At 35.7% G+C, this 72089-nt stretch overlaps 6 protein-coding genes and 3 long non-coding RNA genes across 13 annotated transcripts; 4 read left to right on the top strand and 5 right to left on the bottom strand.

Moving 5' to 3' along the window:
- Positions 1 to 8657: 8657 nt before the first annotated feature.
- On the top strand, positions 8658 to 10547 carry LOC110923568 (tryptophan decarboxylase TDC2). Its single transcript, XM_022167644.2, has one exon. It carries the CDS (start codon positions 8691 to 8693, stop codon positions 10200 to 10202), a length of 1512 nt encoding a protein of 503 aa, XP_022023336.1. The 5' UTR covers positions 8658 to 8690; the 3' UTR covers positions 10203 to 10547.
- Positions 10548 to 15964: 5417 nt separating this feature from the next.
- On the bottom strand, positions 15965 to 18891 carry LOC110925939. The gene is made up of 3 exons (XR_002584870.2): positions 18694 to 18891; positions 17829 to 17912; positions 15965 to 16141 (listed from the first exon to the last, which is right to left on the bottom strand). It is a non-coding gene; the product is annotated as an uncharacterized LOC110925939 (long non-coding RNA).
- Positions 18892 to 20306: 1415 nt separating this feature from the next.
- LOC110923330 (putative leucine-rich repeat-containing protein DDB_G0290503) lies at positions 20307 to 23814 on the bottom strand. Its single transcript, XM_022167455.2, has 2 exons — positions 20983 to 23814; positions 20307 to 20776 (listed from the first exon to the last, which is right to left on the bottom strand). Exons 1-2 carry the CDS (start codon positions 23651 to 23653, stop codon positions 20514 to 20516), a joined length of 2934 nt encoding a protein of 977 aa, XP_022023147.1. The 5' UTR covers positions 23654 to 23814; the 3' UTR covers positions 20307 to 20513.
- Positions 23815 to 28171: 4357 nt separating this feature from the next.
- On the bottom strand, positions 28172 to 34421 carry LOC110921282 (putative leucine-rich repeat-containing protein DDB_G0290503). Of its 5 annotated transcripts, XM_035986612.1 has the most exons (5): positions 33703 to 34421; positions 31799 to 31865; positions 31242 to 31302; positions 28801 to 31161; positions 28172 to 28607 (listed from the first exon to the last, which is right to left on the bottom strand). In XM_035986612.1, exons 4-5 carry the CDS (start codon positions 30002 to 30004, stop codon positions 28405 to 28407), a joined length of 1407 nt encoding a protein of 468 aa, XP_035842505.1. In that variant the 5' UTR covers positions 30005 to 31161; positions 31242 to 31302; positions 31799 to 31865; positions 33703 to 34421; the 3' UTR covers positions 28172 to 28404. The 5 variants fall into 5 exon arrangements, with proteins under 5 accessions (XP_035842505.1, XP_022021266.1, XP_035842503.1 ...); XM_022165574.2 differs by lacking the exon at positions 31799 to 31865; XM_035986610.1 differs by having other exon boundaries at positions 28801 to 31302; positions 33737 to 34421.
- A 3319-nt stretch (positions 34422 to 37740) lies between these two features.
- Positions 37741 to 40905, bottom strand: LOC110921392. Its single transcript, XM_022165710.2, has 3 exons — positions 40477 to 40905; positions 39083 to 39557; positions 37741 to 38118 (listed from the first exon to the last, which is right to left on the bottom strand). Exons 1-3 carry the CDS (start codon positions 40832 to 40834, stop codon positions 37914 to 37916), a joined length of 1038 nt encoding a protein of 345 aa, XP_022021402.1. The 5' UTR covers positions 40835 to 40905; the 3' UTR covers positions 37741 to 37913.
- A 1871-nt stretch (positions 40906 to 42776) lies between these two features.
- On the top strand, positions 42777 to 43229 carry LOC118489069. Its single transcript, XR_004886066.1, has 2 exons — positions 42777 to 42849; positions 42916 to 43229. It is a non-coding gene; the product is annotated as an uncharacterized LOC118489069 (long non-coding RNA).
- Positions 43230 to 46731: 3502 nt separating this feature from the next.
- LOC110922558 lies at positions 46732 to 47752 on the top strand. The gene is made up of 2 exons (XR_002583251.2): positions 46732 to 46860; positions 47565 to 47752. It is a non-coding gene; the product is annotated as an uncharacterized LOC110922558 (long non-coding RNA).
- Positions 47753 to 51410: 3658 nt separating this feature from the next.
- Positions 51411 to 53402, top strand: LOC110921949 (COP1-interactive protein 1). The gene has a single exon (XM_022166276.2). The coding sequence runs from the start codon at positions 51411 to 51413 to the stop codon at positions 53400 to 53402; it is 1992 nt and encodes a 663-aa protein (XP_022021968.1).
- A 1153-nt stretch (positions 53403 to 54555) lies between these two features.
- On the bottom strand, positions 54556 to 58510 carry LOC110926180 (mitochondrial adenine nucleotide transporter ADNT1). The gene is made up of 8 exons (XM_022169935.2): positions 58090 to 58510; positions 57344 to 57392; positions 57010 to 57173; positions 56656 to 56693; positions 55992 to 56104; positions 55785 to 55898; positions 55113 to 55451; positions 54556 to 55026 (listed from the first exon to the last, which is right to left on the bottom strand). Exons 1-8 carry the CDS (start codon positions 58242 to 58244, stop codon positions 54943 to 54945), a joined length of 1056 nt encoding a protein of 351 aa, XP_022025627.1. The 5' UTR covers positions 58245 to 58510; the 3' UTR covers positions 54556 to 54942.
- Between the last annotated feature and the right edge of the window lie 13579 nt (positions 58511 to 72089).

The following is a 72089-nucleotide window of genomic DNA, read 5'->3' as shown; positions in this document are numbered from 1 at the left end:
TCAATAACCTATTGTTAAACTAAAACTTTAATAGAATCTTAAATCCTAGCTAAACAAGTTTCGAAATTCATAATAATATTAATATGTTAGACTAAATATATTATTGATATATATATATATATAATATTATTGATATATACAACTAAGAGTAGGAGTTGGGTGGAAAGTCTATTTTCCTAGAAAGTGTAGGAAGCAATGAGAATTGGACATGTGGCATTGGGTTATTTTAACTAAAAGGGCAACTATGTAATTTCACATTTTAATTTTATTTTTTGAATTTATTTTTCATTAACTAACCATGATTTTCAGAATTTTTGTTGTTTTCGAATTCAAATCTGGAGGTCAATGTGTTTATCTAGAAAACTATCAGCAGGTCTTGGTGATGTGTTTTACCAGTCAGAGAGGTTGAAATCAGTGTGTTTTAACACTCTGAAGTCAATATATAATCAGGTTGTGTTTTAACAGTTCTTTTGCATTTTTAACACTCTGAATGTGTTTTATGTTGTTGTCTATGTGACATTACATCACATTGTGTTTTTTGATGATTAAATTACATCATAATGTGTTTTACAACAGGTTGTTTTATACTGAAGTTTAACAAATCTGATTGTGTTTTAAGTCAGCAGATTTGCTGGAGGATTCTTGATATTGTGCTTTAAAAGCAAGCATATTTCTTGACATTGTGTTTTAACAACAAACAGATTTCTTGACGCTGTGTTTTAACAGCAAGCAGATTGCTGGCCATTGTGTTTTAACAGCAAGCAGATTTCTTGACGTTGTGTTTTAACAGCAAGCAGATTTCTTGACGTTGTGTTTTAACATCAAGCAGATTGCTGGAGGATTCTTGACATTGTGTTTTAACAGCAAGCAGATTTCTTGACATTGTGTTTTAACAACAAGCAGATTTCCTTGACGTTGTGTTTTAACAACAAGCAGATTGCTGGACATTGTGTTTTAACAGCAAGCAGATTTCTTGACGCTGTGTTTTAACAGCAAGCAAATTTCTTGACGTCGTGTTTTACCATCCATGCTGGTAATCCTTCCATTTATCAAGAACGACTCAGAAACCACGGTACAAGCCTCTCTACAATCATCAATTAAAACAGCAAAAACGCAGCCAAGTTACAAGCAGATTACGACCGAAAACGTATATGCACTTCAAGAATTTTAATCACAACACAAGATATGAATACCTAGTGAAGAAAAGGGGTATGAACAAGCTTTGGAACCGAAATCTGAATGCTTTTTGGGGTCCTGTTTTGCGTCGCCAGCAGCAAGGGGAAAGAGATCGGTTTAGAGAGGGAGAGAGAGAGAGAGAGAGAGAAAGAAGGGGAAATCGTATGATTTTAGGGATTTGGTTATTGATATGGCAGTTTCTTGACTTATTTAAAACACTTCTAGGAACCCTACTCATATAACTAAAATACACTTTCCGCGGGAACCCTACTCATATAACTAAAATTATTATCAATAATATTAATAATAGGTTTAGAATCAAATACAAAGATTCAAAAAATAAGAAGTCGTACAAAGGGTATCAAATAGACTCTGATTGACCTCATTCAACCGACATTAGAATCGTCTTATTGAACTCTACGACATTAATTAATATGTACGAGTTGATGGGTTACATTTATATTAACTCATTTATGTCAATATGGTATTTAAATGTCTCTGTCTTTGTTTTGCATTTACAGGAAATATCTATACTATATTGTTTAAATTGTTCAACACGTATAACACACGGGGAACTCACCTAGTAATATAATATAATATTTCATTCACTTTTAATAAGGTATCCATTTGGATCGAATTACCCACGTTTTACAATATTGACACCTCACTAAATTGATTTTTTTTGGACGATTTGTGCATTTATGTATTCAAGTTGGTGATGGATTTTCGTAATAGCATGGAACTCAAATTGTTCGTAAACATTTTGAATTAGCCAACTTAGTTTGAAGTTTATTATTTTGAGTACACTCTACTATAAAACAAGTTATTTTTCTATGAAAAATTATAATGACATGTCGACATGTGATTCGACAAAAAAAAGCCCAAATTTTACGACAGTATTGCAAAAAAAAAAAAAAAAAAAAAAAAAAACTGGCACATATATCTCTTCTTCTGCTAAAACATTTCCTAAAACATGAAACCTGAAACGTGTGGGGAATGATTGGCTTTGAAAGGTTTGAAACTAGGTTTAACCGTTCCGGGTTATGTTTGAGCAATATTGTTACAATCCGATGTTAACCCGATGGTTAGGTTGGGTTGAAAACTGTGTTCGGTTCCCAACCATGGCCGGATTTAGAGTTGGAGAGGGGAAAGATTTTTTTATATATACCAAATTTTGTTATTTTGTTTCTATCCCAAATTTTAGCTATGATGGGGCATATAGAGATAAGATGGGGGCACAATTAGATCAAATAGGCTCCACAACCACAACAAAAATCTAGCACTTATAATTATGAAAAAAAACAAAGGCTATGTGTTAGCTTGAAAGAATGGGTTTTAAGATGGAAAATTGTTGCTATGTGGTGCCATATAGGTGCAATTTTTTCTATCCTCATGGGGTTTTAGGGGGGTGTTTAGTGGTAGATTTATGAATTTTTCTATAGGGTGCAAAATATTTTTAAAGATTTTAATCCTCTGGGTATATATAAAAAATTGGTTTATATTGGGTCGGTCATGTAAAACAAAAGAACATCAACTTAGTTATTTTTTATACTTTACGTTGCGAGTTAACACGCTACAACGTGCGTGTGTGTTTCAACGTTTTTACGTCTACTTTTTTTTCCATTTATCGGCCCTGTTGTAACGCACGAGTCCTCGATCAACTTAGTTATTTTTTATATTTTACGTTTTGCATTAACAGGCCGCAAAGGCCGTGCGTGGTTCAACGTTTTTACGTCTACTTTTCGTTTTTTTTTGTTTTATGAGTTTTTTCGGTGTTGGTGGTTACTAACGAAGGTATGACATTGATGTTATTTGACACGGTTTTACCCCGCAGCAACGCGGGGGGTGCTTAATACTAGTTATATATAGTTAACTTCTTTAATTAATATTGTTTACATAAACTTAACCTTCTAATCTATTTTTATGTTTCTCTAAAGTTTTTATTAAAACATTTTCTTTTTTAATAATTTGAAGCTCATTAATTTTTATATAAAATTTTGTTATTTCTTGTAGGTAATAAATAGACCACTTCAATTATAAATAAACATGTAATGTTTTATTATAAACACTTAACACTCAAGAATAAAATTAATAATTTCTACTAGCATTGGGTTAAACATTTAAACAACTTAAACTTAAAAATATATGGATTGTAACTTATCGGTTCGATTCGATTTTTTTCGGTTACTGAAAATGGTTATCCAAAAACCGAACCGAAATTTTCGGTTATTAAAAATCTGAAAACCGAACCGTCGGTTTTTGTTTCGGTTCGGTTTTTTTGGTTCGGTTTTGTCGGTTATTTCGGTTACGGTTCGGTTATTTCTGTTTTCTGCTCATCCCTACTACTCGTGGTTTCTATCACATATAAATCGATCCATAATTTTCAATTCTAATTTTCAAGCCCTAGTAAAGTCTAGAAGAACAATAAAAAAACATCAAAACAACAAAATCATGCTACTAAAGTCTAGAACAACAACAAAAAAGATCATCAAAACACATAAAATTTCAAACCCTTTTAACATCTCTAACTCTATCTCTCCTAAAAATCACATAAAAAAACGAAGGTACCTCGTTAAATTTTGTATTCCAGGTGGTGAGGTGGTCGGAAACAAGCTTTTCCGTTGAGAATGCAACCGCTGCCGTCGTGCCTGTTGACTGCTTTCGTGCGTCGGTCGTGGCGCGATCAGAAGAGGGAGAGTGGGAGAAAGAATTGGAAGGGGCGGTTGGGTTGGGTTATTTTATTTAACTTCAAATTTAATTGGGTTGGGTTAATTGGGCTTGGGTTACAATAGAATGTTTAGTGGGCTAATGGCTAAATTGTTAAGTGAAAGTTAATGGGTTAAATTGTTAAGTAAAGTGGTTAAAAAATAATTATATACACTACGTTATATTTTAATAAAAATCAATGTTTACAATTTTTTTTAATTCATAAGAACTTTTTAAGGGGGGCGGTTGAAAATTTACAAGGGTGCACACTAGGTTATATTTTAATAAAAATCAATGTTTACATTTTTTTTAATTCACAAGATTTTTTTAAGGGGGGCGGTTGAAAATTTACAAGGGGTGCGGTTGAAAATTTTCAAGAGTTGCGGTCAAGATTTTATGCGAAATTTAACCCTAATACTTTTTTTCAAAGGGTGCGGCCGCCCGCCCACCCAAATAGGTAGGTACGTCCCTAGCGGGTGTTAGTGGTGCTCAGAAAAGAGCTTTAACCAATCATTTGCTTAATCATTGATTTTTTTTATTAGTTTATTTATTATATTAATCTGTAATCATTTGCACAACAATTTCTCGGCGTCGAAGAATTCAAGTTTTGTTTTCAGTAGGATCGGTTTTGTAATTCAAAAAAGGGTTACGGCGCAGCTTATTACCTGTTTACCTACCGCTATTATGTAATTTACTACTTATTACAAAAATCAAATACATTATTTTCTATTTTCACAAAATCTGTAATTAAATATTTTAAAATATAATTAATAATAAAAGAAAGTCCTTTAAAATACATGTAATATTAAATATAATTTAAAAAATACTTAAATTCAATTAATGTTTTTTCTTAAAACGTACACGATTGAAATTAAAAAAAACAAAACTATTCTAAATTTAAAGTCATGTAGACGATTCCTATATACATGTTCTACCAAATCTGCACAAAGGTTGTTATGCCTTTCTCTATATTGTAATGGCCAATGGTTTTCAAGTATTTGTTCATTGTTTATTACGACGGGACATCACATTCATAGCGTTGGCAAATTGATTTGCCTTCATATTCCAATATCATGTTATGTAATATTAAGTAAGCGTACATTACATCCCTTATCTTTACTTTTGCCTACATTTGTATCGATTGCAAATGATAGCTTAACACTTCTTCAAATAACATACTGTCAATATCAGAATATTGTTCAACAGAGGCTATCGATTGCAAGTGAATTTGACCCGAATCGTTTTTAAACAAAATTTACGTCAAAACATATAACAACTGAAAACATATATAAAAATAAGTACAAAAACGTATTATATTTGGCCCGACTCGTTTTCAGAAAAATTATGTTGAAAAGTGAATTTATACCATTTACGTCGAAACGTGAATTTATACTGAAATATACATAAAAATAAGCACGTAAGAAAATAAATGTTTTTTTTAATTTACATCAAAACATAGACTAACTGAATACGAACATAAAAATAAGAATGAAAACGCATTATATCTGCTAGTATGTTTCCCAAAACAAAAACATTTACGTGAATTTATACTGTTTTCGTCGAAATGTGAATTTATACTGACACACAAATATTATATTTTGCCTAGTACGTTTCCAAAAAAACATTTACGTGAATTTATTACTTTTGTCGTTGAAATGTGAATTTATACTGGCACATATATAAAGATAATCACGCGAGAAAATAATGTTTCTTAAATGAAAGGAGGGGGGGGGGGGTAAATGACATTTTATAAAGTCTTTAGAAAGTGTATCAGTTTAATAGTGTATGGCCTGTTTTGGTCGATGGCAAAAGCCACCGACTTTGGTTTGTAAGATGTATAGTAATGGTCGAAATGTACATAAAAAGGAAGCACGAAAACGAACTCGTTTACAAATAAAACTTACGTCGAAACGTAGACCAACTCGAATTGAACCAACACGTACATACAAATAAGCACGGAACATATTAGATTTTTTTTTAAAGTTAACTAACGAAAGTTATTAAGGAAAAATCAGATTATACATACTCTCGAGGGGATCAAAGTAACATTTTACAAAGGTCACAGAAAATTAAAAAGGGTGAAAATGATATTTTCTAAACTTAAGATGCATAAAGAGGTGAATATGATCTTTTATTTAACAAAGAATGGGGATTAGTATGGTTAGTTTAAAAAAGAATGAGTTTGTATTGTCGGAAACATAATATGCATACATGGGCTAAAAGTGAGGTTTAACAAAGAATGGGGTTAGTATGGTTGGAGAGGTCAAAAGTGTGATTTAATCAAAGAATAAGGGTTAGTATCGTCGGTCATTGTCTTTTAAGATATAGATATTTTACGTTATTATTTATTAGATTTGTCTTTACTACTTCATTGCTCCAATCATGTTTATGACTTTGGGCTATTTGGTAGCCTCTTAATAATCATTCAGAGATGGTATCTCTTAATGGTTTAAAACATCTGAATGAATAAAAGGTAACCTTAAGTCTTAATGGTTAAGAGGTAACCTCTGAATGGTAAATCATCACATGTCACATTTTTCTACCTTCTGATTGGTAAAATTTTTAATAGTTCCATTAAGAGGTAGTCTCTTAATGGCCATTCAGAGGCTACCAAACAACCCCTTTATCAATTTCTATAATATCACTATTTTCTTATTCGTTACGATAAACTCTTAGATCTTATCCTTTTTTTTTTGAAAAGTGAACTTCATTAAACAAAACCGCGAAAACCACCTACTTTCCAAGGCGGAAAGGAGGGGCCACAAACCCACTTACATCATATACAAATTACACCATGATTTCCAATCCATCCTTTTACTATCATGCCTATTACTATATCATAAAAATGAGAGAGCCTTTACATCCGCGACTACCTCCACAACCTTGGCGTCTTTATTCTCAAAAACCCGTTCATTTCTAGCTTTCCACAACCTCCAACAACAAACGATCATCACCCCTCTCACAATCTCTTTACGAATTGGCGACAGACCTTGAACTTGATGCAACTCCATGACATCCATCAAGCTAAAAGCAAAAAAATTCGGAATATCACACCATCTCACCACACTATCCCACACCCCCATTGAAAATCCACATCCTGAGAATAAATGATCCACCGTTTCGTCGCCATCTTCACATAGAACACACTTCGTATCATGCGTGTGAATGTTCCTTCTTCTAAGGGCCACTTTAGTCGGAATACGATTATTTTATAACTAAATTTGTATCCTATAAATTAATATTTTATAACTAAATTACTTAATTTTGTAAATTATTTATTGTTAAATATATGTAAACAAACATGATAAAAATTATTTATGTACGTGTTTACTTAAAAAAACTATTTTACGTGCATATTTTTATGTACGTGTCTGTATAAATTTGAATTTGTCTACGTTTCGAGGTAAAGTTTTCTGAAAACGAGTCCGATAAAATATAATACGTTTTCGTTTAAAAAACCATTTTTTACGTGCACATACTTATTTGTAAGTGTCTGTATAAATTTGAGTTGGCCTACGTTTCGGCGTAAACTTTTTTTGGAAAACGTGTCAGATCAAATATAACACGTTTCATTGTGCATTTTATTTTTAAAAAGCACTAACAAAGCTCTTTTATTACACGTGTCAGTTTTTCTATTATACCCGTTACATTTTCTATGTATGAGTTGGGTCATATATAATACGTTATGATTGTACGGTATAATTTCGATTTATTTTACGTTTCAATCCAATCGCAATGCTTATATAGATTACATTGAAATCAATCGGATACATCAGAATACGCGTTTTCATAAGGCTAACACATCATATAACAATTAGACTAGTTAACTATGAAACTCAAAACAAATATTTATCATATATATTGGATTTAATTAAAAAAAGGCATTGCTAAGCACACGGGAGTGTCACTGCAATCTCACAAGTCTCACCGTTTTCAACAGTCTTATAAAGTCAGGGCATACGCAATACCCCTACTTTTAAACGACTATTTAATGGTTCGTCGAACGCCGTTTAAAGTTAAGATTTGCGTAATAGACCCCTACCTTTAAAAGCCTTTATTCGTCAAATTGTCGTCTTTGGGGTGACGTAACTGAGTTTGGGTAGGCAAAGTATTCATAGTGCCCTTAAAAATTGCTGGGCCGTTCCAACATTTTTAAAGGTTCCAGGCGAAATGAAATTTTGTGGCTCTTTTTCTTTCTTTGATTGTTATAAACAATAATCCTTTATCCGTGTTTCAAACTAAGCAAAAATATAATACAACTATAATAAAGAGTAGTTTGCTTGTTTGTATATGACTGGACAGTGTGGTTTCGCGTCCCTGCCACCTCACCCATTTTAGCGCCCCATGGTGCCCTACACCACCCCGCCTCCGCCAATGGGGGCGCTATTCTAGGCCTCCGTCAAAGGAATAGCGGGCGTGAGAGTAATAAAGCAATGGGGTTCACCTCCATCAACAAATCAGATTTTGTTTTTATTTATCTTTTTTTTAATACAGTTAAAAGAGTCTTTATAGGGGACGTTATTCCACACCGTACAAGTTAACGATAAAGTCCACCCCTTATGTGTCGCCTACGTGACATTTAAGTGATGTGATAAAACCACTAGGGGCGTGAGAGCACACCATCTAACCTAAGGAATCAAACAAATTTAAAACTAATACCCAAACCTAGGTTACTTATACTAGCCCTGAAAATTTGTAATTTTTCAACATATGTACCGACACTTGCATTATAAATACATCACCATCCTCACCTTTGCTTCCATCCCAAATCCTTTCTTAATCTTAACTTGAAAGTTGAAACCCACAAAATGGGAAGCCCTCCTTCCAACTTCATCACAACCCCAGAATCTTTGGATTCCAAACACTTCAACCATCTTAACCCTGAAGACCTTCGAACCAAAGCCCACAAAGCAGTCGATTTCATCGCTGATTACTACAAAAATATCGAAAGCTACCCCGTCGGTAGCCAAGCTCAGCCCGGTTACCTGAAAAACCGGCTACCAAAGACACCACCAGACACGCCTGAGTCGTTAGACACGATTCTAAAAGACGTACAAAACGATCTCATCCCGGGTATTACTCACTGGCTGAGTCCAAACTTCTACGGATACTTTCCGGCTTCGGTGAGTTCAGCGGCCTTCATTGGTGAAATTTTGTGTACCGGTTTTAATGCTAACGGGTTCAAGTGGGTTGGTTCACCGGCTGTGACGGAGCTTGAGATGGTTGTGATGGATTGGCTCGGTGTTATGCTTAAACTACCAAAAAGCTTCATGTTTTCGGGCTCTGGAGGCGGCGTTGTGCATTCGACAACAAGTGAGGCCATTTTGAGCACCATTGTTGCAGCTAGAGATCGTGTTCTTAACGAAATTGGTATCGAAAATATCGGCAAATTAGTCGTGTATGGGTCTGATCAAACTCACTCTACGTACAACAAAGCATGCAAGATAGCGGGTATTCATCCATGCAACATACGGTCTATTCCAACAAGTGTGAAGGATGAGTTTGCTCTGAAACCTGATAGTCTCCGAAAAGTCATAGAAGCTGACGTGGAAGAAGGGCGGGTCCCACTTTTTCTATGCGTTACGGTTGGGACCACCTCCACGACTGCAGTGGATCCTGTTAAAGACCTTGCTGAGGTGGCAAACAAGTATAATATATGGGTCCACGTGGACGGGGCATATGGCGGAAATGCATGCATATGCCCAGAGTATCGACCTTTTCTTGATGGAATAGAAATGGTCGACTCGCTGAGTTTGAGCCCGCATAAGTGGCTACTCTGTTACGCGGAGTGTTGCTGCTTGTGGGTTAAAAACCCTAATTTGATTGTTAATGCGCTTGGAACCAATCCTGAGTACTTGAAAAACGAACATAGCGAGTCAGGCTCGGTGGTGAGTTACATGGATTGGCAAGTGGGGACGTCGCGAAGGTTTAGGCCTCTACGTTTATGGTTCGTCCTACGTAGTTATGGCGTTGCAAACCTACAAAATCACATTCGTTCGGATGTCCAAATGGCGATAACGTTCGAACGACTTGTGAAATCAGACGTGAGGTTTGAGATTGTTGTACCACGAAGGTTTTCCTTGGTGTGTTTTCGGTTAAAACAACTAAACGGGTTTGACTCCAGCTACACCGAGTCGTTGAACAAAAAGCTACTCGAGCGAGTCAACTCAACGGGCCGAGTTTATCTGACTCACACCGTGGTTGCTGGGATTTATATGCTGAGGTTTGTGGTTGGAGCCACACTCACAGAAGAAGGCCATGTGATTAAAGCTTGGGAGGTCATAAAGGAGATGGTCAATACTATCGTGAACGAGTTTTAATTATTGGAAAATTACAAAAATGTCAGTTGACTAACCATGTTTTTGAATTTGTCACGCTCCTGCGTCTGTGGAAGCTAGGACCTCTGAGCATGGGATGAGTCGGCGTATCATGTTGAAGAGTCCATGTATCACGCTCCTTCCGAAGAGTCCACCGACGCTTCGGAAGAGCACTGACGCTTCGGAAGAGTCTACTGACGCTTCGGAAGAGTCACCGACGCTTCGGAAGAGTCCATCGACGCTTCGGATGGACATAGACTCTTCAACATGATACGCCGACTCATCCCATGCTCAGAGGCCCGTCCACGGACGCAGGAACGTGGCAATTTTGAAAACACGGTTGATCAACTGGCATTTTCGTAAATTTCCCTTTAATTATTCTTTTAAGTTGAAAGTGAACTAGAATCGTTTTATATTTGAATGTTGAAAATAAAGGGTCTATGTGGTTAGTACTTACTAAATTACTAATGCCACATGGTCTTGGGTTTTTATATATAAAAATCTGAGTTTCTTTAATGAAAACACGAGTTTGGATCAGTGAATTGTAACTAGTAAATTTTTACTAAAAAAATAATCTAAAACTACATTATTTTATAATAAAAATATTTGAAAAGTTAATCCATAATAAAAAAAATAATCCAAAAATTCACTAATGATACTTTTTTGGGCACTAAGTTTTACTAAGAAGGTAAATGGTCACATTTTGGGGCCCATGAAAGATTAAAAGTCCAAATTTTAATATTTGACTCGGTACCGGTATACCGGTTTAAACCGATATAACCCACTTTACCGGCGGTATAACTTCTTTATCATGCCCTCAGTTTACCGGTATGATTCGTGCCAGCCAAGCTTCTGGTATCCGGTTAAGCGGTTCAACCGGCCGGTATAAACCGGTTTTTAAAACATTGGTTACAATTAACATTTAATAATGAGTTAATAAAGATATAATTGTTATTGTCACCCAAATAACGTCAATCCATGAATCTTAAAGCACAACCAAGCAACAAACACAATTATTGATCTCAACTGAAAGCTCAAAATCAGATTTAAGAATTGTGACACTAAGTGAAGACAATGAAATGAAGAGTAATCTCTCAGACTCTCAAGTAACTAAATGAAGAGCATTCTCTCAAGTAACTAACTTATTGATGGACACTATCAAAACAACCATGGTCCTTCAGATCAATCTCCAGAGATCAATTCATCAGAACCAGAGAGTGACAAGAGTTATACTCTTATAAATCAATGGCCAAGATTTGATGATGAAAATACACTAGTGTATTTTACGATTTGATAATGTAAATCAATGGTCGGGATTTGTTTACTTAGTGCAAAAATACATTATTGTTCACTCTAGAACCTCACCCTATATATATGTAAAACAGCATATATGCCGGTGTATTATGATATAATGTACATATAAAATTTTAAAAATTATTTTTCTAGTGTATCGCTATTTATAAAAGAGTGGTCATTATTTGTCGTTATTCGCTATGTAGCATATAGGTACCTTGTCAATATTCGCTATGTAGCATATAGGTACCTTGTCAATATTCGCTATTAACAACTATGAATGAAACTACTTAATTGTCATTATAACAAATCGTTATTTGTCGTTATTCGCTATGTAGCATATAGGTACCCATCTTCTTTTATCTGTTGAGTACGTCAGCTCTAGATCGGCATTGTCACCATCATCAATTCGAAAGACCTCGTGCAACTTGGGTTCTGTGAGACATAAAAGTATACCATAAGATCTTGGACCATAGATTGCTTGCATTGATAACTAAAAGGCTCCCAAATCAGAATATTTTCTTTTCTACTTGTGATCTGAGATATAAAAGATATATAAGAAACTATTGGCTGTATAATTTACTTGACGAAAAGTTGTACAGAATTCTTATTTGGCTGTATATATAAATATGTTTATGAATAAATGGATTATTTTTCTAAAACTAAAATAGGTAGGTACCTGACTACAGATCTTTTAAACAACAAACTAAAAGGGTCTCACTGAATTCTTGTGCTTTTTAGTTATTAACATGTTCAATTGTGAATGAAACAAAACTATCTAAAGAATATATTGTTTTATATCTAAATTATTATAATCAGATCACTAAAACAGAAACAGAAATAAAAAAGAGTAAACTGCCATTTTGGTCCCTGAGGTTTGGTTACTTTTGCCACTTTAGTCCAAAACTCAAACCTTTTGCATCTGGGTCCCTGTGGTTTCAGTTTTATTGCCATTTTGGTCCAAAAATGAAATCAGGTCATACTTGTCTTATAAAATCCTGCAATTTTGTCATTTCCTCAGGGGCAAATCAGGTCATATTTGTCTTATAAAATATGGTATTTATGTATAAAAAATAAATGATCATTTTGCCCCTGCGAAAAATGACAAAATAACAGGATTTTATAAGACAAATATGACCTGATTTCATTTTTGGACCAAAATGGCAATAAAACTGAAACCACAGAGACCCAGATGCAAAAAGTTTGAGTTTTGGACTAAATTGGCAAAATTGACCAAACCACAGGGACCAAAATGGCAGTTTACTCAATAAAAAATCAATACCAGCATAATCTTTTTGTTCCTTCCCTGATCCAAACGGTTCGGTAGCTAGTTCCTCTGAACTAAAACCTTGAGCATTAAATTCCAAAGGTCGTTTCTCATAAAACCTGACTTTACTCTCGTACTCAACAATTAGCTTCCTCATTGCATCGATCTCATTTTGTTTCTCCTTCAACTCATCATGTAAAACCTCAAATTTCATCTCATACCCACTATTCACCTTCCTCGTTGCATCGATCTCATTTTGTCGCTTCTTCAAGTCGCAATTTAAAACACTGAATTTGCTCACGTACTCTGCAATCACCTTCCTCTTTGCATCAGTCTCGGTTTTGTGCTTCTTCAGCTCATCACTTAAACCCGTAAATTTGATCTCATACTCATCATTCACCTTCCTCATTGCTTCAATCTCCTCTTGTTTCTTCTCCAACTCGCCATTTAAACCCCTAAGTTTCCCCTCATACTCGCTATTCACCTTCTTCGTTTCATCAATCTCATTTCTTTGCTTCTTCAACTCGTTATTTAAACCCCTAAACTTTCTCTCAAACCCGTCATTCACCTTCCTCGCCGCATTAACCTCATTTCTCTTTCTTCTTCAACTCAGCATTCTTCTCTTTTAACCGTTTTTCACGATCCTTTAACGTTTCCGCAACGTACTGAAACTCCAGTGGGAAAAAGGATGATCGGAGCTGCAACACGAGCTCCTCCGCGGTCGGAGATGCAGATTCCGGCCCGTGATCGGTGATACATTCACTTTTTATACTCATTTTGCTGCAATTTTGATAAAATCAGTTCGTTGAAATGTGGAAACCCTGATTTCTATTTTGTGAAAAGGACTTATTTGTTGTGAATGTATAAATTTGATTAACGATTTCGAACTCAATAGAAACGGCCCCAAAAAATAGCATTTGACCCGTTTGAGATAAAAACACAACCCAAAGTTTGTGCAGCCCTACTGTTGTTACTACTTGGCTGAACTTGAACATCATTCACTTCCATGTAAAAGTAAATTTCTCAAAATTGCAGCCACAACATTTTAGCCAAATGTTTTTATTAGAGACAAAATCATAGCTTGGATTATGGACCATTAATTGTCACCTTTTAGAAACCTTATAATCAGATTACTTAACTTCATACAACTGAAGACAAAGACATATACACAAACACATAATCTTGTTCTCAGAATCTTCACTGAGGCATATATACAAACAGTTTGTATGCATCCAAGCGATGCCCAGTTGATCATAAAGACTATATAGCCTCCAACAATTTCAGTTTTAAGACGGACCGCAAAAAATAAATAAGAGGTAATCATATGACCCGATTCAGATAAGAACCATCCATCATTCTACCCGGTGTAATTTGAAAAGAAAAACCGAATGTGGTAAAGAAAAGTACCTGTAGTAAAGAGAATCGAGCACTCTTCTGGTAAGGGAAGATATATGAAAGGGAAGATTTGATGGGAAAAAAGATGCGGGGTGTGAAAGTCAACACTCAAACTTTGGGGGTTTGATCGTAACTTTGCGGGGTGCGAGGCCAAATATTTCTTAACCAGTTAAAACAAAACACTATGATAGTTTTGTTAAAAAAAAAAAAAAAAAAAAAAAAAAAAAAAAAAAAAAAAAACCAAATACTAAAACAATGGTGAGACTGTAATTTTGAACCGTAGGAAATCGTAATTTTGACTGGGGATAAAAGCATAATTTGTTAAAAACTACAATGATGGCAAGGACTGCAATTTTAAACTGGAGGCAAAATCGTAATTTTGACTGGAAGTAAAGTTGTATATTGTCAAAAGATACAACGATGACAATACTGATTTTAAACTGGAGGCAAAATCATAATTTTAAACTGAGGACAAAATCATAGCTTTGAACTGGATAAAATTGTAATTTGTTCGGACCAATTGGGGAAGTGCAAGATAGCTGTCTGACACTATTCCCTGGCATATATAGTGTTAAATTTGGGTACGGGATTAGAGAGATGAACACAAAAGGGATTCACTAATTCTTTCTTTTAATTTTTGACTTTTTGTGAATGAATAAACTTAATTAGAAGGACTCAATATTTAATTTGTGAATGAATAAACTTAATTAGAAGGACTCAATATTTAAAGGCTAAACATCCTAAACTAATACGAATTCTATTACTTCTCTGACTCAAATACTAAACAATACTTATCTAAACAAATAATAATAAAACTAAGACTAATATATAATTCAAATAATAATTAAATAACTTTAATTATTATTTTACTCGTTTAATCTTTCGACTTAAAATGTCCACCAAACAACTGTGATGTTGTAATTCTATCATATACAATATCTATATATAATACAATGTACCTCCCTTAAATTTTGGGGTTGAGGAATGTGGATGGGGTTTCTGATGTAGATAGAAAATAAGAGTTTTTTTCTCTCAAATTTGGGTAAATGGAAATGTATAATGCTTTAAAGTTTAAAGAGTTAATAGCTAAAATGGTCCCTGAGGTTTGCTCACTTTTGCAACTTTAGTCCAAAATCCAATTTTTTTACATCTGGGTCCCTGAGGTTTGCATTTTGTTGCCATTTTGGTCCAAATCTCAAATCAGGTCAGATTTTTGTCCTTTTCCTCAGGGGTATTTTAGTCATTTTAAGTATTAATATACCCAAACACCCCTAAAATCACTCTGCACACACACACACTCTCTCTCTCCAAACACCCTTCTTTCTCTTCTCTATCTCTCATCTCTGTCGAACACCACCACCACCACCACCACTGCACCGCCACCACCACCATCGCCACAGCACCTCCACCACCGCAACCATCTCTGTCTCTCTCTCTCTTATCCCTCTCTCTCTTCCGCAACCACCACAACCAACCACCACAAATCAAAAGAAACCCTAAAATTCTCTAATTAGCCGCCACTAATCGGCTATTGATGATTATCTCCAACTAATCGTCGTCGTTCTTCTCTCTCCACCAACCGCCGCTTTCACCGACCTCACATCCACCCCATCCTCCACCATACCTACCCATTGTCGTTCCCCATTTAACAAGATCTGAACAGGGGTGTTAGAGACGATGATGGTTTCTAGTGTCTTTGATCATCGACGCCTAAGGGGTTTGAATTCAGATGCAGCAACAGACGATGACTGTGTAAGACCCTAATTCGTATTTGACAAAAGTCGCAGCGGAATTTCGTGCCATAAAATTTCTTTCATTACAAACGTCTTGACTTACTTGAAAGTTCGTTTTAATATGTATCTTTTACAAAGATAAAGCATAAGTCCTGTTTACTAATAGTACATACTCAATTATTCCCGTACAATCTATCTTGTGACTCGGTCTTCGATCTCTAATCCTTGTGATAATCGCCCGTTATCCGTACAACCTGCACTCACCACATACATTCATAACATTAGCACACATTATATAAACAAGATTCATTCGCGTACACTTCACATTTCGTCATCTTTCAAACTTAAAGCATTTCATCTGCGTATCCATTTCCTGGTGAGGCTTCAATAATGTACCTGCATTACTTTTCATTCTCAAGGTGCACCATTGTTAACCCTCAACGTGACTAAATCATGCATACATACGTACTTACGTACTTACATACATACATACATACATACATACACATCTACATACGTACATATCTTTCCTACAATTTTACATACGTGCATACACTCATACATGTCTTATTACATACATACATACACATCTACATACGTACGTACCTTTCCTACATCTTTAGATACATGCATACGCTCGTACATATCTTTATACATACATACATGCACATCTATATACGTACAAACCTTTCCTACATCATTACATACATGCATACACTCGTACATATCTTGATACATACATACATACACATCTACATTCATACATACCTTTCCTACGTCATTACATACATGCATACACTCGTACATATCTTTATACATACATACATACACATCTACATATGGACATACCTTTCCTACATCATTACATACATGCATACCTTTACGTACACGTGCTAGATCACGCGTACCTCTTACATAATGATACATTATTTACATGGGTCTTAGACTTAGCTTTATAGCCCATAAACATCTAAGGAACCATCAAAATCATGTTTGGAAGGTCCGCCGTAGACCACGGATGACAAACCGAAGCCTACGATACATAAATCAACTTAAATAACAAGATTTCAGCTTTTGGAACTTGGGGAGGCCGTCGCCGACGGCCCTAGGGGCGTCGGCGACGGGCCTTGCATTTGCCCGTAGCCAAAAACACCCGTAGACAGGTAAATAAGGCTTCGGAGGAAAATTGGTTTTCTAGAGCCCGTCGGCGACGGCCCTAACCCCGTCGGCGACGCCCTCTAGAAAACCCCTTTTTCTGCAGATCCGTTTCGTCGTTCGTACGCACAAAAACACGCATAACTTTTGAACCGTTTACCCGTTTAACCTCCCGTTTCTTCCAACATGCTTGTAAATTCACATTCTATCATATGAACTTAAAATCCCATATCCGGATTAAGGAAATTCTTAACTTACACGCTATCGGCTTATTATTCATGTACGATTCTTCGACCCGTTCATGTTTTCATCAAACATTTCATTCGTTTTAGCCCAAAACTTACACGAACCTTATAACCATAATACTTTTACATTATCCGGGGTTTCGTACTTGGGATTTACGTACCCGATACCCGGTATGCGTTAAACTTATTCATTTCATTCATTTATACGAAAACAACTTGGTTAATACAATTTCAGCTTGCTAATTTGTTAGTCCATTAACCATAACTCACAACCCGGTATTTATACTATTAATTCGCGCCTCTAATTCTTGATTAGCGTGCTTATGTACCATTCTACCCATACCCGGTTATAGCACCGTATTCATTACTTACGCAACCCTTCCGGTATAGTAATAAAACCACATTTTGATCCATTACATCTACTTAGCGAAAATCATCGATTTCATACGAACCATCCTTAATTGTCCTCAATTATCATACTTAATTAACTAGCACATATCTTTACGTAAACAACTAAGAAGTGATTACGGAAATCACTTACCTTGTGCGTCCATGTTCATACTCGTTTCCTCGCCACTTCTTGACCTATTAGCCTTCCGTGCTTGATTCCGTCTCGACATAATTCCTATACTTCCATGTCATCGAAATCACATTCTTATTAGCATACTCAATTGTACATGCTAACGATCATATCGATCGTATAATTCACATTTGACGTTCATAGTCACTTCTAACAAGCATAATACATGTAACCAAATTCATATCATTTCCAACTCGTGGAATCCGTCATGTCATCGCATTAAACACACATACGTATAACACGCATCGTATAACTTACTTTAATCTTACAATTATGACAACATGTCTAACCATTCTTCTTATACACAGTTGACTTTTAGAAGTCAACGGTCCATTTACTTTAACTTTCGACTTATCATTAAATACGCGTAACATCATAATCGATTATACGGACAACACTATATACATATCATCTTTTACTTACATACAATTTCATCTATTAAGCTCACCTAGGCATTTCATCAAACACTTGGTGTGCGTACCACTTTCTAAGCATAATGTACAAGTGATTCAAGCATGTTCTTCCCAAATTCATCTCATGAACCATTATATTCACACAAATCACATTGTCAATACTTCCACATCATGTCTAACTATCCTAACTATCATGTAACATCTCATGTATCAACAAAATCACAATTTAACATCTTCACCATTCTACAATTACAAGTGGGTTTTACCATAAATCATCAATATGATCAAAACTAAGTACAATACAACTTCTACAATTGATATTATCTAACATTCATGTTCAATTTCATAAAATATTTACGAATTGCACATAATCCACTTCATCAACATTCAACAAAACATAAAATTTAACTTACTTGATGATAAGAACACTTAGATGATCATAATTCTTGATCCATGCATACAAACAAGCTTCAATTTCCTTCTAATCTTACAGATTTTGTTATGTTAGAGGGTTTCCTTTCTCCCTCTCTTGCTCCTGTCGACACCAACATACACACCAGTGTGTGTGTTTGGGTTTTTGTTTTATTTTTATATAAACTCTTTTAACTTGTACAACTTAGGTCCCTCTACTATGGAAATTGTGTTTTAATGTTAAAAATCTATCCTTACTTGTTTAATTAAGTAAATAACTAGGTTAAATAGCCTAGTTATTTTATTTCATGCTATAACATGGAAAACATGCTAGCGAATATAAAATTTCGGATATTGGGGCGTTACAGACTGACCAGAAACATCACAGATCCAACAGCTCTAGCGACGGTGATGGCAGTTTATAATGGTGGATGGACTGTGGTTGGTGGAGTTTCTTATCTTGCGGTGGTGGTTGCGGTGGTTGCGGAAGAGAGAGAGGGAGAAGAGAGAGAGAGAGAGATGGTTGCGGTGGTGGAGGTGTTGTGGTGATGGTGGTGATGGCGGTGCGGTGGTGGTGGTGGTGGTGTTTGACAGAGATGAGAGAGAGAGAAGAGAAAGAAGGGTGTTGAGAGAGAGAGAGAGAGAGAGAGAGTGTGTGTGTGTGTGTGTGTGCAGAGTGATTTTAGGGGTGTTTGGGTATATTAATACTTAAAAATGAGTAAAATACCCCCGAGTAAAAGGACAAAAATCTAACCTGATTTGAGATTTGGACTAAAATGGCAGCAAAATGCAAACCTCAAGGACCCAGATGTAAAAAATTTGGATTTTGGACTAAAGTGGCAAAAGTGAGCAAACCTTAGGGACCATTTTGGCTATTAACTCAAGTTTAAATGAACAATAAGTTTCTAAGCAAAATCAACGATATTGGATAATGATATGGCCCAAGACACTACTGAGCTAACCAAAAGGCCCAAGAGAACAATTAAGAAGCCTGCACGGCTTGTGGGCTGATCCAACCGGAAGACCAGTTGTAAACTTGCAATTGTTTCCCTTTAGCTACATGTTTGATTTTATGAGTCCTTTATTCTGTTTGCATTTAGGAGTAGTGGTGCATGCATGCCATGAAATAACTATGTGAAGTAATTATATTACTTATAATGGTTGTTAGCTTGATGACGTTTGTTAGAACTGCATCCAGCTCATTGAGCCGGTCCTATTTCTTCTAGCTAAAGCCACCAACGTAGGAACCCGCTCCAAAACCACTCGCCAAGACAAAAAGTGCACCTTAGTATGGCTTGCAAGCTGCATACGGGTCCTTAGGCTCCTAACAGAAAACAAAACAGATGTGTCTAGTTCCATGCCCGACCCAATAACAACCGACATCTGCACAGGCGACATACCATCCACCAAACTAACTCGGTCTGCCATTGCTACATAAGCTATTTATTAATAAGCCACCAGTCTTATATAAGTTAGAAAAAACTCAAATAAATAATATAAACCATATTCTTTTATAAATTGAAATGAAACTACTTGATTGTCATTAAAACAAATTGTTGGTCGTTTTAAAAGATAACAAAGTAGTTTCAGTTCATAAATATTCAAATTTGAAACGTAAATCATCGATAAATTTAAAAGCTTTACGGATAAATAGTTAAATACAGCTCATAAACATAGTTAACATCAACCCTATAAACCATAAGCTGGTTTCATACTCCCAACTACACTAATTTGTTAGATCAGATCTACCTTCATGATGATGCAAAAACCTAAAAAAACATAGTTAAATACAACTATTTACAGACATTTCAGGGTTTCATGTCTAATCATCAGACCTTTGTTCTTGACTTCTTAAATTAGGGAAGAAAGAATCACTTTTGTATTGGCATTTGTTAAAAAGCTGCGATGTGTACGTCAGCTCGGTTTTGGTTTCATCAGAAACCCGTCTTCTTTTATTTGTTGAGTACGTCAGCTCTCGATCAGCATCGACATCATCATCATCATCAATCTGAATGATCTCATGCAACTTGGGATCTGTTTTTTGCATGGAGTCCTTTTTACTAAACAGTGGCATTCTATAGCTTCCTGTGACACATAAAAGTCTACCATAAGATCTTTGACCATTTTTCTAAAACTAAAATAGGTAGTAATCTAACTATATATTTTTCAAATAACAAACTAAAAGTGTCTTACTGATTTCTTATAATTTTTAAGTTTTTAACATTTTCAATTGAAAATGAAACTATCATAATCAGATCTTAGTAACAGAAACAGAAGTAGAAAATCAATACCAGCACAGTCTTTTTGTTCGTTCCTTGAAGCGATCAATGATTTCATAGCAAAATTCTCTGAACTGAAAACCAGAGCATCAAATTCCGAAGGTCGTTTCTCATAAACCTTAAATTTGTTCTCGTACTCAACAATCACCTTCCTCATTGCATCAATCTCGTTTTGTTGCTTCTGCAACTCTTCATTTAAACCCCTAAATTTCTCTTCGTACTCACCATTCACCTTCTTCGTTGCATCAATCTTATTTTGTTTCTCCTTCAACTCATCATTTAAAACCTCAAATTTCATCTCAAACTCGCTATTCACCTTCCTCGTTTCATTAATCTCGTTTTCTTGCTTCTTCAAGTCAAGACTTAAAACACTGAATTTGATCACGTACTCTGCAATCAGATTCGTCTTTGCATCAATCTCGTTTTTTTGCTTCTTCAACTCATCGTTTAAACCCTTAAATCTTATCTCATACTCATCATTCACCTTTCTGATCACATCAATCTCGTTTTGTTTCTTCTTAAACTCATCATTTAAGCCCCTAAGTTTCACCTCATACTCATCATTCGACTTCTTCATCGCATCAATCCCGTTCTGTTTCTTCTTCAACTCATCATTTAAACACCTAAATTTCCCTTCATACTCACCATTCACCTTCCTCTTCACATCAATCTCAAATTGTTTCTTCTTCAACTCATCATCTAAAATCCTAAACTTTCTCTCATACTCACCATTCACCTTTTTTATCGTCTTCAACTCATCATTTAAACCGCTCAATTTCCCCTCATACACACTATTCGCCTTCCTCACTGCTTCAATCTCCTCTTGTTTCTTCTCCAACTCATCATTTAAGCCCCTAACATTCACCTCATACTCATCATTCGACTTCTTCATCGCATCAATCTCGTTCTGTTTCTTCTTCAGCTTGTCATTTAAACACCTAACTTTCCCCTCATATTCACCATTCGCCTTCATCATCGCATCAATCTCGTTCTCTTTCTTCTTCAAATCACAAGTTAAACCCCTAAACTTTTTCTCATACTCATCATTCGACTTCTTCATCGCATCAATCTCGTTCTGTTTCTTCTTCAGCTTGTCATTTAAACACCTAACTTTCCCCTCATATTCACCATTCGCCTTCATCATCGCATCAATTTCGTTCTCTTTCTTCTTCAAATCACAAGTTAAACCCCTAAACTTTTTCTCATACTCATCATTCACCTTCCTCACCGCATCAGTCTCATCTTCTTGCTTCCTCAACTCATCATTTAAAACCCTTGATTTCATCTCATATTCATCATTCGCCTTCCTCATTGCTTCAATCTCCCATTGTTTCTTTTCCAACTCAGCATTTAAACCGCTAACTTTCACCTCATACTCACCATTCACCTTCTTCATCGCATAAAGCTCGTTCTCTTTCTTCTTCAAATCATCATCCAAAACCCTAAATTTCTTCTCATACTCACCATTCACCTTCATCACTGCATCAGTCTCATTTAATTGCTTTTTCAACTCATCATTTAAACCCCGAAATAATATCTCATACTCACCATTCACCTTCCTCATTGCTTCAATCTCCTCGTGTTTCTTCTCCAACTCATCACTTAAACCACTAAATTTTCCCTCATACTCAGTATTCACCTTCTTCGTTTCATCAATTTCACTTCGTTGCTTCTTCAACTCATTATTTAATACCCTAAACTTTCTCTCATACCCATCATTCACCTTCCTCAACGCATCACTCTCATCTTGTTGCTTCTTCAACTCGTCATCTAAAACCCTAAACTTTCTTTCATACTCACCATTCACCTTTCTCATTGCTTCAATCTCCGCTTGTTTCTTCTCATACTCACCATTCAACTTTCTCATCGCATCATTTTCGTTCTGTTTCATCTTCAACTTATCATTTAAACTCCTAACTTTCACCTCATACTCACCATTCGCCTTTTTCATCGCATCAATCTCGTTCTCTTTCTTCTTCAAATCACAACTTAAACCCCTAAATTTTCTCTCATACCCATCATTCACCTTCCTCACCTTATCACTCTCATCTTGTTGCTTCTTCAATTCATCATTTAAAACCCTTAATTTCATCTCATACTCATTATTCGTCTTCATCACTGCATTAGTCTCGTTTAGTTGCTTTTTCAACTCATCATTTAAACCCCTGAATAATATCTCATACTCACCATTCACCTTCCTCATTGCTTCAATCTCATCTTGCTTCTTCTTCAACTCATCATCTAAAACCCTAAATTTCACCTCACACTCACCATTCACCTTCCTCATTGCATCAATCTCATCTTGCATCTTCTTCAACTCATCATCTAAAACCCTAAATTTCACCTCATACTCACCATTCACCTTCCTCATCACATCAATCTCACTCTGTTTCTTCTCCAGCTCATCATCTAAAACCCTAATTTTCACCTCATACTCACCATTCACTTTCCTCACTGCATCAATGTCATCCTCTTTCTTCTTCAAGTTCCACTTTAAAACCCTAAGCTTCCCCTTACACTCACCATTCAACTTCTTAATCGCATCAATCTCATCCTTTAACTTCACATTCTCCATCACCAGTACACGTTTCTCCTCTTCCGCCTTCATTTTCAACTCAACATTCATCTCTTTTAACCGTTCTTCACGTTCCTTTAACGTTTCTGCAACGTACTGAAACTCCATCGGAAAAAGGATGATCGGAGCTGCAAAACGAACTCCTCCGCCGTCGGAGATGCAGATTCCGGCCGGCGATCAGTTATTTAGTCACCTTTTACACTCATTTTGGTGCAATTTGATACTATGAAAACCCTGATATCTGATTTTGGAAGACGCTATGAATGAATATGTTTGATTAACGATTTTGAAGAAGATGAAAGTTTCATTAAGACCCTCAACTTTATTTGTACTTTCTGAAAGGACCCCTGTACTGTTAAGAGATTCGGGGTTATTACTTTCTTTTGTTCCAATTGATGAAAGTGACTAATGCTTTTTCAAGATTATATTTTAACTAGTTTTAAGTCCTCGCGTTGCGGGGTGGTGGCGTAAAATTGTGTTACCAGCGTTGCGGGGTGGGGGCATAAAACCATGCTATCAGCGTTGTGAGGCAGGGTGTAAAACCGTGCTAGGTAGCAACCGAACAATGATCAAAAGTTGGGAAAAACTTAAAACAAAAACATGAATTTATAATACGAAGTGACTCATGTGACGTAAAAAGTAGACAAGGTCTTAAGGGGGTAAAAGAACCCGATGGATTAAATGAGACCCTCAAACACCATACTAATTAGCTACTGAACGACGACGATGACATTTAGAAAAAAACGAAAATCAAACAAAAAAAACTAAACTTGTTAAAAGAAAACTCTAAAGTTAGGGTGCTTCGGGCACCGTCGGGGACTCCATTCGGGGACCGACTTTGCCGATTAGGGGGGTGCTGCCAACCATTCGGGGAGGGAAATCGGGGACCACATTTGGTGGTTGTTCACCGCGAGCGGGGAGGGAGAGAGATGGTGGGCCCCATTTTTCCAACCAATCAAACCATTTTGTTTTTTTTTTTTTTTTTTTTTTTGAATAAAAAACAAGGGTAGTTAAGAGGGGAGTGGCGCCATCAAATTGGGGTGTTAGGGGAGTTTAAGAGGGGAGTTGACGTGGCACACGAGGATTGGTTTGGCGTAAGAGAGAGGACTCACCTATTAGGTGAGCACCCCTTACACCCTTAACTATGAAAAAAACACAAAAGACAAAAAATAAATTACTATTCATTAGCATGATGGAAATTAATACATATAGAGAATAGAGAATGGGATATTGAATTTATATAACCATAACTTTCACCAATTGACACATAGCACTCTCAACTTTCGATCTGTACTACATCGCTTCTAACTTTTAACTTATTGGCCGATAACACTCTCAAACTAACCGAACAATAACCCAGTTTGTTGACATCAACCGCCACGTCATTAGAAAATTCCACTTCAGATGCCACATCACCACTCAAGTCCCCAGCAAAAAACTAACTGGGTTAGGGTTCAGTTGGTCTGGGAGTGCTATCGCCAATAAGTTGAAAGTTGGGAGTGGTGTTGTACAAATCGAAAGTTAGAAGTGTTATCAACCAATTGGTGAAAGTTGGGGTTATTTATATCCAATATCCATATTTTAATCCATACAAAATAGAAAAATGTTTATAGAGCGTAATTTGGTTTAGCGTCACAAGGTGAACTGAAAAGAACGACAGAAAGTCGAGTCTAGCATGGTCTGAAACTAACTAAAGCTTATTAATGTTAAACCGAGATATTCAGCCAAAGTATTGTTTTGTCGATGAAATAGAATGACCATTACCCTAGGTGATAAAAGCGAGGCATAACACCAGGGGTGCAGCTTAAGAGGGGCCGGGGGGCGCCCGACCCCCCGAATTTTTCACTCAGTAGTGTTATATATGTAGTTTTCGTATAAATTTTTTTGGGTATATACGTTTTCGACCCCCCGGTTCTATAGAAATTTTTGGGTATATACGTTTTCGACCCTCCGTCTTCATTGTCAAGCTTCGCCACTGCATAACACCATGTTACCTGTGTAAAAGTTTTAACTTTGTGGTTAGGTAAATGCTTAGTTTTCGTTAATTAATAATTACAAAACCTTCATATTTTATATCCTTGAAAGTTAAAACCAACATATCAAAGATGTTCATTTTTAACTTTTCAAAACTGATATATGTTTAGACTATTTCTAGAGCTCAACACTGCCATGCTTTCTGATTATGAAATTTTAATACGGTTGATTTTTCTTTTTCAAAACATAAAGAATTAGTATACTTCAGTTATATTAGTACAATTTCAGGTGTACTTAGTAAATTGTTCAAAGTAAAAGGGTGTTCAAAGTAAAAGCTTGTTCTTTAAAGGGTGTAGAAATGGTTGATGCATGGTTGTGGGACGGATGCATCTTTTATGTATCGTACCATGGTTACAAAAGTCGTTAGGCGCTCTAATCGATTGGCGGGGAGTTGAGAGTACTCAGGGAGTACTCGGACATAGTAAATTATAAAGAAATTAGTTTTTGAAAATTAGATATATGTCAAATAACATAAATTTACTAATATTTATACAAAATATGTGAAAATGATATTCATTAAAGAATATGATAGGCATAGAAATTAAGTTTTTTTTTTCAAAGTCAAACTCGGTCTGAGTTGACCTACAGATTCAATTCTGGCCGAGTTTGACCGCGTTTGATCGATTCCAGTAACTAGGCGGAGTTGAAGAAAATCACCTCGACAACCTACCTTTGAGCAATTACTCGGAAAATACTCGGACTTGCCACTTGGAAACCTTGTTTTACAACCATATATCGTACATGCCTCTCTATTTACTTTGACTAATTAAAAACTATTTAAAGAACAAATAAGGTGATAAATGAACAATAAATTTCTAAGCAAAATCTTTGATATCGGATAATTTCAAAGGCCTCAGTGAGATATTTTAATTGTATGTTAGTTTGCTAGCCAATGAATACTAGATCAATTGGTTTGGGAGGAAGTAGTCTCATGACTTTCTAATGTGGTGGTCATAGGTCATTTGGTGCAATTTGCTTGCAATTTATTTCAGATGGATCATTGGTTTTACCATAGACTGGTGGGCGTGGTCACCAATGTTTGTGTACGTAGGGCGTGGGTGACATTTCACCAATGGGTTTACTCCGATGACCGAGCTTGTATGCGTGGGTGGCATTTCACCAATGGGTTTACTCCGGTGACTGAGCTTGTATAATATTTGCTGGCCGTTCAGAAAAAATGCTACTTTGCTATTTATATCAATATTTAATAACTATGTGAAGTAGTAATAATTATATTAACTGGTAAGTTTTATAAAATATAGACAAAAACTAAGATGTACAAAACTAAGATGAAAATTCAGGGTAGATTTGATGTAAAGACAAATGATAAATAGTTTTACATTATGTTGCTATATTCTTTTATGATGGCCGATGACTTGATCACATGTGTTGGAACTATATCCGGCTTATTGAGTCGTTCAGTGGCGGAGCTTGAATGAAATATCAGTAGGGTCAAACTTATAAAATCCAAATCAATGAGGCTGGATTCTTAAAGATCTTACATGTTACACTAAAAAGGATAATGGAAATTTTCACTAAAATTAATACTACGAGTGAAAAAATCAGTGAGGAACGGGGCACCCCGGGCCACCAAGAATCTCCACCAAAGGAATCCCTCCATCCTATTTCTCCTTGACTTTGGCCGTCTGAGGATGGTCCTCAGTCTATGGCCTCGAACCCTTCTATTGGCCATGCCACGCCCCACACCACTTTCCTCACACCATATGGTCTAACAGACAAAACCCAAGTTAAAGCTTAAAATTTTAAAAAGGTCGTTTTAAAAGTGTTAAAAGATTTCATTAATAGCATAAATAAACTTATTTACCAAGAAAGAAAATAAAAATGAAAAAAATGCAACACTAAAAGTAAGTATATCTTTCCCATTTCAAAGTTTGTTTGAACTCCAAAAGTAAGTATAGCTCTCACGATGCAATCCTTTAACATGTAAACATCAAAGCATAGTTTAAAAAACGAGATAGTAAATAAGTTGCACTTAACATTTAATAATGAGTTCTTAATAAAGATAGAACATCAACTCATAAATCTTGAAGCACAACCAAGACACTAAAAACAATTACTGATTTAACTGAATGCTCAAAATCAGATTCAAGAATTGTGACAGTAAGTTAAGGAAATGAAATGAAGTGTATTCTCTTAAATAACTGAACACATTGATGGGCAGCAACATATTACATACAGCCCTATAAAACCATCTGATAACAAAAACAGTAACAAAACCACCAAGCAAAAACAAAGACAAAACAATCAGCATATCACATGTACCTGTTGGTTGACCTTGAATGTCTCTGACTGATGCTGATTGGGGCGCAAGCGTTATTATTTCCTCCGAAAATTTATGCAGATTAAGCACGCCTAATCATCATTTGTGGAAATAACAGTACTAAGATCTGATGGAAAACTTGCATTGAAAGATTACTAGATAAGAGGCATCAAATCAACAGTTAGATAACTGAAACAAACTATTGTAAATTCAAAAACAGAATAACTAACAGATGTTACTAAGCTGCAAGAAATAATCAAAACAACCATTTCTTTCTGATCAGTCCGGAACGCTTCGTCACAACCTAAGAGTGACAAGAAGTATGCTCTTATAAATTGAAATGAAACTACTATATTGTCATTAAAACATTCAGTTAATAGCAACCTTATAAAGCTTTACGGATAGATACAACTCACCATAAGCTGGTTTCATAATCGCACTGCACTAATTTGTTAGATCTACCTTCACGATGATGAAAAAACCGAAAAAAAATAAAAAAAAATAGTTAAAAACAATTATTTACAGCAATTTCGGTGTTTCATGTCTAATCATCAGGCCTTTGTTCCTGACTTCTTAAATTCGGGCGGAAAGAGTCACTTTTATTTCGGCATTTGTTAAAAAGCAGCGATGAGAACGTCGGCTTGGTTTTGGTTTCATCAGAAACCCGTCTTCTTTTATTTGCTGAGAAAAACTTTAGATCGTCGTCGTCATCGTCATCAATCTGAATAATCTCATGCCACTTGGGTACTGTAACACATAAAAGTGTACCATAAGATCATGGACCACAGATTGCTTGCATTATAATTAAAAGTCACCCAGTAAACAAACTAAAAGTGTCTTACTGATTTCTTATGATTTCTAAGTTCTTAACATTTTCAATTGCGAATGAAACTATAATAATAAGATTTTAGTAACAGAAACAGAAGTAGAAAATCAATACCAGCACGGTCTTTTTGTTTGTTCCTTGAAGCCATCGATTTCTTAGCAATTTTCTCTGAACCGAAAACCAAAGCATCAAATTCCAAAGGCCGCTTCTCATTAACCCTACATTTGCTCTTGTACTCATCGATCACCTTCTTCATCGCGTCAATCTCGTTTTGTTGCTTCTTCAACTTATCATTCAAACCGTTAAATTTTCCTTCATACTCATTCTTCGCCTTCCTCATCACATCAATCTCATCTTGTTTCTTCTTCAGCTCATCATTTAGACCCTTGAATTTTATCTCATACTCATTATTTGTCTTCCTCGTTGCATCAATCTCGTTTTGGTGCTTCTTCACTTCATCATTTAAACCCCTAAATTTCATCACATACCCGTCATTCGTCTTCCTTATCGCATCAAACTTGTTTTTCATCTTCTTTAACTCACTATTTAAACCCGTAAACTTCCTCTCATACTCAACATTCGCCTTACTCATCGCATCCAACTCATTTTGTTTCTTCTTCAACTCATCACTTAAACCCTCAATTTTTCCCTCATACTCATCATTCACCTTCCTCATCGCCTCAATCTCATTCTCTTTCTTCTTCAAATCATCGTCTAAAACCCTAAATTTCTTCTCATACTCACCATTCACCTTCATCACTGCATCAATCTCATTTAGTTGCTTTTTTAACTCATCATTTAAACCCCTAAATAATATATCATACTCACCGTTCGCCTTTCTCACTGCTTCAATCTCGCTTTGTTTCTTCTCCAACTCATCACCTAAAACCCTAATTTTCCCCTCATACTCACAATTCACCGTCTTCATCACCTCCAACTCATCCTGTTTCATCTTCAACTCATCATCTAAAACCCTAATTTTCTCCTCATTCTCACCAAAATCACTCTGTGTCTTCTCCAATTCACACTTTAAAACCCTAAATTTCACTTCATTCTCACCATTCACCTTCTTAATCGCATGAATCTCATCCTTTAACTTAACATTCTCCATCACCAGCACACATTTCTCCTCTTCAGCCTTCGTTTTCAATTCAACATTCATCTGTTTCAACTGTTCTTCACGATCGTTTAACGTTTTCGCAACGTACTGAAACTCCAGTGGAAAAAACGATGATCGGAGCTTCAACACGAGCTCCTCCGCCGTCATAGATGAAGATTCCGACCGGTAATCGGTGATCCGGTCACCTTTTAAGCTCATTTTGCTACAATGAGACGATCGATTGTTTGAAATGTGAAAATTTTGATTTCTGTTTTGTGAAAGACGTTGTTTGTTTGATTAACGATTTTGAAGAAAATGAAAGTTTTATTATGACCCCTTAATGTTGTTTGTACTTACGAAAAGGACCCCTGTACTTTAAGAGATTTGGTACAAAGTGATTGATGCTTTATCGATACTTTTTCATACAACACAAACAAATGTTTATTTTCAACTTTAATCCAAGTATTTTTCATTTTTTGCAATTTTTTTGTTTTACGGTTCGTTCTAATTTTGCGAGTAAACACGTTGTAACGTACATGTGGGTTTAAAAGTTTTTTTTGACTATTTTTTTCCCATTTGACAAGACCGTCACAATGCGTTTATTTTCCATGTTTGACAGGTTCGTCGCAACGCGCGTTGTCTTAGATCGACTTAGTTACTCTTTTCTATTTTTACATTTCAGTCTAATTTCTTCGTATTAACATGTCGCAACTGGCATACGTGGTTCAACGATTTTACGTATGCTTTTCGTTCGGTATTATTTTTTCCTTTTTATTTATTTTGTTTTTATGAACTTTTCCGGTGTTGTTGGTCGCTTGTAGTTGTGTAGCATTAATGCTACTTGGCACGGTCTATGCCTCCGCCGTAACGCGGGACCCCTTAATACTAGTTAAACTTGTAATTTCACCACTTTTTGCTCATGATTATAATTATTTTCTGAGCATTTTATTGCTTTTGATTATTTTCTGTTCATGAATACAGTTGCTTGGTTCTGAAGCAAGTGATCAGAAAAATAAATAATCATTTAATGCTATAGTTGTCTGGGAAAATGAACCCCTACCAAATAGAACTCAACTAGAAAAGTAACCTGCCGCGATGCGGCGGGGGCTAGATTTATATTTCCGTTAAACCAAGAGTTTATGCCTAGATTTGTATATGTATTATGGTCGCAACTTAGGATGTTAACACCAAGCATGTTAGTTACATAAGTTGCGCAAAATACATTTTCCTAATCAATCAAGTTATTCGACGAATTAACACATACGACGTATACAAATGTCAAAAAGTTTGCATCTCTGCACCAATGCCAAAATGTTTGCATCTTTTTTGTTTAGTTCCATTGGCCTTTGTCTCCACCAATGTCAAAATGTTTGCATCTATGCACAAAACATAAAAAAAGCAACAGTAACAACAACAAAAGTAAATAAAAAAACATCAAAAGAGATTCAAAGCTAACCTTAATTGGATGCCGGGACACATGCTTGCAACCTCAGCACAATCTTCTTGGTGCTTTTAGCCTGTATAGATGTTACCTTATTTAATAATAAAACTAATAACGGTGTACTGTAAACAACATTTGACGATAGTAACTTGCAAAAAGTTAAAAAAAAAATTGTTAGTTTTGTAGATAAAACAATTCTTTTAAATAGGTCATTCTTTGATGCTAGGTTTGGTGTACACAAGATACACCTAGCAGAGGAGATTGTACCACAGGAGACCCGCTTTATCAACCGATTGGTTAGTGTATACATTGAAGACAAGAAGTAAAACTATTTCTTTAGAAACTTCAACCAGAAGGTCCAAACCAAACCATTTTTTACCTGTATGAAAAATTGCCCATTTTTTGCCAAAACGTAAACCGTCCAACCGACCCCTTTTAACATCTAAAACCGGTGATTGCCATTTATCATGCTACAAGAGGAGTTGTCATACTTTTAATTAATGATAATATTATTCAAATTAAAAATCGGGTTTAAGACTTTAACAAATCAAATACATAGACAAAACAAATACGTTGAGTTTCTACGAAGCTCTGCGTTGGACTCCACTTAAAACACCACCCGAAATATTTATCGCATTTCTGAAACCGAAATGAGTAAATGTTGAATGATACGATTAAAAACATAATATATATATTCTATATGAGTTGACAAAAACCAAAGCAAACCCTTAAAAGTTATAACTCACTAAGATCAATGAACAACCGATAATAATTAGACCTGACAAAACGGGCAGGTCGGGTCGGGTCGGGTCACTTGTCAAAGCGGGCTCGGGTCAAAGTGGTTCGGGTTAAAACAGGTCAATTCTAAAAAAAGGTTCAAATGGGTTCGGGTTAGAACGGGTTTGGGTCGAAACGGGTTAGGGTCAAGACGGGTTTGGGTCGAAACGGGTTTCGGGTCAAAACGGGTTAACTTTCAAAATATCAAGTGACAAGAAAATTAAAAAAATATAATTAAAAACTGTTAAAAAGACATATAGCTTTCATAAATTTCTGTAAGTTTAATCTTTCTATCTATTTTAAACAACCGCTAGCCTTTTGCAATTTCTCTTTTTATTTATGAGAGAACAATGAGTGATTGAAATTGTATTGTATGGGGCTTTGAGTCCATGTGTAAATATTTGTGGTGATGGAATAAGATTTGCCTTTCAAAAAAAAAATTAAGTTATTATTAATTAATATTAATAAATATATCTAATATTCAGATTTCAAAACCTCTTGATTTCTAATGTTGCGACTACCAAACCGTTTCTTTCTCCTCATCCTTCTTCAATCAGAACAATAGTTGCCAAACAACCGCAAACACACCAAAGAGTACCAGTACCTGACCCGTGGAACTTACTTACGTAATGTTTGGATAACTTTTGACACATAACAAAATTAATAATAAACTTCCACTCGGCTTTTATTAAACACTTGCTAAAACGTATCTAGACCCTTTTGCTTCCATTTTGCATGACAGGCAATGGTTTGAAACTCGAGCAGACGTCAGATATACATCTATCAGAAAAAAAGGCTCTACTTAAAAGTTCTTAGTGTATGTAATAGGAAACATATAATACTACTTTGGCCATAAACTTCATTTAGTTTCATAATCAATCCGGCGTGATTACATCTCACAGCTCTTATATTACTAAACTGACAACTATAAACCTTGCCTATGGTTACCATCAGTTAACTACATATCAACCTATTCTACTCCACAATCCACATAAATTTTGACACTGATCTAAACAAATGTCACAAACACTAACCTGAATGTGATCTTCCACAACAAAAGTCTCACAAAGTCTATTTTAATGTTTGAGTCACTAAAATCGTCTATAAATAAAGTCTCACTTGTGGTGTTCAAATAACTATGAATATATGATAATAAACTTCGTTCCATTTGGGTTTTACTTGTACCTAAATGTTTGCTAGAACGTACCAAACCTTTTTTTGCTTCTGTTTTACATGACTTAAAAGCTCTTCATGAATGTAATTAATTACTAATTAGAGGGAATGATCAATACTTATCCAACCTATAATATGGTTATAACTTGTAATCGCTTAAATCACACATCTTTTATCATCCAATCACTATATTTCCTATTATAAATCTTGCATATGGTTATAACTTGTAATCATTTAATTACACAACAACCGCAAACACACCAAGGAGTACCAGTACCTGACCCGTGGAACTTACTTTATCAATCCGTTCTGACTCGTGGAACTTACTTTATCAACCCGTTCTGACCCGTCCTAAATTAATCTTACTGTTTATCTACCCATTTCAACCCATTGTCTGGTAAGTATATGCCCATCTCGACCCAAATACGAAAAAAATGTTACCGGTTTCAACCTGTTTTTCCTATCACGGGTCAAGATTGCTAGCCATGATAATAATAGAAAAGATCTAGATGAAAATATTACTCACATGCGTTTGGTGATGAAGAAGAGGTGTCCAATACCTCTCAAGATACTCAACAAAAATCTCCCTGAGTGGGATTTGAATCTCATCAGCAACCCCTTACACCACGAAACCCTAGTCGCCGCCGGTTTTGGTGGTTGATTTGACCCTATCCACCACCGTCGGAAGTCACAGCAGAACCCTAGGTTCGCCGGAATACAACCAGCGTGTGGATGGTGATGATGCCAACGCCAAGCCTCCCTCTAACGATGGTGGTCAGCCTCCTTGTCCTTCACGCCGTCTCCCTCCATCTCTTTCTTTCTCCATCTATTTCATCTGAATGTGATGATGCCAACGCCAAGCCTCCCTCTAACGATGGTGGTCAGCCTCCTTGTCCTTCACGCCGTCTCCCTCCATCTCTTTCTTTCTCCATCTATTTCATCTGAATGCCGTACCGGATGTTTCTTGTTTATAGATAAGCTTCGCTTCCAGCATATCAATGGATCTCCGAGCTTATGGTCGTCCCCCATCTTCGATAAGTAAACCCTAATGTCAATTTTGAGTCTGATATAAGAGGAGGAAGGGAAGAGATGAGTGTTTTGGTTGACGTAGGGATGAAGGGGTGGTCTGGAGTGGTGATGAGGGTGAAGCAAGGATAGAGAAGAAAATAACGCTAACAGCCCAGCAGGCCTAGGTTTTCTGAAAACCACCGTACAACATTACAAGCAAAATGTACTACCTCTACTGTACACAATTGTTGTAAATTAGAGTATTATATAATATATAATAAATGCTCAAAAGAATGTTTTAAATATTTATTATTATTTTTATTAGTTTAGGTGTTGGATGAGGGGATACGGAGTGGCTTTCGGTAAAGCCATTTTACCGATCGGTAAACTTTGGCAAACCATTGCCAACCTTTTGCCACATGAAGTGTTTGACGAAATGGGTATAAAATCGGTGAAGCTTTACCGATGCGGGAAAGGAGAAAGGAAAGAGAGAGGGGGGTATGGGGTGGGGTCCATTCCAATCTCAACCAATCACATTTTTTTTCTTTTTTTATTTAAAAAGTTTACCAATTCACCAAATGTTTAAACCATTGCCAACATTTTTCACCAAAGTTTAAACACTTTTGCCTAATTGACATGGCGCGCTCTCATTGGTCGGTTTTTTGGTTTGCCACTTTAAAGTGTTTAACCACTCCCTATACCCTGAAATGCTCAAAGAATGTTACTAGTTAGTTTCAAACCGAAGTGGGAAGTTTTGTTTTTTATCTGTATATTTGATGGGTGTTTTCTTGTTTAAAACGACTTTATTATGTAACTTTATCCTATACACTTACTCACAGATGATTCAGCCAAAGTGTTGTTCTATCGATGAAATAGAATGACGGTTACCCTAGGTGATAATGGTGTATTATAACACCATAGTGTTAAGGTGGATAATTTTGTTTAGCGTTATAGGGTAGACTGATCAAACAATGTTAAGTCCGAAAGCTAGATCTAGTATGCCAATGAGGTGGTGATGGAGTGGTAAGAGAGAGACTTGGTGTTCTAAGGGACGCAAATATTGTTTTCTTCGGCACCTGATGATGATGGGAGACTAGGCGAATAGGTGGAGATCGCTAGTTCGATCGTTGAACTGAGCGGGTTTTACCTCACCGCATTGTCGTGCCTACGGGCGAGTGTTCACGGGTTTCGGCCCTAGGTGAGGGTTTTCCCCAGTTCGGAGGCGAGTGTATCCCGACGTGGTGAATTTCGCCACCCATTTGGAAGATTCGTTGGCCGTTCAAAAAAAATATGGTCTAAAACCAATAAAACGATTAAAATTAAACCAAAGAGGAGTTTCTGTTCTCTATTTATATGTATTGTGTCTTTTCTTGTCTAAAACAGATTATTTTTTAAGCCTTAGGGTTGCAAACGAACACGAACAAGACCTTTTCTGTATTCATTTCTTAAGCAAACAAATGTGTTCACTAACTGTTCATGAACACTTACCGAACGAGATTTTTGTTCTTGTTCATTCATTGAGGAAATGAAAGTGTTTGTGTTCGTTCGTTAATATTAGGTAATGAACGCAAACAAACGTTTATGAACATAAGTGAGCACAAACAAGCGTTTATGAACAAAAAAAACGTACATTAAATTTCAAATAAAATAGGCATCTTTTATGACAAACATTACGTAGATCCACCCATAATGTACTAACCTAATATTTTTTATATAATTTAAATAAAATAAAATAAACTAATATTTATTATGTAGTTTATTAGTGGGACCGGAATACTGAAGTATTTATTTATAATATACAAAAATTAAAAATCCTAAGGAACTATCGAGCACAAACAAACGCAAAAACCACTATAAACGAACACGTTACCGAATGTTCACGAACATAAATGAAAGAACGAGACATTTGTTCATGTTCGTTCATTTATTAAACGAATGAACCCAAACAAACTTCCAGCCGAATGGTTTATAACTAGTACATGATTTGAACTTTAGGCCTCTATATTTACTTGACTATAGCTATTTGATAAAGAAATAAACTAATTATTAATATTAATTAACTGATTAATAAGGTTCATAAATGACAATAAATTTCTAAGCAAAATCATTGATGTCCTGAGTGAGATTTTTATAGTGTATGTTATTTTGCTAGTAATAATCTCTAGATCAAGTGATGGAAGGCTTGCATTTTTTCTAGAGAGATGCAAATTCAACTCCTAGTTGGTGTAGAGTGAGGCATTAGTGGACAATGATAGGAGATCCAGGGAAAATTGGGTTCGATCCTTGAGCCAAACGGGTTTTACCGGTAATTTCACCGTCGTGCCTACGGGCGGGTGGGTTACCGTGTTTTCCCCGGAATTGTTGGTAGACTCGGGTTACTCTCGGAGTACTCCATTTGGTCCAGTGGATGCCCCAAGAATGCTCGAAATTGATTCTGTTGGCCGTTCAAAAAAATATCAATATTTAATAACTATGCGAAGGAATTATATTAAATGATAAGTTTTATAAAATATAAAGACAAACTCAATTGTACAAAACTAATGCGGAAATAACATTACGCTATTTGACAACCGATGTAACAACAATGATTTACATCAAACTATATACAATTTCAATGTGTGTATTAGGTTGAAGGGTGTGGTATAAAGCCCCTAGGGGCTTTATCACGCAACGCCACGTCATATGGGGGGCTTTAAAGCCCCTCCCTTTAACTTGCGTTGTATGGTATAAAGCCCTCTATTAAACAAATTTAAAAAAAAAATTATTGGATGAAATGAGGTGGGTCCCACCTGCACACACCTTCTTCCTCGTTATCACGGTGGTGGACAAAAGGTGGCGCCCCCTTTTAACAATAAGGGGGTGGTCGATGGCGGACAAGGGCGCCATAAATGGCTGATGTGACGGGTGGCGCCCTCCCATACCCTCCGGCCTTAGAGATGGTCATAGACAAATGAAAGTAAAACGATATGTATCATATGATAGGGTGTATTTCTACCATCAAATGTTTACTGTTTGTAAAGATGTTGTGTAGTTAGCAATCAATACTAATTTACCATTATCATTATATACCAGTAATAATTATTCCATATATTAAATAACATGTGTCTGTCACAATTCAGACTTTGTTATAATTGTGTATGATTATATCTTTACTAAACATATATATCCTCCAATCTGATACTCTATTGTCACATAAATTTATTATGTTTTACAATATCTTATAGGTGTACTTCACATCTTCACCTCCTCATTTAGTAGACATGTTAATGTTTGTAAACAGATCTTGCTCTTCATTTAAACGTGTTTTGAAATATAAATTGTTTCAAAAAAATATAATTAAAAACACCAGATATGTTACATTGTCCCATATCGTTAGTTTATTCTACTTTTATAAATCTTTTCTTATAAATGGAGCTGAACCAAGTTAAATGGAGCTGGCCCAATGATAAATCTGGGATATTTTCGGTGGCGTCGATGAAAAAAATTTCATTTTAACGCCTCGAGAGTTACTGGAAGGCGAACACATTTATGTGGAAAGCATTTTAACGCCTCGAGAGAAAGCATGGAAAATATTAAATCTTTGGATTAACAAACCTTTTAAACCACAATCTGTTTTCACAATCCCAACTGCACCTATTTGTTAAATCTATATTCATGACGACGCACAAAAACGACAAAAGACATAGTAACAAACCACATTTACAAGCATTTTATTCACGATAAACATCTCTAAACATCTGACCGTTTTTCTTGACTCCTTGAAGTAGGGAAGAAAGGGTCGCTTTTATCTTGATATATGTTAAAAAGCTGCAGCGAGTACTTCTTCGCAAACATTCGACAATCCTTAAGATCATATTGATTCAACTCCGAAGCTTTTTTCTTTAGCTTGTTTTGTGAATCCCCGTCGATAAGCTTACGCCCCAGAGTGGATAATCTAGAGAAAAAAAAAGAGCAAATGCAATGCCAACGTTAAATATATATTATACCATAGTTGTTCATGGCGAATAGCGACAAACAGTGATAAGGTACCTATATGCTACATAGCGAATAACGACAAATAGCGGACGGCTATGCATAGAAAAACACTAGAAAAAAAATTAATTTATATGTATATTATATCAAAATACCTTGTTATATATGCTATTTTACATGTATATTTAATTGCTATTTATATATTTTTTTTAAATGTCGCAATTATCGCTATATATCGATACAACTAGGGGTGCAAACGAGCCGAGCGGATCGCGAGCTACTCGAGATCGGCTTGAGAAAAAGCTCGAAATGAGCCGAGCCTTATCGAGCCCGAGCCGAGCTTGAGCCTCAAAACAAAGCTTGTTTGTTTATCGAGCCCGAGCTCGAGCCTCACATGTGAAGCTCGTTAGGCTCGTCGAGGAGCCGAGTCGAGCCGAGCTTATTTAAACTTGTTTACAAGCCGACCTCGAACCTAAAAATAAGCTTATTTAGTAAACGAGCCCGAGCCCGAGCTTTACTTATCGAGCTCGCAAGCCTAAAAAGTCTATTATTTATATTATTTTTATTTAATATACTAATTAATAGATAGTAAACGAGTCGAGCCCGAGCCGAGCTCGAGCTTGATAAAATACAAACGAGCCGAGCTCGAGCTTTGAAAACAAAGCTCGAATCGAGCCGAGCTCGAGCCCGAACTCTCATAAGTTAATCAAGCTCGAGCTCGAGCTCGAGCCTGGCCAAGCTCGGGCTCGGCTCGGCTCGGCTCGTTTGCACCCCTAGATACAACCCTAATAGCGAGCCTAGACCTATACGCTACGTAGTGCGCTATAGCGATCGCTACACTCGCTATTGACAACTATGCATTATACACGATAGAATTTGAATTTTCCAATAAAGAACAAATATTTAGAAGCAAATCAAGATCATACCGATCTGTATCAGCTCCATGAACTATGATTCTTTGTCGGTGTAGAGCGCAGACACCATTTAAGCAAAGTTCATCATCTTTTTCCAAATCTTTCACCATATCGGACTCCAATTCCCATTCTTCGTTATGTTTCTTCACTTTAGAAATGGAGGACATGTATGCTTTATTAATTTTCTCTGTGTCGGAGCCCGAATCAGGTTCTTCAGGGCTATCTAACTCGATTTTTTTAGTGATTTTTTTAGTTTCCTTAGAACCCGGTGTTGTTTTAATTTCGCTTGCAGCCCGCCTTCTTTTAGCTGAAGAGATGACCTGTAGATCGTCGTCATAAGTGTTATATTTATATTCTCTCTTGACTTCATCTGTAACCCGTTTTCCTTGATCATCATCGTCATCGATATTAATGATCTCATGCGATTTGACTTCTAATTTTCTCTTGGAGCCTTCCTTTGTAGTGAACCCTGGTGGTCTACAGCTTTCTGTGACACATGAAAGATACAAACATAAACATATTTAACAAAGGCGTGTGAATTTCTGATACACGACCCGATAACACAACACAACACGAACCTAACACGAAATTCACGGGTTTGGGTCAGTTTCAGGTTAAACCCACAAAACCGTTGAGCTAAACAGGTCGGGTTTGGGTCAACCCGGTCGGGTTGGCGGGTTGATCAGTTTAATCGATTTACATTATATTATATTTTTACAATATATTTTATGTGATAAATTAAATTGGGTTGAACGGGCCGTGTGGGTCACCCACGAATATTCAGGGGTCGTGTTCGGGTTCATATGTATGACAAACTTTCGGGTACGGGTCGTGTTCGGGTTCGGGTTGAACCCACCAACCCGCGAACAAGACTCGTTTAGCTCCCCTAAATTATCAGTTTACAGCAATGCTTTAGCATATAAAGAATCTTAAATCTTAAAATAATAAATAAATAAATAAAGATTGTTGTATCTAAATTTTAATTTCAAGTTCAACCAATCAAGAAAAATATCTTAAAAGAAATAAATGAAGATTGTTGTATCTAAATTTAAATTCAAGTTCAACCCATCAGGAAATTTGACTTTCTTCACAAAAATATAACCTAAAATGCCTTAAATCATGATTACAAGGGTGTTTAAACTTAGTTTTAGCATTAAAAAAAAATTAAACAAAACTTAAAGATTGTTGCTTTTTTCTCAAAATGTAATTTCAAGTTCAACCCATCAAGAAATTTGACTTTCTTCAACAAAATTAAAACCTAAAACACCTTAAATCATGATTATTATAGCTTAAATTAAAACACCATAAAAATTAACAGAAACAATGAAATAATTAAAGTTTTTATAAAAAAAAAAAAAAAAAAAAAAAAAAAAAAAACAGAAACATAAAGTTTAAAAAATGTATACCAGCAAGATTCAAAGAAGAACCCATTGATTCTTTAGCTTTTTTCTCTAAACCCAAACCCTTATCATCAAATCTGTTCTCATAAACCCTAACTTTTCTCTCATACTCATCAATCAGCTTCTTCATTGCACCAATCTCTTCTTCTTTCTTCTTCAACTGATCATGAAGCTTCAGATTCTCCTTAAAGATTGCATCTTTTTCCTCTTCAACCTTCTTGTTCAGCTTCAAATACTCATCTTTAATGTGTTCTTCGCGTTCTGTAAGTGTTTTGGCAACTTGTTGAAACTCTGCTGAAAAGAATGATGATTGGAGTTGAAGAATGAGATCTTCAACCGTTGGATTATCATTTTTGAACCCCATTTTACCTCAATTATTTGTGATGATCAAGTGCTTGAAGAAGATGGAAGTTGAAAATGGCTTTTTGTTTCTGTAGAAAAACCCTTGAAGATCGTGAATTAAGACGCGAATTTTTCACTTTTAGCCCCTAAGCTTTGTTGGGAATTCTGAATGGAACCCATATTATGAGAGATGAGAGAGGTCACATGGATCAATAACAAAGGGGCTGAGCATTTGGTACCGTCACTACCGTGTAGTCGTGTACTAGGGTTGGCAATTCTGACACAATAACATGACACGAGCCTGCACGAAGTTATTATGTTTCGTGTTTGATCTTAACAGGTTTGGTGTCTAAAACAGGTCGACACGATAAGACCTTAACAGGTTCCGTGTCTAACAAGGTTAAAACCCGTTAACCTGTTAAGACCCGTTAAGTACATGTTAATAATTAAAAATAAAAAAAAATATTTCGTGAGACCTAGGATGAATTATACACAAACACATGTGGTTCTTTTGCCACAATCCAAACCCTAATTTTTAAATCTCTCACAAACACCACCATTCCCAATTCGGTTCATAGCTTCCCCAATTCGGTCGTGTTTGTGTCTTAAACAAGTCGTGTTCGTGTCTTAATAGGTTGTGTTCGTGTCTTAAACAGGTCGTATGATACGTTGGTAATTTTTTTCGTGTCTTAACAGGTCGTTTCGTGTAACCTGTTTACTAACAGGTTCGTGTTCGTGTTTCGAAAATCTGACACGTTAAGATTTCATGTCGTGTTCGTGTTTACATGTTTCGGGTTCGTGTCTTATTGTGTCTGTGTCTTAACAGATTGGGTTGACCCGTTATGCCAGCCACCGGGTACAAACAAAATTGATTACTTTTTTAAACTAAAATACGTACGGTTAATAATTTTACTCAAAAAATGAAGAATTAGTTCGTTAGGACGTTAAGTATATCATATAAGTTTGGGTGCAATTGGTAAACTGTTCAAAGTAGAAGGTTGTTCTTGTTAGGGTGTACAAGTAGTTTTTTTATTTGTTATAAAAAATATAAATTATTTAATTAACACGAGTCTTGATATGCATGGTTGTGGGACAGGAATTTTGGAAGCTTCTATAATTGCTCCTTACCGATGTACCTTTGGTTTACACTAATAATTATCACCTACTTCCTTGTGTAGGTTTATATTTGTGTAGATTAGGCTGAACGGGGTGTTCGCGGGGACTCACCTCGGGGAGGCATTTTGCCGATTAGGTGGGTACCGCCATTAAGGCGGGGGAGTGAATCGGGGAAGCTTGTAGGTGGCGGCTCACCGAGAGAGAGGGGAGGAGAGAGAGAGGAGAGAGGGAGAGGGGACCAATCACAAGCTTTCCTTTTTTTTTTTTTTTTTTTTTAAAAAAAAAACCAATTCACCTAAGAGGGGAGTGGCGCCATCAAATTGGGGTGTTAGGGGAGTTTAAGAGGGGAGTTGACGTGGCACACGGGGATTGGTTTGGCGTAAGAGAGTGCACTCACCTATTAGGTGTGCACCCCCTTCACCCTTAAATTATTGAGAGTTAACATTCACATGTCCGTACTCTCTATCTCTCTAAGACTAGAAGGTATGGGGTCGGTTGAGGCCCGGCGCCGGTCCCCCACACCGCCACCCTAGGGCTCGGCTTGGCACAACCGGCACCCCACAGCCGGGGTAGCCGGTCCACCACATTCAAAAACTAGCCGTTATTCCAACGGCATTATTAATAAAAAAAAAAATCCTTTTTTCTATAAAACAACCTATTTTCACCATAATTTCCCCACTTTCAACCCAAAACCCTCTCACTTTTATACCATTTTCTCCCCACTTTTATAAAAAAAAATTAGTTTTTCATCCACAATGACTTCTAATCCTTGGTGGCCCTCGTCTTCGGATGACGAAGAGGAGATGTTTTTCGCAAACGCTGTACTACGGGTAGGGCAGATTCTTATTGAAGAGGAAGAGGAAGACTTCTCGTCTGAAAATGTTATTACCAGACGAATACGGATTAACAGAGACCGCCAAGGTTTATCATTACAAAATTTCATTATCCTAATTTTTTTAACTCGTATTTATATATTTTTTACGACAGGAGCGCACGAGAAATTGGTGAACGATTATTTTTCGGATGAACCACTTTACAACGCCGACATTTTCAGGCGCAGGTTCCGAATGAGTCGCCGCTTATTCACATGGATTGCTAATGATTTGGCGGGGCTAGACCCGTTTTTCACGCAACGACCTGATGCTCGAAATTATGAAGGGTTCACCACGTTACAAAAGTGTACTGCGGCCATTCGCCAACTGGCGTACGGGACAGTGGCCGACGCTTTGGACGAGTACTTACAGATGTCGGCAAGAACTACGCGGGAATGTTTGTATCGGTTTTGCCATAATGTGGTGAAACTGTATAGCAAAAATATTTGCGGAAACCAAACGCGTATGATGTTCAACAGTTGTACCAAGCTCATGAAGCAAGGCACGGGTTTCCGGGAATGCTTGGTAGCATTGATTGTATGCACTGGGCGTGGCATAACTGCCCGACTGCGTGGCGCGGCCAATATACGTGAGGTGATCACGGCTATCCAACCGTGATACTTGAAGCCGTGGCATCACAAGATTTGTGGATATGACATTCTTTCTTTGGTCTCCCTGGTTCGCTCAACGACCTCAACGTGTTATACCAATCGGCGATCTTTACCGATGTCGTTAATGGAACCGGTCCGGACACACGTTTTACAGTTTCTGGGGTTGAGTATAGACGTGGGTATTATCTTGCTGACGGGATATATCCGTCTTGGACTACAATTGTAAAGACTATTCCATATCCCGAGGACGAAAAAAAGGAAAAAATTCGCCAAGCGTCAAGAAGCTGCAAGAAAAGACATCGAACGTGCTTTTGGTGTCTTACAAAAAAAATGGGCCGTCCTTGCACAACCGGCACGTGCATTCACACCGAAAAGGTTGCGCCTTTGTATGTACGCTTCCATTTTGCTCCATAACATGATTATTGAAGACGAAGGTCGGGCGATTTGTGAGTATGATGAGAATGCATCTTACGGGAACACTGTCCCGGTTGATCCACCACAACAGGATTTAAACTCGTTCTCGCTAACCAACGACTTCACGCATGCAAACCTTCAACAGGATTTGGTAGAACATATTTGGAACAACGTTAACATCGGGGACGGTGACGGAGACGAAGACGAAGACGAGTAGTGTAATTTTTTATTTTTAGGAAATGTAATTTTTTTTCCCAAAATGTTTTTATTTTTATTTTTAGGAAATGTATTTTTTTTTATTTTATGAAATGAATTTATTATGTTGTGTTATGTTGTATTTATTAAGTTAATAAAAAAATTAGGAAATTATAAAATATTAAGGTGGGGCTCCATCCTCCACCCCCCTCAAAAGTGAAGGAGGCCCATCCCCCACGAGCCGGTGATGTGGCGCCTAGGTGGCGGCCCATCCTCGTGGGGATGGACCTCACCATACCCACTAGTCTAAATTATAACACCTCCCCTTTAAGATACATATATTAGATTAAATTATAACAGCTAGATGATTTTCTCCCGCGCGTTGCGGCGGGGACCCAATGACTACAAAACGCGTGACATAAATAAAAATAACGTGGTAAGGACAGTCACTCCGTCCTAAAAAACGATTTTAAATAACCTAATATATAATAATAGGACCCACACGTCTTAAACGTTGGAAATTCGGTTGTTTTTAGTTCAGTTATTACGGTGCGAACACGTTAAAATATGGATGAGCTCGGTACCGGTAACGACACCGAAAGTACCGATCCGGAGAATCTTGAGAATAGGTACCGGCACCGAAAATACTCGGTACAATACAGTATGGTATTTGAAGGTAAAAATCAATAAATACAAGTATGGTGCTAGACCGGTGTCGAACCGAAAGTAACAATTCTGAAAACACCAAAAGGTGGGTACCAAATTGGTACCGAAAATGATTTGGTATAGTAAATTTGGCACCGATACGATACCGGTTTGATTACAGGATTTGATACGATTTGCTCATCAATAATCTAAATATTCAAGTTAATTTTAAATGCTACAATTCATTAATTACAGAAAAAGACAAAAAAGAAAGCAAAATAAGTTGTTGTGTATATAAAACCTCATTCAAACAAAATACAGTTTACTTACTGTGTGTATGAAAAGTAATCTAAACGGTGCAATTACTTGCATTGCTACAGGATTTGATGAGCTCGTTACCAACCAGTACCTAAAATACCGTTACCGAAATCTCCAAAAGTGGGTACTGGTACGACATCGATATTTGATGGTAAAAACTGGTGAATACTGGTACCGAAAATACACCTGATTTAGTAAATTTGATACCGATACCGGTACCCGATACCATTTGCTCATCACTTAGTGATTTTACTATTCATTCATTTTGATTTTTAATATATGGGGTAAGGGTAATGCTCCATAGGAAACCTTAGATTTTTAGAAAACCCTAGAAAACCCAACCTCTCGACATTTTTTTTTTTTTTGGGAAAAAAATAACACATGTAATATACATGTTTTTAAGAGTTTTGGGCCAAAAAAAAAAACAAAAATGCGCCGAAGGAATTTTTTTTTAAAAAAATAAACAAGTTTCAGCATTTTTTGTCTAGTCACAAAAGTTGCTGAAATTTGTTTATTTTTTTAAAAAATAATCCTTCGGCGCTTTTTTGTTTTTTTTTTTTTTTTTGCCCAAAACTCTTAAAAACATGTATATTACATGTGTTATTTAAAAAAAAAAAAAATTGTCGGGATGTTGGGTTTTCTAGGGTTTTCTAAAAATTTTAGGGTTTTCTACCTAGCCCTACCCTATAGGATAATTTCCCTTTAACATACACGTGTCTCGATCAAGTGTGACTGGAAGATGTTTATCTCGGATCCGATCAATAGTTTCGTTTAACATTTTGTTTGTTTCGTTTTGCTTTTCAGTTGTCGTTTTAATGCTTTCTTTTGTATCTAGCTCTTCGCTGGAAGTTTTTCCTGGTTTTATATTGAGGTTGTTCAAAAAAAAAGTGAGCTAATGCTACATATTTAATGTAGCGTACATGGTTTGAATTTTTTACGCCAGTACATTTACATCTACTTGACTTGTTAAAAGTGAGTAAACTTACGTTTTGCTTTCTGTTTTTTTTAACGGTTTTACCCTAATCCTTAAAAAAATAGTCATTTTACTCCCTGATCTATAAAGCTTATCTCTATTTCACTCTCCGCCCCTAATGCCATCCAATTTAACTGTTAAATCCTGGTCACATGCCCCTCACATGAGGGGCATTTCAGTCTTTTCAAATCCAACCTTATATAACTAGCTTATGAAAGTTATCAACTTAACAAACAAACTAATATAACTAGCTTTCTTTTTTAAGGGTGTCCGGAGTGGTCGGCAAACCCACTCGGCAAAGCCGGTTTACCGCGCGGTAACACTGCCGCCGGTGGGTTTTGCTGCTCGGTGAAGATGGTGATTCGATGAATGGTTGACGAAGCGGGGAGAGGGAGGGAAGAAGAGAGAGGGGGTGTGTGTAGTGGGGTCCATGCCATCTCAACCAATCACATTTTTTTCCTTTTTTTAAATAGTTTACCTATTTATGAACTTTCTAACCATTGCCAACACTTTTGAGCATAGTTTAAACTAGGGGTGTTCAAAATCATCCGAATCCGAATCCGAATCCGATTTATCCGATTATCCGAATCCGAATTATCCGAAAATTCGGATATCCGAATTTTCGGATATCCGAAAGTCGGATAATCCGAATTTTCGGATTCGGATTCGGATAGTTATTTCAGAAAGTTTCGGATATTTCGGATATCCGATATCCGATTTTTTTTTAAATACCCCTAGTATATAAATACCACTTATAGAAAAAAAACCTAACCCTAATCTCTTTCTATTCCATCAGCCGCTCTCTCACATCTCAGCTCTCACCCCACGATTGAAAAAACATCCAGATCTGTGAGACAAGATCTGAAAATCAAAGATCCAATAATCCAAAAATCGAAGATCCAAGGTACGAATCCAAGTTTATGATTTTTAGATTATCATTTGTTTCCAGTTTCATCGATTTTTAGATTACCATTTATGATTTTTTTCGATTATTTATGTATTATTTGTTTCTAGTTTCTGTCTTTCTGATTTGTTCATAGATTGTTCATATGATTTTTGTTCAAAGATTTGTTCACACGATTTCCATTCACCCTTTGGGGTTTTTGTGGTAGTATTACAATAGTGCCCTTTCAAAGCCATGTCTATGATCCATCTTAAAATGGGCCACTTCTTTTAATTACCATTTTACTCACCCAACTGAGAAATCTAACAAACAGTCATTTCTAGAGTTAGAAAAAGCCATATACAAATGATGTACATGACAGGTTTCCACCTCACATTTTTAGTACATCAGTGGATATTCATATTATATTGGGGACTCATAGGCTCGAGTATTTTGAGACCATCCATTCCAACTGTCAAATTTGGTAACACATAATAGATATAACAATCCCACCTGTTTATTTTTATTTAGTTAGCTACTTAGCTGTTACTCATAAAAGGATTGTAAATATATATTATGTAATGGGTTTTTACTTTTCACTTTCAGTTATTGTTTATTACCTGTGCATTGACAATATATATTATGTAATGGGTTTTCATTTTTCACTTTCAGTTATTGTTTATATTGTGCTAGACTGAGCTCATTTATGCATTTTTGCGCAACAGGTTTCATATGTGCTTTGAAAGTTGGAAGGATGGATTGGAATCTGATGCATAGATTAGGAAGATTATGTTTTTATTTCGACTTTTAAGACAATGTTTTGCTTTATGTTGGATATGTTATGTGATTTAGAACAATGGATTGTGTTGGTTTTTTTTTTTTTGAACATCGGATCTTTAATCTTTTATTTGCTGTTTGGTTTGTTGAAACTTTTATTTTGAAATTTATTTTTTTAGAGTTTCGGATATCCGTTTCATTATCCGAATCCGTATCCGAAATTTCGGATATCCGAAAGTCGGATATCCGAAATTTCGGATACGGATTCGGATAGTGAAATCTACTATCCGAAATGTTCGGATATCCGACTTTCGGATATCCGAAATTTCGGATATCCGGTTTTGAACACCCCTAGTTTAAACAATTAAGGTTGAATGACATGGCACACTCTCATTGGTTGATTTTGAAGTTTACCACTTTCAAGTGTTTAACCACTCCCTACAATCTAATGGCAAAAAACCCTCATTACTTGAAAAAGAGACACCAATAGAGCTTTACGATGCTATTAATCTACAGGCACTTTACTAATTAATTGATTAATAAGAATTATAAATGGACAATAAACTTCTAAACAACACTATTAATATAGGATTAGCCTAAGTGGGATTTTCTTAATCGTATCTTATTTTGGTTATGGTTTTCTTAATTATATTATGATACGGGGTAGAATCTCATGTGTTACACAACTTAAATTAGTAAAACTTGGTTTTATTTTTCTAAATTTGAATAGTGGGATCAAAAAAATGCAAAAGGGGAAAATGATAATCACAACTCTTACATAAATAAACTATAAATGTACATTACTTAAAAGGAGCAAAAATGGAAAGCATGCAAATTTCTATGTGGAAATAGCATTTAAACTAAATTCGATACACCAAAAGTAATCATACTTAAAAATCTCAACAATAACAAAACTTATGGTACGGTCCTTAGACTAGATTTGATGTAAAAACGAAATGATAACAAGTGTTAATGTGTTATGATATATGTGAGTGATGGTTTACATCAAATTTTAGCAATTTTAGTTTATGGAGTCTAGACATTTAAAATCCGGATGTACATGATGAGCAAATTGTCAACAACATTGGGCTCGTTGACCTTCTAACGGGTTGTTTCATGCCTTGGCTCCAAAGATGAGATTCGACACTCGATCATCATCAAAATGACTGATTGACTATGAACTAAAGTAGTCTCTCGGTCCATGATGTCGCTCAAATCCCGAAATAAAATCAGCAGATTTAAATGGAAATACAAAATAAAACAAAGTGTATACCAGATGATATAGTGTGTTAGTTTACATACGAGAGATATACAGTTTGATCGATATATTTCTGCCATTAAATATTTACTCAATTGTCATATATTTAATTCTTTTTAAACCGGCTAACTCACACATCTTGTTAATGCAAAGTTACCACTGTCACTGTTGAATCACTAGCTATTCGTATTATATATTTAAGAGTCAATTACAAAAACTGTCCTTTATTTATGTCGCTTATTGCAAATTGTACCCTTTGTCTTCAATAATTACAGAAAACGTACTTTATGTTTACAAACCCTTACACGTTATGTCCTCTAGCCCTAACTCGGTTAGTTTTTTTCATTAAATTTGACCAGGTGGTCCCCACATAAGGGTATGTTGGTCATTTCCCATACAATTATAATTTTCTTTCTTTAAACATAAAGTACGTTTTCTCTGTAATTATCGAAGACAAAGGACACAGTTTGCAATAAGTAACATACATAAAGAACAATTTTTGTAATTTACTCTATATTTAAAAATAAATATGCAATGTAGATCAATAAATGCTTAGTTTTTGTTATATTTTGTGAAACGTTGTATTATTTAAATATAAAGAGTTAATTACTGTTTTTGTCCCTGTGATTTGTCAAAAATCATTATTTCAGTTCATTAGTTTAAAAATTACGATTTCAGTCCTTGTGTTTTCATTTTCGTAACCATTTCAGTCCACCTCGTAACCATTTCAGTCCTTGTACTTAACAGAATAATGGATTGAAATGGTTACGAAAGTGAAATCACCGGGACTAAAATGGTTACGAAAGTGAAACCATATGGACTGAAATCGTAATTGTTAAACTAATGGACTGAAATAGTGAATTTTGACAAACAGACGAAAACATAAATTAACTCAAATATAAATATAACAAAAAATCTTAACGTTTTTCTTTAATGTGGATGCATTATTTATCATATCATAATTTTGGTATATATCCCATCTAATGAAATGAAATATATTTTGAGAAGTTACCGCGTTCACCGGTTTATTTATCAACCACATGAGATGAGATTAGACGTTAATGAAACCTTAATCAAATTTTCACATCCAAATTTCTCTCACGTTTCTTGTTCTTCTTCATCCCAAATCCAGGTGAATTTCGTATTTACATGTGTTCTTTGTCGTTGAAATATCAATGTTGAACGTTTTCTGTTTATATACATGATGTATATTGTATTCGTTTACGTTAACAATCTCGAATGCAAATGTAACAGCCCAACGAAACCAATGCTAGAATCCAGCGCAGGTCCTGGGAATTCAGGTGTCCTGTCCGAGGCGTTAACGAATATATAAAGTAAACTATTTTTTTCAACAACGATAAAAGTTATAGCAATAAAGATGCAATTGCCAAAATGAAAAAAAAAATATGGTATTCGAATTAGTGAATGCTACCGTAATAGGCTAATAGCTAACCGATGATTTTTATATAGGTATTGGGCTAAACCTAATGGGTTAAGTTATAAATTTTAAGAATGATTTTTCAATGGGTCTAACACATAACTTGATGTTTTATATGGGTATTCTATTTTTTTTTAATGTGCCCTCGAAAAACACGTGCCCTGGTCGGTGGTCCTCCCCGCCCTGGCCCCGCCCCCCGCCAGGGGCCAGGGCCGCCCATGCTAGAATCCCTGGATTGGGTTGTCCATACAAAAACTCACAATTTTGATTTTACCCGACGAATTGTTAGCCGGGCAAAACGCATCTTGGTTGAGAAGGTTTCCACCCTCCTTATAAGGACGGTTTCGTTTTCCTGCCCAACCGATGTAGGACTTATATCTCCAACCCCCCCCCCCCTAGGGAGCCCGGCGTCATCGCTAGCATGTTGTCTCAATATCTGGCTCCAATACCATTGGGGGCAAAGCGGACAGTGGCGAAGCTTGAAAATTTCCACCTGGGGGTCAGAAGTCACTGAACCTAAAAATTCTATACAAGTAAAAAAAATATATATAAAACTGGGGGGTCGAAAACGTATATATACCTAAAAAATTCTACATGAAACGTACATACATAACACTACTGAGCGAAAAGTTCGAGGGGTTGGGCGCCCCTCCCGGCCCCTTGGAAAGCTACGCCCTTGAAAGCGGACAATATTGCTGGTACGAGAGGCAGTGAGTTCCTAAATAAGCAACCAATACGAGGCAAAGCGGACCGATATTCTAGCACCGTTTACTTGGGCTGTTACATATTTTGTTGCTACCGGATTATCGTTGTACGATTACTTGTGTACTAGTAAGATACAAAAGAAGGATTAACCGATTGATTAACCGTTAACACCTTTCTTATTGCTTAATTGCATAGAATAACAACCAATTTTCAGGTTGTTATTAAACTCATATTAAACTCATATATTATGCAACTTTCAGATGATGAGGAATGACTAAATCTTGTTTAAGAGTGTAAATTCTGGTAACAAAGACGCGAAAAAAAGTATCGATCGGAAGTTATTCATCTGAAGATCTCAGTGAAGTTGTAAAAAAAAAAAAAAAAACTGCAGCAATGCAGAAGATAAAAGAAGACAATGAGTCTACTTCATCTTCATATGCAATGGAATCTGCAGCATATTATTCACCGAGTAGCGGATCGAAAACACAAAATATCGACCAACTAAACGCGACAACAACCGACGATCAAAGTATGCAGTCTGAGAATTCTAGTTATTCTTTAGAAGCATCAAGTGGTGACAAAACAGTAGAGGATAAAACGCCGAATCTTGAAAACAAGTCGCCGTCGAATATGAAGGTGTTAGAAGACAGAATTATCGCTTTAAAGCTCGAGATCGAGGAGTTAAACGGTCAAAAGGGTGAACATGGACAGGTGTATAAAAGGCATGATGAGTTTCATAAAGGATTGAAGGAAATATCAAACTTTCAGTATCAGCTTGAGTTTAAAGAAAAGGAAGGTGAAGTGTTGAAGAAAATCGATGAGTGTGAGACGTTTTTTAATCGAAAGATTGAGGAATCGATGGGTCGGGTGCTAAGTTTGGAAACGGAAGTGGATTCTTTACGGGTTCAGAATAAGAACTTATCGCTACAAAAAGAACAAGAACTGGAGTCGTTAAGGATTCGAAATGAAGAATCGGAATTCGAGCTTGGTGAAAAGACGAGAGAAGCTTTGGTTTCGGTTGAAATGTTGGAAAGTTTAACGGAGAAACTACAGCAAAAGACTGAGAACGAAGCGGGTTTGGTCGAAGAAAGAGACGGGTTAAAACGACATGTTAAAGATTTGGAGATTATCATTGAAAGTATAAACGATGAAAATCGTATGTCGAAAAATGAGAATGAGAACCAAAGAGGTACAATATCCGAATTGCGGGAGAAACTCGAAGAGAAAGATAGTCGAATTTCGGCTCTCGAATTAGAGATTGAAGGTGTCGAGATGGATCTATCGGACAAGGTGAAATCGCTTGAACAAAAGGACAAATCGTTAGAAATCGACAAAATGGAAATCGCTGAATTGCGGGAAAAGCTCCAAGAGAAAGATGATCGAATTTCGACTCTCGATAAATCGTTAGAAATCAACGTAATGGAACTCGATGAATTGCAGGAAAAGCTCCAAGAGAAAGATGGTCAAATTTCGACTCTCGAATCAGAGATCGAGAGCGTTAAGATGGATCTATCAAACAAGATCAAATCCTTTGAACAAAGGTACATATCGTTAGAAATCGACAAAAGGGAACTCTCTAAATTGCAGGAAAAACTCCAAGAGAAAGATAGTCAAATTAAGGATCTATCAAACAAGATCAAATCGTTAGAAATCGACAAAATGGAGCTCGAAGGAAAAAACGACGATTTAGTAGCATCACTAGAGCAAAGAGATATGGAGGTAAACAAGTCAAACAACGAAGCGTATTCCAGTTTCCGATCCACAGTTAAGAAAATGGGAGAAATGGTGGATGAATTCAGAAAGAAATCCGAGGATAGTTTCCGTATCTTGGGTAGAAGAATCCGCGTGGCGGAGCAGCTTCACAACGAAACCCGAGAATGGTACGAAAAAACCCGAGAACAAAACGAGCAAGACAGAAAAGACTGCGAGTTAGCGTTACATAGCATCAAGATTATAATGTCAATGGTGAGTGACACATTAAGCGTATCCGAGACGTTTGGGCTTCGGTTTGTTGAATGTTGTGAGGCTTTCACGAATCGCGTCTCGAAAGTGTCGTGTGAGATAAATTATGTTAAAGATTGGATGAAAAGAAAGAATGCTGCTTTGGTACAATTAAAGCAAGATTTTGATGAACATGTAGTTCAATTGGATGAGAAAGAAAGTGAGATTCTTGTGTCAAGACAAAAAGTGTTGAAACTAAAGAGCAAGTTAAGGGATTTGGAGAAGACTGTCAAGGAAGATGATGAAAAAATTATTGTTTTGAAAGAGGAGAAAAGAGAGGCAATTAGGCAACTTTGTGTGTGGATTGATTATCACCGCGGTCGATCTGACTTCTTTAAAAAGACGTGTTCTGAGTTGGTTGCTCGATACCAAAAACCGGGTTAACCTATGATAGACATACCGAATATGAGAGTCAAAGTTCTCTTCAAGAACCAAGACCGCGGCTTAAAATAAGCTTGACTCGGTTGATGTTTGTATGTAACCCTTATTGTTTCTAAAAAAAATTGACTTTTTTTGTTGTATTGTTACTTAGATGGGTGTCTATAAATTGAATGAGCATTTGGCGTCGTCTTTTAGAAATAGAATGTGGCAGCGGGTTAGGGGTGAGCAAGAAAACCGAAATAACCGAACCGTAACCGAATAACCGAAATAACCGAACCGAAAAAACCGAACCGAAACAAAAACCGACGGTTCGGTTTTCGGATTTTTAATAACCGAAAATTTCGGTTCGGTTTTCGGATAAACTTTTTCAATAACCGAACCGAACCGATAAGTTACAATCCATATATTTTTATGTTTAAGTTTAAATTGTTTAAGTGTTTAACCCAATGTTAGTAGAAAATGTTAATTTTATTCTTGAATGTTAAGTGTTTATAATAAAAACATTATAACTGAAATGATTTATTATTACCTATAAGATATTAGAAAATTTAATATAAAAATTAAATTTAATAAAAACTTTGAAGAAACATAAAAATAGATTTGAAGATTAGGTTTATATAAACAATATTAATTAAGGATGTTAACTATAATAACTTAAATATAAACATATAAAAAGATTGTTATAATATAAATTATACTTTTTATTTTTTGAATCTTACATAATTTTGTTCCAAAAACCGAAATAACCGAAAAACCGAACCGACGTAGAAACCGAAAAACCGAAACCGAAAAAAACCGAAACCGAACGGTTTTTAAAACCCGAAAACCGACATTTCGGTTTCGGTTTTGATTTTACCCAAAAACCGAACCGAACCGAACCGTGCACACCCCTACAGCGGGTGGTGTTGACCCATTTGTACCCGGATTAAGTTAGCAAGTTTAATAAGAGTTTACTGCTTTGAAGCGGTGTGTAATGTAAGTAGAGCCAAACGAACACTCCAGCAAATCAACCATTTTTTTGAAAAATAAGTCGTAAATGTCAGGCGCACCTTGAAGCAATCGAGTAAAGAACATGGAAGAAAAATCCAGGATCAAAACTCAAATCCTAAGTCAAACTTCAAAAGTCAACAGCACCAAGCGAACAGAACAACATAAATCATCACCACGAAATAATAACTATTAAAAGAAACGATTATCATAATCATAATCATAATCATAATCATAATCATAGTAAAGATCAAACAACTCGCCAACTCTATGAAATATCCTTATTGGGTGGTGTTGGTGTGACACGAACGCCAAACACCAAAAGACCACAGCAGAAAGAGAAAGTGTCGGTATGCACTGGGGTCCACTATATCAACACTAACAACTTCTAAATCCCTCAGTAACTGAAAGAAGATAACCGAAAGGGAGAAGATAACAAAAAAAAGAGTCGCGAACTCACGACCACCATACTTTATACCTCCTACTTTCTCTTCTGCGCGCAAAAATAATATTATTCATTCAACAACATTATTATTGTTTATAGCCAGGATGGTTTTCAATCAGATATCCTCATCTCTACCCCAAGTAGATCCTTAACCACCTCGTACGACACAAACGCAATTGCTATTGATGGAACCACCTATTTCCGCAAATAAAACCTCTATCAGAACATTTCTAGAAAGTTCTAAAATTTAATAATATATCATAAAAAAAACCGATACGAACCTTGACCGAGTTCGGAACCAAGCCTTTATACAAGGCTCCAAAACCTTCATAACGAACGGTTTTCCTGAAAGCATCAACCATACCGGTGTACTCGAGTGCTGATTTGCCATCTGCGGTGACAACAGAAGCTGCGTGTTTCCAGCCAACCATTTGCATTCTTCTGCGGATGACATCAAGAGGATAAGCAACGGTTTGACCCACGGTTCCAGCTGCAGCCCCACATGCAAGCTTCGTTGTCACACTCAACTCAGCGTCCTCGGCTATCCCGTATGGTTTCGTTTTAATCAACCAATCTTTTAAAGATTCATACACCGCAAAATTAAGACCGACATATGGTACCTACATAAACCACAAAAACAAAACCTTGTTAGAGTTCTGTAACTTTTAATAAGAGTAAAGTACACCGATGGTCCCTGTGGTTTACCAAAATTTTGGATTTGGTCCCTAGGTTTTTAAAAGTACACGGATGGTCCCTGTGGTTTGCACTTTGTAACGCATTTAGTCCCTAGTCAAGTTAGGGACTAAATGCGTTACAAAGTGCAGACCACAGGGACCATCCATGTGAATTGTGGCAAAGTTGGGGACTAAATGCGTTAAAAAGTGCAAACCACCGGGACCATCCGTGTACTTTACTCAAAAAAAAACATATGGTATTTGACTTCTTTAACTTACAACACCAATGACGGAAGGAAGCCACCCTTTGTATAACGCGCGTGGACCTTCTTCACGCAGCACGGTTGCAAGAGCATGCGCAATTCCTCGATATTGGCTTGGAGATTTATCAGTCTGTAAACATTAAAATATTTGTAATAACTGAGCCTACTAAAAACTTGTAAAACTATTGAACACATTTAGTATCTTAAAAATATTGAAGAATACCTGCACAGTAAGCCGACCACGAACCAAGTCCATCGGGTAGGTAGCTGACATGGCGATAATTCCAGCACAAGCACCAGCTCCAAGGCGTAAGACAGGTGTGAGTTCAGCATCCTCTGAAAGAAAGATATAAATATTATCATTCTTATATGCTCATGTGCAAACATGTATTTTGTCAACTCAGAGAATTAAGATTAAAATGTCATTTTCGTCCCTGAGGTTTGGCCATTTTTGCGACTTTCGTCCAATGGTTTGTTTTTCTGCATCTGGATCCAAAAGGTTTGAAATCTTGCCATTTTCATCCAACTCGTTAACTCCATCCATTTTCAACGTTAAGTCAGGGGAATAATAGTCTTTTTAGACAATTTTTGTGATGATTAAAGGGTTTGGCTGGGGAGAAAGTCAACAGAGGTGGATCTTTATTTCTTAATAGTGTTCTTTATTTTAATAAAATGAAAAATACAGAAATACCCGTCATTTACCAGAAGAAATGGATGGAGTTAACGAGTTGGATGAAAATGGCAAGATTTCAAACCTTTTGGATCCAGATGCGGAAAAACAAACCTTTGGACAAAAGTCCCAAAAGTAGCCAAACCTCAGGGACGAAAATGGCATTTTACTCGAGAATTGATGATGTAAGATAATTGAAACGATTAAACTGTCGTACCATTTCCAGGTTGCTGTCGGTAGAACCACAAGATTCCCCTGTTTATCACAATGAATAAGTGCGTTGAATCAAAGTTAGTCGATATATATAATAACTGTAAAAAAGAGAAACAGAAAAAACCCGACTAATATGTAAAGATATCTGTCAAATTTTAGCGTTATTTGATTCACTTTCATTTTTCTATAATTCCACAACTTCACATACAATATGAAGTTAGATTATATTTTCTATTCCTACTACAAATGCAACAATTTAGTTATAAAACTGCATTACAATCTAAGTAAATGAACTATGTAATAAAGTAATCAGTTACCAGAACCCAAAAAACAGTAATAATGTAAAAAGGTCACATACTTTGATGCTTCTTCATAGCTAAAGAACTTGACAGCAGAGTTTGGGACAATACGAGCACAATTAGTGCCATTTCCTTTGAAAAGTCCACGAAAACCCTCTGTCCTCCATATATATTTCAACCCCTGAATGGTACCGTTATATTTGATTGCATGAGGATTTTGAACCTGCAAATAAATTCCTCCAAAATGAGTTAATGACCAAAAAAGTCAACTTTTCATCATATTTCAGTAAGAAAGATCCATTGTTAGGCCATTTTGAAAAGAAAAAAAAAAGACAGATTAATTTATTTACTTGCCCATTAAAACAAAAGAAAACATAAAAATAGATGATCAACCTGGAGCAAGATTTTCAGTCGTTCTAGAGGAGCAACAGCGGTTCTTGATCTGCAACAAAACACAACCAAATAAACAAACAGCTTGTTAGAAACAAAAGAGCTAAATAATGAAGGCTGTGAGGATAACCTTTCGGAAGAAAAAGAGTACAACACATAACTACTTTAGGCCAAAACTTATGAAGAAATTTAGAGGTTCTTTCCTAAAACTTATGATTAGTTAATTGCACACAAGCTAGTACGATCAAAGTAGAGTAGATCAAACAGATGTATTGTACATTTGTACAAGAACACTTTTAACCACATGGTCACGTTTCGTTCTTGCCTGTTCTACCCAACTCTTCTACCATAGAAGCAGTGGACTATTTCACAAATAAATCTCATCACTATACATGACAAACAGAGTAATTACACATAACCGGCTTTCAAACAACAAAATCAATCTCTTCACTGATAGATTCCTGCTAACTAAACCTATTTTTCAATACTAGAATCACCAAACCCTAGCTAAAATTCAGCTCTCACTCTCATCATCAAGCCAATAATTTTCACAATTAGTCACTTTCTAGAAACAAAAACAAAATTTCTTCAATAACATCAGGTAAACTAATCAATCTAACAGAGATCACTCAACCGTACATAATCACAATCTCAAAACAAACATATCTACACAACAAAACTAATCAAAACAGATCAGAAATCAAATTAATATAAAGCAACAACAAAATAACAGAATTGAAAGCACTAACACTCCTCCGGCGACACCTCCGGCGACGAGAGACTTGCAGATGGAGAGTAAAGCGTGGCGGCTGGGAGCCTTGACACCTTCACTGGCGATCTTCGCTTCTTCAGCGAGATTAGCGATCGTAGCGCTGGTTTTACCTACCACATCCTCTGACGCCATGTGTGCGGCCTAAACCCTAGAAATCGAAAGTGTGAATTGAGGCAGAACCCTAACTGTAATTAAATAAAGATCCGCCGTTGTTATACCTCCTCCGGCGATCTCAGTGTGTGTGTATAATAATAATAATAAAAAGGATATAAAATAAGAATAAAAATAAATAGAGCGAAATAACTAAATAAGGGAGTTTGTGAAAGCGTACGCGCGCGCGTAGTGGGTTATTTATATTTATGGTGTATAATAAGCGTCCCTATGACATTTCTTTTAACCCCAAAGGATGCCCCAAGTTGAAGTGGAAAGTTCACTATTTGTATTTTATGAAAGGGTTTTTGAATTTAGATATAGGTAGAATTATCGGGATTTCGGTTTTGGTCGATATCGGTTAAGTTGGATTTGATGTTCAGTGTAGGAATCGAAAGAGAATAAAAAAGGTTATTTGACATATGTGTTACATCAATTGAAAACGATGAATATGAAAACTAGTACAAGTTCAAATAATACGGCTGTTATTGATGATTACCAAAAAAATTAATCTGCTTTGAATGTAACTTTGTTTTTAACAAAATGTTTATGGATGATTATCGAGGAAAAAAACTAGAAAGACATGTGTATTTTGTTTTTTAATAAAAGTTAATGAACGCAAGCTATTACTATAAAAATTAAATTAAATGAAAAATAAATATGTTAAAGATATGTATTATCTAAAGTATAATATGTTAAAAACGTGTATTATCTAAAGTATAAGAGTGCTATTGAAAATAATAATATATTGTTATACATTATCATTATATCATTATTTATATCCCATCTTCCTTGATATGTTTTTTAGTGGCGACGTTTGCTCCCACCCTACAATACCAATAATTCTAAATATGCACTCTTGCTCATGATTGAACCTAGAACCTCTCCTTTAAGAAGCTTATGTCTCTATCAAGTGGGCTAGCCCTATATTGGGTTATCGTTGTTAATATGTATAGTGTAGTGTATTAATACAATTAAAATTTTCTATGATGATTGGATTTAAAAGTTAAACGGTCATAGTAAATTATAATTTTGGTTTAGGCGTTATTAGAATCCCATTTTCGATTTGATTGTTTGTTGAAGAGTTTTTTTTTTTTTTTTTTTTTTTTTTGTAATTGATAACTTAATTAGTCTAGTAGTTTCATATTAAAAGTGAATCACTTTTTTGGATTATGTTGAGGAGTAACTGCATGTACTTTTCATACTCAATGCTCCATATAAGTTCGATGCGAGGTGGAGATTGGGTTTCATACTTTGGTACACATTAGATCACACCATATTCTTATGTATGTGTTGGTTGGACCCTAGTAAGATAAGATTGAGTTGTAAATAGATGTAAGGTGTGGAGAGAGGTACTTTTTTTTTTGAACGGTAACTTTCTTAAGGTATTTACATCCCCAAGTCGGGGACCCTAACCAAGTCTGTCCCAGACTTACGTTGTCTTAACCGGATCCGCGCTGGGAGTGGTCAGACTTGGCTAACGGCGTTCGCCCGGAAACCGTACCGCCTCCACACGAGACACCTCGCTGGAGTAACGGCCGGATTAAAACCGGGGCGGCTCAGGCTCGAACTTGCGCAACATTGGCTAACAAGCACTTACCATCATTGCCTGGTCCCCACACCTCTACTACACCCGGGAGTCGAACCGGAGTCTCCAAGGAAACAAACCGGCCCAACTCCCAACTGAGCTGGGGTGGGGGATGTGGAGAGAGGTACTTGTTTCTTCAAGAATATGATGCTTGCTTGACCACTACCTTGAGGCATGAGTGGTGATGCAGGACTAACAAAAAAAGTAACAACCGACATGGACAAGTGTACAAACACTAGTTGTGTGATTGGGGTGAATATGCCCCTATGATGAGACTTGGCCCCATGAGTTTGGTGTTGGGGGTCAAAAGCAACTCACAAACAAGATATACTTATCCTTCTTAGCAACATAAGACTAAGACATATGCATCTTGTTCTTCTTCGGTTGATTATTCGTCTACCTCATCGGCATTATAGCATAAATAGATTTGGGTCGCACCCTTTGTAACCATCGTGTGTGTGTTTTTACAACGATTTTAGTTAGGTAATGGTATGTTGTAAATAACTAAATATACATGGTTATGTGGCTAATGGTTATATTTTGTGTTGTTCCTATACCCAACCATTAATGTGCTCGTCAACATAGTGAAACTTGACATATGGCATTTCACATTTGTACCATAATTTTTTTTCCGAACCAGATATCTGGTTCTTTCTCATTAAAATGTTAAAACAACAAATTACAAACAAATGTCATGTAAACAGGCAACAAGCTGCGCCGCAGCCTTCTTTTATCGTCCATCCATTGTCCTATGGTGGAAATAGTAAAAGAGGTGAGGGCCCATCATACATGAAAATACGTCGGAAAATCTTAACAAAGTTGGACTAGCGGTTATAGATCAATGTCTCAAATATTGCGTTTTTTTCTTATTCTTGAAGTAAGAACACAAACACATTACATGTTTAATTGTAGAAGTTATCCCAAATCTAAAAGGAGACAAGCCAAATGAAACCCATTTATTTATTTTATTTTATTGTAATGAGAATCAATAAGGAACATACTAAGTAGTAGAGACCTCAAAGTCTCAAACCCTTTTCCCCAATGTCCAAGACTCGGTTCTTGAAATATTTATGTTGCACTCGGTTGACTATACATTTATTATCTTGTATGTTAGTTATCTTTTAAAATAGTCTCACTTTATAAAAAAAAAAATTAATAATAATTAATAATTAATTGATTTGCTTTCACATCAACCGTTGAACTAAAATCGGTATGTTTGATTACTTGTAAAAATGTATTTGTTTCTATTAATAAGAACCATGCAACTGTTTTATCTATTATTTGAGATCTCTATCATTGGTTTTGAAATTATCGCCATGTCACTTTCGATGTGGAAGTTCTGGTTTTGTATTTCTTGTCGTCCCAGCCAACTTTTCAACTATCATATATGATATTTTTATAAAGTTTGAAAATGTAAAAGATTGCGTTTGAACTAATATAAAAGTATATATACACGTATGAGTAAAAAGTTGCGTTTGAACTAATATAAAAGTATATATACACGTATGAATAATAAACATTTAAAATTCAAACTTAAAGAAAAGATTACATCATATGGAGGACTCTTTGCTCAAGTAACATTTTATACAAGTGGTGACAATGATTAATTGTTTAAGGGATTTTGAATTAAGAAGTTGATGTGTTGAATTGGTGAACCTCGATAAGATTTATATATGTGTTTGTTTTGTGTCATGTTTCAAGTAGGGTTGTAAACGAGTCGAGTCAAGTCGAGATAGACCCAGCTCGAGCTCGGCTCGAACTCGATTCGAGCTGGCTCAACTCGAGCTAGAATTTCAAATCGAGCTGAGATTTAAGGCTCGAGCTCGACTCGATTAGAATTTGAGCTAGCTCGGCTTGGCTCGATCTAGCTCGAACTAACAAAGAACCGCAAAATTTACTACTTAAAAAACCCTTAAAGATGAATTTCTTCATAGACTTAGAGCCATAAATGCCATTTAATTTAACCATATGGCTAAATATGCAAGTATAAATAGTTAATTCACTTTCTACATTGTCTTTACCTTCTTTTATATGGGAGATACTCCCTTAGTTTTTGTTTTCTAAGCGATGTGGGACAAAAAATGAAGGATATAAACTTTATCGAGCCAGCTCACGAGCCGAGCCAAGCCAAGCTCGAGCTCGGCTCGGTTTGGCATATGGCTAAATATGCAAGTATAAATAGTTAATTCACTTTCTACATTGTCTTTACCTTCTTTTATATGGGAGATACTCCCTTAGTTTTTGTTTTCTAAGCGATGTGGGACAAAAAATGAAGGATATAAACTTTATCGAGCCAGCTCACGAGCCGAGCCAAGCCAAGCTCGAGCTCGGCTCGTTTCCAAACCGAGCCGAGCCGAGCTGGCTCGTTTACAACCGAGCCAATTTCGAGCCGAGCTTCTTTGAGCTTTTTTGGAACGAGTTTCGAGCGAGCTGCGAGCCATGAGTTTTTTAAACACCCCTAGTTTCAAGTCGTTTATCTATATTTATTTGTAATTATGAATTATGAATAATATGTAGCGACTTAAGAACAATTTAAACGACTATTTAATGGGCTTTTTGTAATTGGTTTTTTAATTATGGTTGTTTCCTATTCTCTCATTCCAATTAACAAACCTGGTTAAAGGAATCGAATGAAAACGACGGAAAAACAGGTAATTAGCTATGAATTAGTGTGTAGACATTATAGCCTAGTGGAAGTTGATATGATCGGGTGGTTCTGCTGGTGGCACGATAATACTCCAGTGGTCCGTCAGTGATCCAAACTTGCCGTTAAAAAAAGCTAATGAATAAATTTTTGGATATGAAGAGTTTCAAAAGATAAGATAAGTTAATTTCACTTATAAATAGAAATGGGGAATTAGATATCAAACTTTAAATTTTAGCACTTACTAATCGTGTTTGGATTATTAAACAGATATGCTCAAGTCAACCTGCTTAATAAACGGGTTATATTAGCCAATCCAAAATTAATTATTTTTGCATCGTGTGTGTTGTGGCATGTTAAAAATTGTTGCACCTTTCATCAGAAAACCAATTTTAAGTAACGAATTATATCTGTATGTAAGTTCTGCTATATTTAATTTTCCACTTTTCTCATTCCCCGCATTTCTATTTCGCTCTCAACATTGTAATCAAACAATTTTAAGGGTTTTCTCATATGGACGATTATGTGTGTATGCAAATACAAATCACGTGCGTATTTACCAATACAATCTTGAATTTAATGAGTTATAAATCGTGGATGTGTTTTTTAGATCGATTTGTTGGGTTTGAAGCGAACTTTATCTAACGAATGAAGCAATGTTTGAGTGTTTGGTAGTCTGGAAGCATGATTTTGTGCATATTATTATATCTAATGATGGTGTCCATGTTTAGTGGTGGTGTATTGGTTTGAGTGACGTTTTATGGTCTTCGATAGGGATGAGCTCGGTACTGAAAATACTGATTCCAAAAATACCCAAAAGTGGGTACCGGTAGCAAAAATGTTCGGTATGGTACCAAACCAAATATACCGATCTCGAAAACACAAAAAATTGGATACCGAAATTTGATCGGTATGGTACTAATTAGTACCAGTACCGAAATGCTAATTTCAAGTACTTGGCTTCCAATTTTTTTTAATTACGCAGGTAAAGACGTAAAGTATCATGTATATAATTTTCGAAGGCAGGCCAATGTCCGTGACTCCGTTCTAAACGTAGGGCTATGTATTTATGCATTGGACTATGTAACCCAGATGGCCCCTTAATCATTGGGCCTATTGGTGATGGGCTGATGGCCTATGCATGTTGTATGCTGGTTTCACAGACCTATCATGAGAGTTTACTGTTTACTACTTACTACTTAACAAGTTAACAGGGTCACTACTTACTAGTAATATGACATCGCGTGTTGCGGCAATAAATTGATTGTATTAGTTTGTTTTATTACAGTACTGACGCTCTATATAGCGACAAACGAAACGTAAATTTGTATAAGAAAAACGAAACGTAAACATCGTTGATAACTTTTATAGCTTAAAGTGCAAAGGGTGTAGGTAACTTTATTAAAATTCAGAGGATGTAGTGTAAATTTGTTAAAAAAACAAAAATATATTTTATTAAAATTGAGGGATCGTATAAAAATTTATTAAAGTTAAGAGGATGTAAATGAAATTATAAAGTAAAAGACAAAAGTTATTTACTACTCTCAACACATAAGAAGCAAAGGTTGTACTCTATGCTTATAAAATTGTAAATCACTATTAACAAAAGTTGATAATTGTATGTTAGTTAATTAATTAATTAATTAATTAATTAATTAATAGTTAATTAATTAATTAATTAATTTATTAGGGGTATACATGGTTTGGTTTAAAACCATGAAATCATGCAAACTTGTTACTGGTTTGGTTTCATGGTTAATATTTTTCATAAACTTTTGGTCAGTCAATTAAAAAAAATCCAATTATAATAAACGGTTTGGTTTACGGTTTGTATACAAAGCTGGTCGTATAAAACTGAACCAGACCGGACCATAAATTTTTGTATAGTTTAGTTTTTTTTTTTTTTAATATTTTTAATATTACATAAATTTAACTATTTATACTTATAACGACCTCGCTCCCTTTTTTTTACAAGTGTTTCTACTAGTAACTTATGCGATAATTAAAGGTTATAATATACACAACGTCTTCTACAAATGAAATGAAAGAAATGGTTTTGGCTTTTTTATTGAATGTCACGAGCTTTACTTTTATAATTTTTTAGATGTGAACTAAAAGGTAGCTGCTTCTCTATAAAAAAAATAAATTGTCAAAATCGTTCCTGAGTTTTGGTTATTTTTTGTCAGTTTCATTTAAAACAACTTTTTTTTACCATATTATCTTTCACCTTTAGTATTTTTTGTCATTTTAATCCAAACGTCTAATTTACTTTATTTTTTTTTGTCAGAAATTTGGATGAAAATGATAAAAAAAATCCCAAATCTCATGGATGATTTTGGCAAATGAAGGGCAATATAGTACATAAAAGTTGTTTTGAATGAAACTGGCAAGCATTCCCAAACCTCATGAACGATTTTAGCAATTTACTAAAAAAAAAATGATTCATGTATCTGGAAGTTTGAATTAAAACGAGAATTCATGTGTTGTCCTTATATGGACCGGACCTATGGTACAATTAATCCAGGCTTGTGTCTAGGGCCTCTAAAAAAATAGGGCCTCTGCTTAAAAGAAAATTAATATGCTAATTATTAATATTAGTGCAAACTTATTGTAAGATTTTTTTGTTCCTTATACAAGCAAACAACTATGTTTTATAGTTGTGTTTGATTTTTGTTTGGTTCCAAACACGGAGAAAGGAGTATCGTTTATAATAACCAAAGAAGCAAAAAGGGCCTTAAAATTTCATTTCGCCTTAGGCCTCCAAGGAACGGACCTGGTCCTTATTTTGCTTTGATCTAAACTTAGGGGCTGTTTGGTAGCATCTTAATGGCCATTCAGATGCTACCTCTTAATGGTTTAAAACCTCTGAATGAATAAGAGGTAGCCTCAAGTCTGAATGGTTAAGAGGTAACCTCTGAATGATAAATCATCACATTTCACATTTTTCTACCTTCTCATTGGTAAAATTCTTAATAGTTCCATTAAGAGGTAGCCTCTTAATGATCATTCAGAGGCTACCAAACAGCCCCTTACTTTTATCTGATTCATATCACTTAATATTCTTTGTATTGAAATCTGTTTAAGTTTTATTTGTTGCCAATCGAATTCGAACTCAATTTCTTTTAGTTTTAAAAGTTTGTATTTTTTTTCATTCTGTTAAGTTTGGACAACTTTTAAATTTTTTATATTAAGCATTTTATATAAGTGCTCATTAAAGCCCAAACTGAGAAATAAAACCGAAACCAAACCATTACTAATGGTTTAGTTCGGTTTGCTATTAAATTTTAATGATTCGATTTCAGGTTTCAATAATCAAAACCGTTACTAATAGTTTGATCTAAAAACCATTAAAACAAAATTGTAAACACTCCACCACCACTTCGCAAGCATTGCGAGATGCGGTGTGGAGGAAAGTTGTATGGGATATACACAACAATTCTTGATCTTGGAACTTCACTCCGGTTAAACTATCAGTTACAGGTCCGTGGAAGCAAATATGCAATATCTCAACAGCTTTGTCTAGTAAAGGTATAGATATAACAAGAAGCATTAAAAGTGTGGTTCAAGGGGGGTTGGATGTGGCTTTTTGGATTGACATATGGGCTGGTCCGGAGCCACTTCATGTCACTTTTCCTTTACTTTTCCAGCTGGAGAAAGAAGTGGTGTTCAGTGGCAGACAGGGTCAGGGTCGGGGTTACCAGTGGTGTAAAACCCAACCCGTTATAGCGTTTAGTCTTAAGGATATAATCGAAGCTCACAAACGGATTGGCGGTTCAAAGAAGAAACAAAAGGCGTTCCATGCGATTTGTTTGGTAACTATCTGGTGTATTTGGAACTTGAGGAACGAGTTGATGTTTTCAGGGAGGCAAAAATCTGTTTCAGAAGTGGTCGAAGAGGTCAAGATGAAGAGCTTTTTATGGGTAAAACAACGCTCCAAGGAAACGACTATGACGTGGGAGCAATGGAGTACTTTTGATGTGTTCTGAACTTCTGATTGTTTCTCCTGTCTTTATTTGTTGTCTTTCTTTTCTGTTTGGTGATTGCCCTTTTGGTGCAGCTTTGTTTTGGAGTTTGTATGTTTGGTGCTAGCCGCTGAATAGAGTTTAATATTATTCAGTTGGCCGTTAAAAAAATGTAAACACTCATCACATTTTTTATCCCAAAAAAGCTAATATTAATAACTTTAATAAGCATTAGTAATGGTCCTAAGTCCTAACGGATAACATTAAAACAGAAGGCTACCTTCATTTGTAATTGGTTTGACTAGTTACTGGTCAAAGGTCAACTAATTTATATGAATTTTCCCTATATTAATTAACAATTTTTGTCCCTCTCACAAATTTACTGTTCAACTTCTCTCTCACTACTCTCTCTCTCTCTCTCTCTCTCTCTTTCTGTCATTGGCTCTAACTACCACTTCATACATCTTCACTCTCTAATTGGGTTTTCTATAAAGTATAGAAAAGATTGACATATATTATTATAATTGTTATTATTTTATCATATAAAAAGGGCAATTACATGGAGTATGATTAAAGTTAAAAACTTCTTTTATCAAAACAATTTTGTTTGCACTTACTGTTTTGTTTAAGTTTATACAATAATTCATTTATATTGTTCCAACATCGTTCTGTCAATGTAAATTCGCATCCCACATCAACCTTTCGATATCGATGCTGCAGTATCATTGTTGCAACATCGTGAAAAGTTGCATGTGTTACCTTTTTTGATGGCAGAGATGCAACTTTAAAGTTACATGTGCCATTTTTTATTTTTGATTTCCGTTAAATCCAAAGTCGCCTTTTCTTGCGCCAGGAAGATTTTCTTCTTTTAAAGAAAGTATAGATTCTTCCAATATCGGGAAAAGATGTGCAATACAAATGAAAAAGAGACGTTTGCATTTTAGGTTAGTTTCTTATTCTTATTTGTGTTGACAGTAATATGGAGTGTGGTGATAGACACGTGCAGTTTATGGCGATGCTGAAGGACATACATCAAGAGGTTCAGCAATCGATGTAGTGGAAACTAAAGTTTATTAATTCTTGTTGTATTCTTAGATTTGAACTTTAATATTGTTCAGTATGTCATGTAATTGTTGGACTTTTAATTTTAAGGTCCTGAATAAATTTAATTTTATGAATCTTTGTTGTGTTTTATTTTTATTTATTATTTATTATTTATTGTTTCAGTAATATTTAGATTATGTTGATGTTGATTTGTGTCTGAAGATCTGTTTGGTAAGTCAACAGAGGATTAATAGTGTCAAGAATTTGTTTAATGGTCAACCTCTCAAAGGGTTATGGTGTGGTTATAACAGCTGATCATGCTAAGGACTGTTATAATTAACTCCTGCTCCATATAAAGACTGATGAACTTATTGTCTCATGAGGCCTATGCACTGTTGAAGGCAAAGTCCTGTTAAAGACTAGCACTGTTGGTGTAGTTATAACAGCTTTTACAGCGGATTCAACTTTAGTATTTATGTATCAGTACTTCTTATGTAACAGTGTTTAGTGTAGCAGTGGTTCTCTATACTTTATTTCTCGAGACAAACCTATACAAACTCAAAGATGAACCACTGCCCAACAACAAAAGTGGTTCATCATCAACAGTAGATATTCTATCTTTGTTTTTGTTAACAGTATTTATATGTCCAAACTGTAGATATTATATCTCTGTTTATGTTAACAATATTTATTTTCAAACATCTGTTTATGTTCAAACAGATGTTTGAGGTCAAATATTTATTTAATTTCAAACATTTGTTTATGTCCAGATTAGATGTTTAACAGTATTTAATTTAAAACATTGTTTTAATGATAAAATTTAAAGTTAAATTACAAAATTAAAAAAATCCTTGATGACTATTTGTTGCAAATTAAATCAATAATTAATGCTATTAGAAAACTCATCATGACAATAGCTTTCAAATCAGATCAGCAAACTACTGCCCATAACCAAGAAAGTATAACTTAGCAGATACTTCCTTTGGCAAACATATACCATAGCAGTGGTTTTGAAATTGCCGGTAAATTCAAATTCAAAATGCCTTGGGATATATACTTTGCAATTAATGCACGTTAAGCAATCACTTCTGTCTTATGCTAAAGGCGTGTTATAGGTAAATGAATAGCTTAATTATAATTATAATAACGTGTTTAATTTTATATTTTTCCCATGTAAATGCATTAAAAGCCTAATGAGCGTCGCATGATATTCTTTCGTCTGACGATGTATTTAGTCATAGCCTTCTTCATTGGGTATATAAGATACATTTGACAGAGGTTTTGATCATTACCATTTTCATCTATCTACTAAATCATCTTCAAAAATTTTGTTGACGAGATTTTCACAAGGCTCTCTGCAGGATGGAAAAATTTGGGTTTCAAGTGATTGTTGACGAGGTTTTCTCAAGGCTCTCTGCAGAAGATATTTGCCGTTTCAAATCTCTTTCCAAGAATTTTTATACGGAATTGTCAAGTCATGCATTTCAGATGATGCATGCTCTCCGAAGTGGAGATTCAGTAGAAAAGAAACTATTATCCTTTAAAGACACGTCAATTGTCATTGACGACGTAGTTGGTGGTAAGTTGGATGTTGTTAATAGTAAAACCTTAAGTTTTCCTAACAATGTCCACTCTAGCTTCTTACGTATTCTATCTTCATTTAATGGGTTGTTGTTAGTTTCCAATGAAGGGATTTGCTGTCAGTTGATTCTTTGGAATCCTACTATTAGGCAGTATAAGGTTTTGTGTGATGACTACTTTAATTACAATCATCATCGAAACTCTGATACCGGTGGAATTTATTTTGATCAGTTCAATGATCTGAAAGTGCTGAACATCAGATGTTAATGTAATGTAACTGCTGCTCGTGTTTACTCACGACGTCGTGAGTCATGGACAACAATAAATTCCGGTATTGTAAACAATTATAGTTCAAGTCGTTATTCATGGTCTACAGGAGTTTATGCTGATAAAACCATATATTTTATGGTTTCAAATTATTGGTATCCACTAGGTGAGAGGAACATCGTTTGTTTTGATGTTGTTAGTGAGACTTTCAGAATGCTTCACTTTCCTGAGAGTATTGTAGTCAATCCTTGCCAAGGGCATTTTTTGACCATTGCAAAGAGGTTGCATTTGATTGTTATTGGAAAGTCTGCTGAGCTAACTGCTGATTTGCTCAGATATGAAGAAGAAGGCTGGAAGAAGATGTTTGTTTTCAATAATCCTCGTGTAGTTGATTATGTTGATGCACGCCAAGTACTAATATAATTGAAGACAATAAGTGGCTGATAACAAGCATCTGGGGGGATATGATTGAAGTTGATCTGACCAATGAACTTCTGAAATACGTCCAACATGTTGACAACTACAATGGTCCGAAAGGAGCTTTACTTATCGAAACTACTGTTTCACCAACAGATTAGGAATTAGGATCCTGTATTTTATTGAATGCTATTATCTGTTTTGACAATTGTATTTTTTATATAATTAGTTGTGTTAAAATTATTAATAATGTTTGTTATTAAAATTAAGTAAATGAATATTGATGTTTGAGAGTGTAAATTCTTGTAATATTGGCAAAGCTCTGTTTAAATGATCAAAGCTCTGAGAACAGATGTTTCAAAATTAAACAGTGGTTGATATATCTGTTGAATTGGGTCAACTGATGGATGAACTTTTTATAAATATTTAGGTTTGATAGTGTAAAAGCTTGTAATATTGGCAAAGGTATGTTTAAATGATCAAAGCTCTGTTATTGGGAACAGATGTTTGAAAATAAAACAGTGGTTGATAAATCTGTTGACTTTGGTTAACAGATTGATGTCCACAGATGTTTGGAAATACTGTTCAAAAACTGTTGTTGAAACCGTTGTTTGGTTAAAATGGTGGTTTAAAACCACTGTTGGGTTAAAAATGTGGTTTGAAACCGCTGTTTGGTTAAAACGGTGATTTGAAGACAGTGTTTTTAAATAACTTTCCATGTTAGGTTCAACAGTGTTTTGAAGAGGAAAACTGTGTGAGAAGACAGTAGATCTTAACAAGTTAAACATCTGTTATGGCTTAAACAGTTGTATGGCCTTTAACAGATGTTTGTCTTTTATATCAGATGTTTGGACTTAAACAGTTGTTTGACCTTAAACACATGTTTGACCTTAAACAGATGTTTTGCCTTAAACAGATGTTCTCCTTCTATATCAGATATTTGGACTTAAACAGATGTTTGGCCATAAACAGATGTTTAGCCTTAAACCAAACATCTGTTTAAGCTCAACATTTGTTTGACTATTTGTGAATATCTTATTGACTTTTGGTCAACATCTATTTCAAATTTGGTCAACATCTTATTTTGTAAAAGAGGTAAAAAAACAAAGATTTTTTCAAAATCCCAAATCACCCTATCATGTAAGTGCATTGAAGTAAAAGTGGAAATGATATTATTCATATGGTCCTGTTGTGCTTTTGTTTGTCCTCTAATATGAGTTCATGATCTAATCCGGTAATTTGAAGACATTGTTGTTTAATCGAATTAGATGGTTGATGTAATGTGGTCGTATTACAAACAAATAGTAATTAATTAATCTAAATAACTTTTCTGAGCCCGGGAAGCAATCCTGGGTAAAAACCTAGTCCTTCATATATGTGAAGGAATTCACGTAAATTCATTGAAATCTTTGACCGGTTGACGTCGTCGTATTCGCCACCATCCATTGTGCCCAACCTCCCAACATCCGTCTCGACCCTACCCTACTCGACCTCAAACCCACACTATTTCAACCCAACCTGACCTGCATCATCTCAACCCGACCCAACCTGCCATGTCGGTTGGTATGGGCAGGTCTGCGCCGGGACGGGATCTGGCCGGGTTTGGCGATTTGACTGATGTATTGTAAAATACATCTAATATTCTTGTTTAGTTTATGCGTTTTTAGGTAGTATTAGTTTCGATTTTATTTAGAAGGAATATTAGATTTTAATAATCCCAACTATTCGTCACTGGCCGCCAACAGTCTCAACTTTAAAAACAACCACTGGTAGTCCTAACTTTTAACATATTGGCCTTCAATGGACCCTGACTAACAGAACCCTAACGTCGTTAGTCTTCGGTCGTCGGAAAAACGTTTTTGGCCGGAAAACTCATTTTTGGTAGGAAAACTCAACATTTTTGTCCCGAACCTCTTTGTAACATTATTATGGACCTTTGGGAACCTTTTTCTAGTAAAAGCCCCAATTATTAAAGTCGCCGGAAATCTCCTTTTTCGTCGGAAAACTCAACATTTTGGTCCCAAACCTCTTTGTAACCTTAGATCGGATCTTTAGAAACCTTTTTCTGGACAAAAAACGGTTTTCCTGCGACCGGAGACTAACGGCGTTAGGGTTCTGTTAGTCAGGGTCTATTGTGGCCAATATGTCAATAGTTGAGACTGCTGTAACAACCCTCACTAAAATTAATATTTAGTATGATAATTATGCAATAAGGAAACCCTAATTAAGTTTAGTATGGTTAATTAACCAGTTAATCAATATTAATTAAGCTAACAAGATTAATTAAGCTAAGTAAGGTCTATTAAAAATAGATATATATGGGG

The sequence above is a fragment of the Helianthus annuus genome, chromosome 17, assembly GCF_002127325.2.
Source record: "Helianthus annuus cultivar XRQ/B chromosome 17, HanXRQr2.0-SUNRISE, whole genome shotgun sequence".
Taxonomy (NCBI): Eukaryota; Viridiplantae; Streptophyta; class Magnoliopsida; order Asterales; family Asteraceae; genus Helianthus; species Helianthus annuus.
This window is presented reverse-complemented; position numbering and strand designations above follow the sequence as displayed.

Bases quoted from the DNA above. Each gene is read 5' to 3' on its own strand.
- LOC110921949 (XM_022166276.2), top strand. From the start codon at position 51,411: ATGCAGAAGATAAAAGAAGACAATGAGTCTACTTCATCTTCATATGCA.
- LOC110921282 (XM_035986612.1), bottom strand. From the start codon at position 30,004: ATGAGCTTAAAAGGTGACCGGATCACCGATTACCGGTCGGAATCTTCA. The intron at 28,608-28,800 runs GTATTGATTTTC...TATGTGTTACAG, and splicing joins CAAACAAAAAGACCGTGCTG to TACCCAAGTGGCATGAGATT.
- LOC110923568 (XM_022167644.2), top strand. From the start codon at position 8,691: ATGGGAAGCCCTCCTTCCAACTTCATCACAACCCCAGAATCTTTGGAT.
- LOC110923330 (XM_022167455.2), bottom strand. From the start codon at position 23,653: ATGGAGTTTCAGTACGTTGCAGAAACGTTAAAGGAACGTGAAGAACGG. The intron at 20,777-20,982 runs GTATTGATTTTC...TATGTGTCACAG, and splicing joins CGAACAAAAAGACTGTGCTG to GAAGCTATAGAATGCCACTG.
- LOC110921392 (XM_022165710.2), bottom strand. From the start codon at position 40,834: ATGGGGTTCAAAAATGATAATCCAACGGTTGAAGATCTCATTCTTCAA. The intron at 39,558-40,476 runs GTATACATTTTT...CATGTGTCACAG, and splicing joins TTCTTCTTTGAATCTTGCTG to AAAGCTGTAGACCACCAGGG. The intron at 38,119-39,082 runs GTATGATCTTGA...TTTTTTCTCTAG, and splicing joins CATGGAGCTGATACAGATCG to ATTATCCACTCTGGGGCGTA.
- LOC110926180 (XM_022169935.2), bottom strand. From the start codon at position 58,244: ATGGCGTCAGAGGATGTGGTAGGTAAAACCAGCGCTACGATCGCTAAT. The intron at 56,694-57,009 runs GTATGTGACCTT...TGTGATAAACAG, and splicing joins AGCTATGAAGAAGCATCAAA to GGGAATCTTGTGGTTCTACC. The intron at 56,105-56,655 runs GTACGACAGTTT...TCTTTCTTTCAG, and splicing joins CCGACAGCAACCTGGAAATG to AGGATGCTGAACTCACACCT.